This window comes from Manihot esculenta, chromosome 12 (assembly GCF_001659605.2).
Source record: "Manihot esculenta cultivar AM560-2 chromosome 12, M.esculenta_v8, whole genome shotgun sequence".
Lineage (NCBI taxonomy): Eukaryota > Viridiplantae > Streptophyta > Magnoliopsida > Malpighiales > Euphorbiaceae > Manihot > Manihot esculenta.
The window spans coordinates 10,752,748-10,824,836 of NC_035172.2; the positions used below are offsets into that span (position 1 = coordinate 10,752,748).

Sequence of the window (72,089 nt, forward strand, 5' to 3'; positions counted from 1 at the left end):
TAATTTATATATATATATATATTTATAATTTTAATAATATATTTTATAACTTATATAATTTTAATATAATTTTATAAATTATATTATTAAAATTATATAATTCTATATGTAAAAATTTTAAATTTAAATTTTATAAATTATTAAAGAATATATATTAGAAAATTACAAATAAATAATTATATAAATAAAATAATTATTCATAAGTCATTTAAAGTTTAATAAAAATTTAATTGATAGTATGTGTATATATACTCTCTTTTTATTATTTTTATATTTAATATTATCTATTAATTTTTATAAATTAAATTATTCATATAATTTAAATATAACTTTTTCTTTTAATAATATTATAAAATAATCATATATTTTAATTAATTATTAAAAATTTCTAATGATATAATTTAAAAAATTTAATTAATTAATTATAATTTATTTCGTGTATTTATTATTCAACCACAAATGTATTAATTATATTATAGGCTTTAATTATATAACTAAATTACATATTAGTAACATAAAAACTTTATATACTAATTGTACATGCAGTTTTTAATCAAAATTATATAATTAGTGTATAAAATAATATAATATTTCATACTATCATTATTTAAATATTTAATTGCAATTAAAATTAAAAAAAATAATAAAAATAAAAATTAAATTAAATTGAAACTGTATTAAAATTAGCTAAATCCTATCAAAACTGTACTGAAAGTTAATTCTAATAAATATAATTCCTAAAAATAAAAAACTAAAGGTAAAAACCGTATCAAAACTAAGAGCTTGCAGCTTTAGTGTCCATTATCATCACTATTAGCAAGTGAATCCATTTTCTGACCTTTACATATAAGAAAACAAATGACTAAAATTGACAGTCGACACTATATGAGACTTAGCAAGACGTGCAAGCTGCTGTGGCTCACACTCCAACCATTTTGTTCTAGCTATCTTGAACTGATGTTTTGCTCGAGTAAAAGTAAAAGATATAAAACTTGCTCAAACATTACATGACATGATATAGTCAAACTGTAACTTGTACATGAGCACAAGACTGAATCAAGCAAATCTTGGCTTAGTTTCATCACGTTCCGAGAGGTTGGTAGAACTAATCATTAAACACGTATTTGGAGAATTTAGTTACGCCTAAACCTAAAGTCCAACCCAATATGAACGTCCATTGCTATTGTGAACAGCTGTCGGACTGGGAGATGTCACAGACCACTCGTACCAAACCTGCATCATAAATCGATCACTAAATATAGTCATTTTTAAGCATATTTGTTTGAGTGCACCTGTACATGAATATGAGAGAGGTGGTTTAAGTCTACCGTGCCATCGGTGTGGTCGAATCAGTAGTTTCCATTATTTTATAACGTTTTTTTTGCAAAAGTAAAATTTACTTTTTCTATTGCTGCATTTAATGCTCTTACCTTTGATGCACCACAACAGCGCCAAAAATGCACTTCTAGAGGAGAACCAGGTTGTATGCATACTGGCGTCCTTAACGGGAAGAATATGGCAAACCTAAAAGGAAAAAAAAAAAAAAAGATGAAAAATGGAGAACGACTGTAGTAGTCACATTCAGGAAATAGCCATTACTACATCTACACCTGCTGTATAAATATGTCGATTACCAAACAATTCAGTAACATCGTTCAAACAGTGAAACAACACAAGAAACATGCCGAGACATCAAAAATGGATGGATAAGGGGCCATAGGACATTGAAAATAGCAACCCAGTTCTAACATGTATAACTAGCAAGTTACTGACAAAGTTGAAATCTGTTATGGAAAGTCAACCAAATTATAATCCATTTTTCTTATTGTTTGTATTCCTATTTAGGGCATTCCTAATTAGTCGAGCATAATTATAGGGTATATTGCATATATGTGTGTATACAAATAACTTGGAAAATATATATGAAAATTTTGACCGTTTCCTACATGGTACCAGAGCTGGTTTAAGGACGTCAGTTATAAAATTTCAGAAATTAACTGCTGTCCTTCTCTCGTTGCTTTTTTATTAAGGCATTGAGATCTTTCAGGTCTCCATTCTAGAGGAGTATTTTGTTTTGTGTTCTTAGGTTGTGAGAACTTTTTCTGGTTAATTTAAGATTTTGTTGGACTTGGGTATTTATTTTGAAAATAATATGGCTGAAGATAAAGGTAACACTAAGCCTGTGCTTTTAGATCTAGTCCCACTGATGGCTAAAATAATTGAACACGAGCTTATCAGCTCAAATTACCTGGAGTGTAGTCAAACAATTCAAATTTACTTGTGGAGTATTGATAAGGATGATCACCTCTCCAATGATCCACTGAATGATGACACCAAGCAGTTGGCTGAAGGACAATGCCCATTTATTCTTACAGCTTCAGAATTTGATCCACAGTGAGATGATTAGTCTTGTTAACACTACAACTTTTTTAAGAAATTAATGGAGTATTTAGAATTTTTATATTTTTGCAACGGACGCACATATGAAGAGACTAATGTCTTAGTGCCATTTAGTCATGATGTAAATGTGCAGTAAGCTCAGGGAGAACAGACGACTGGTATGAGCTTTCTTGATGGGTTTACCTTCCGGGTATGAGATTACTAAATCTCAAATTCTATCAAGTTCTGAGCCTTCCTCCCTGCACCTTCACACATGTTCCTAATATTGAGAACACTCAATTCTCACACCCTACCAGTGCTCTTGTATGCCATAACACAAGTCGGTAACAGGGTAATGGGGAAGAAAATAGATGGGTCACTGGCAACAAAAATGATCAGCAAGATAGTTCTAATCAGGACTCCAGAATCATTTGTTCCTACTGACATGAACCTGATCGTACAAGACATAATCGTCTGGAACTTAAAAAGGAAAAAAAAATAAGTCTCAAATGGCAAATATGGAATGCAGGATTCCCCAGTATCCTCCTCAACTGAGAAAACTGACTTAATATCCGCAGGCAAGTTTGCACAATTTTCTCAACATTAGGCATCTCCAAAGTCCAACGGTTCTCCTGTCATTTCATTTACCTGAGTCAAATAGATACACTACTTGCATTATGTCTTCCTCATCCAAATAGGCCATTGATTCCAGTGCAACAAATCATATGATAGGTAGAGTCCTTTATCTTCTTTCTATCTCATTCTCATACGACCTCTTGTAAAATTCTAGTGCTGTTACTTCCGCTAATGGTTAAAACAATTGTGTCATTAGTTTTGGAATTGTGAACCCAACTTCATCTCTTCCTCTATCATCTGCTGTGTGTACCTAAATTCTCATTTAATTTGCTATCTGTTACTAAACGTACTCAATTACTCGCACCTTAAATTACTATGATTCCCCTCCTTTTTTACTATTGTTTGTTTTGAGGATGTTACAATGAAGTAGATTATTAGCAAGGGAAGCCTAGTAGTCTCTAAATCCTTGATAAACATGCATTATGGTCTCTTACTCCAGTATCTTAACTCCCCTTCATGTCCATTGTAGATTGGGACATCCTTGTTTAACTTTAAGAAGGTATGTCCTCAATTTCAGTCATCTTGTGTACTAGAATGTGAGTCATATCAATTTGTTAAAAATCATTGTTTACCTTCTCGTCAATTTGTTAAAAATCATTGTTTACCTTCTCGTCTAGAGACGATAAATAGGTTTCATCCCTTTTTGAGCTGGTTCATTCTGATTTTTTTGGGTGCTTGTTCTATTACTTCTAAGACTAAATTTAGATATTGTCACTTTTATTGATAATTACACTCATGTTACATAGGTTATATCTAATGAAGAATCATTCTGAGTTAGTTTCTATCCTTCATTCTTTTTGTACTGAATTGAGCATTAGTAATGTCTATGCCCTCGATTGATGGGGAATGCTATGAAAAGTCAACCAATTACAATCCTTGTAGATTTCTTTGATTATTTGATTCTATCCCATCATTTCTTAAGTCAAAAAAAACCATACCAGCTAAACATGTTTGGTGTTGCCGTTGATGGTTCAATGCCAAGATGTACATCTTTATAGAGCGTTGCGTCAAAGTAACCAGCAAATCCTGCCCCATGAAAAGACAATTAGACAAAGATAAGTCACTCATTGGTTTATCAAAGGTACAAATAATTATTAGTAACAATTACCATCCATGGAAAGCAGCTTTTTTGCACCATATAAAAATACTAAACCTAATCATTAGAAAAGCATTCTCAATGCAACAAAATGAACTTCAATAGTTCACTAAAGACTGAAATCAAGATGCCAATGGTGAATTCTAGTGGTTCAACAAAGATTCAAACTTTTTGCTTCAGTGCTTAGTAGATTCATAAGGCCAATTCTCTTGAGCCGTATTGTGCACATTGGACAATTCCTATCTGGATTATTGCAATGTTATCTCATCCATGAAGAATACATCCAAAACCAAGCACCTAGCTGTATTGTGACCAACAAATTACAGCGACAACCTTTGTCCTTCCTTTAAAAATAAAGAAAAGTATAATCATTTCCCACCATGCACCAAGTCGAATCTTCATAAGTTATCTTCTTACAGCAGTTCATAGTTTCATAATCTAATGCTAATATGAGTAATAAATGTATAATCTCGAGTCTCAGAAATTTGCATATTTTCTTCCTACACATCCCAATAACAATGTCAACTACATATTTCACCAAGGTTCACCATAAGTGCATTTGCGGATGCAAAATTCTTTTGTTGGCATAAAAGCATGGTTACATTGTTCCATTAATTTTGATAAAATAAAGAGAAAATGCAAAGAATTGGATAAAAACAATACTAGCATGCCTTTCCTAGCACGGATTTGAGAAAGCATTCCTCTTGCGCCACTATGAATGATTTTTACTTGGAAGTTTCTAGATTATTATAGGAGGAGCAGAAATCAGATCTAATTGCAATCTAACCTAACCAGCTAATCTTCACCACCTATAGTCCCTCAACTTTGATTGTGTTCTCAGTTTAGCCACTCAATTTCAATTCCTTTCCTAAAACTCCTAGACTTTAATTCAAGTATTAGTAAATGCATTCTTGCATGTTATTGCAGGTTTCTAGGTTAATAGAAATAGAAAGAATTATTTCTCTCTCCTCTAATATTGCTCTCAATTTTATTCTTTTTCTCTCTTTATTTCATAAAAATAATACATTTACATATACAACACCCTAGATTTTTTAAATTTTGAATATTATTTATTAAAAATATTTTTTTATAATTTAAAGAAATTATTGTTATTATATTTTATTTGAAAACTAAACAATTACCTAAAGTTCCTAACTTCTCACTCCCGCAAACCTAAACATGATTGAAAGGAGGGATTTGGCCATTTAGCCTCATTCTAGTCATTATCCAACTATACTGGCAATCCTATACAATAAGTTTCAACCTAGAGAACCTTATTTGACCGAGCTAATTGTCAATCCTTGCTAAAAGCATACAAATCAAAGAAAAAGGAAAGGAAAAAAAAATCTAGTACCCCCTTAATATTATTTTTTTTATTGCATATTTGTTTATTTTATTTTAAATACCAGTAGTAATATTTTTAATTAGATAAAATATTTAAATTATTTTTAATATTAGTAAATTATAATAATAAGTAATATCAAAATAATAAAAATTTGATAAAACACGATTAAAATTAAAATTAATAATATTCATAGTAATATTTAAAAATTTATGGATTATTATAATTTAGCTAATATTGAATAATAATTTTATTTATTTTAAATACTTAATCAATAATACATATAAAAATGCGAAGAGAGGGGGACTATTGAGATTCCCAAAATGTTCTCACATAGATTTGATAATTACAAAAATTTTTTATTTTAATTTATTTTTATTTAAAAATCTGTCAATTGAATGGTTAATTATGTTGGTTTTCTCTTTAAACTAAAATTGGTTGAACAATTATTCTAATATTTAAATTCTATATTAATTTTTATTATAATCTAAAAAAAATTTTATACAAAATAGTTAACTAAAATTTAAAAAAATCACATTTAAAAGACTAAAAGAATTAGAGTATTTTTAGTCATGGATATTTAGATTCATTGCTACTAATAAGATTCAACGTCACCCTCTTTATTACTAATAGATATTAGTTCGTCTAAAAATAAAAATATTATTATACAATAGTATTTTAATTTTAATAATATATAAAAAATATACATAACTAGGGAATTTAAAGGCATCAAATTTTTAATAATTTTATATTTTTATGACTAGATTAATACATTAATTTAAACTTTGCTATGTGACTACACGAATAGAAGTTTTATAATTATAACTTAATTTAATATTTTAATTTACTTTTCAATTTTATGCATATTTATTTGTATTTTAAAAAGAATAATTACCTTCAAGGTATATTATATTATATTGTACATTAAATACATAGCAAAAAAATTATATTTTTTAAAATTTCTGTTTATACTAATAATAATAAAATAAAATAAGATGAACTAAAAAAATTAAATTGAAAGATATATTTAACCAATGTAAACATTTCAAATTTTATTATTCTCAAACAATTTTAATATATTAATTTTTTACTTATAATAAATAAAATTTTAATACTATTAAAATACAACATAAAAATTTTTTAAAAAACTGTTAAAATTTTCTTTTTCTTTTATTATATTAAAATAAAATGATAGATAAAATAATTATCAATAAAAAATTATATATGCTAAAAAATTAATTATATCTTTCAAATTACAAATGACTAAACATAATTCAATATTGAAAATTAATAATTTTAAGTAAAATAAAATATAAAAGTAATAATTTTAAAATTTTTTATTGTATTAGGATAAGCTTAATCAATAAATTACTTTTTTAAAAACATAATATCTACACTATAATTAGTCTATCATAATTTACTTAAATATATATGTTGATAATAGTTCTATTAAATCACAAATAATAGTGAATAGAATAAAAAAATATCGTATGCTATTACCTTATTTGTAACATTGCATTTATAATGACAAAATTGACTAAAATGATATATATCCTTATGTTTTTCATGGTAATATTTTTAACAAATTTTAACTAGATATAAATTATAGTCACAATAATTTGGTATTATGGTAATAGAAGACTAAATTTAATTGGCTATTCAAAATAATATATTATGATATCATTATATTATATAAAAATTAATTAAAAAAATATTTATAAAAAATAAATGATTAATATGCACAAGAAGTATAAATAACATGAAATACACGTTTGGAAAAAAAAAAGCTAGTTTTCAAACATAGATGAATAAGAGTAAAAAATTTTTACTCCTATTTATACAGTTAAAATCTTATATTTAATAATTAAAAATAATAAAAAGGAATTTACATGTGATGTAATTAGTGTAAATATCTAAAAATCATCAAATTTTAATTAGAAAATATGAAATTATGTGAGATATAAGAGAAGAGAAGTAATCTTCTATTTATATTAGTAGATAATAGTGAGTTTAGTAATACTCAAAGTTGGAGAAGTTTTAAGAAAGAAATTGAAGTTGACATATCAAATTGAAAATACTTATAAAATTGAGGGACTGTAGGTGAATATTAGTCTGATCTAACAGAAAAATTCAAGACCAAAAATAGGAATATCATTAAAATGTACCATGCACCAAGGCTGACCCAGCATCATTTGCTATCTCAAACTGCAGCTTTTTGTAACGCTGATTGCTTCTCTTAGATGTGTAATTTGGATGAGTAAATGTAAAGACCTACATAGGAACCAAGAAATCGGAGTTTTCTAAGATAAACAAAAGGCACAGATATAGTCAGATGGCTAAGTGATAACAACGAGCTGAGAATCCATCAACAGAAGGCTTAAAAATCAAGAAATGCTCATCTCTCTGGCCTGGCATGTTATGCATAAGGTTAGTGCAATATTCAACAAGCCATACGCCTAATTATGGCCCATAGGTTAGGGTTACCATGCTAGAGGACTTACAGGTTGAGAAGGAGCAAGCCTAGCTATGTTATGTAGTTTGACAACATATGCAGTCTCAAAGTGCACAAGATCTTTGTGCGACTTAACCTGTAGCACAGCCACAATCCATTTTAAATGATTTGCTTGAAAAAGGAAGAGAAAGGGCACAAGAACAAGGCATGGGTACACACATCATTATAGAGTTTTGAAGCTGTCACTGGTTGGATGAAACTTGTATACCTACAAAAGAAATATTAGTTAAAGAAATACTACACTTTATTTAAGCTAAAACTTTAATTCCCATGAATATGGTAAAATTTGCTGCTCTGATGATTACTATCCAACAATAGATTATAAATAGCCAAAAAATGGAAGAATTTCTTGTTTTTGCGGATGATTTGATTAACGTTCAGTTATTTTATTGCTATAGAAGCATCTGGTGGCACATGAATCTCCTAAATACATTTATCAAATGATAGGAAGAAATCTCTCTATATATGCTAGCTCATTTCAAGAACAGTTCATAATTATCTATAATCGCAAGGAAGAATAAATATAAATTACAATAAAGAAGAATATACATACGATGATGGTATTGAGATTCCATCTTGCTTTAAAAACCTTTGGGCACCATCAAGACACTCAGGTGATAGCTCATTGTCACCAAATGATCCAAGCAATTCACTAACCTAAAGATCAAAATAAAAAACAAATAAAGCATATAATTGCTGGGATTCAAAGAAGACACCTAAGTAATTGATCATGAAATGTGTTCAGATACCAAGATATCAGCTTTCTCAGGAGCATCCCAGTGACGCATGTCACAAGAAATTATGGTAACAATATCTTCCCATCCTTCCAGCTTAACCAAACTCTGTTAAAACAAATATCATCCATGAAAGTCATATGGCATCTGTCAATATATATAACAATGAAAAGAAAACTAATATGAAGAGCATGGTTACAATTTTATATGACATCTGTCAATATATATGGTCAGATATGGACTAGACCAACAGCAACATCTGTCAATATATATGGTCAGGTATGGACTAGACTAACAGTAACATGTGACTGATCCATTATTCATACAAGAAATGGTTCACTACCTGAAAAAGGTATTGAATCAATTACAGGGAACTGAATGACTCTCAGATTGATCATATACCACATTTCCAAACATGACTATGAGAATGGTTTTACATCAATGCATACAACCAAGAGCAGCATTTGTTACTCTCAATCTGGAAGGCAAACTCACATGAAGGGTAACCACTGCATTTGGATTTTTCTCAACTGCATATACTTTTAGCTTGCGTCCAGTTTCTTCAGCTGCCTATAGATGATTAGAATTAGGAGCAAAACATGGAAAAGAAAAACCCCAAAATGAAAATGCAGAAGATATTAGAGAACCTGCAATGATGCCCTGACAAGGGGTCCACGTCCTGCTCCAACAACCATCAGTACCTTGACACAATTAATTACAAAAGCCCCCATGAACTTAACATTTTCAGAACATCATGTTTATGGAACACTAGATAGGTTGGAGAATAAAAACACACAATCTATACACAAGCAGACTGGAAAATAAGAAATAAATGGATTGGTAGCTTACAGTGGTGATGCTTGATTCATCAGGGACCCTATCCAGCAAAGCTTTACTGATTGCCCTTTGGTACTAGAAAATAAGAACACATAATAACTATTCAGAACACAAAACTTTAATAACATAGCAACTGGCCTTTGTAGATAGGAGTCAATTGTAACCATTAAAAAAAGGCACTAACATTCAACTGTAACCTCACTTTCTCATCCCTTCCTAAAGAGAAAAAAAGAAAGGGAAAAAACAAAAAGAAGAGTAGAAAAAAAAGAAGAAAAAAGGAAAAGGCACAGGATAAAGGCAGAAATTCAGATTGAAAAATGTAAATTTACAACACTTGATCATTTTTTGAATGAATATAATAAATCATTTTTTGAATGAATATCATCTTAAACATTTTCCTTGATTCAAAACCAATTTGCCTGTAAATATCACAAATGGTATTGTTTGCATAAAACCAATTAGTTCAGGACAGTACATATAAACAAGTATAACTGAGAATTTGCTTAGTATGAATTTTCATATATCCTGTAGCAAGTATATAGAGGTGCAAAGTAACCAAACAAAGCCAAGCTCAAACTTGGTTTCATCTTCAATTTTTCCTCGACTTTGGCTCAGCCCAATTGCTGATCGATACTCTAGCACCAAGGTTAAGGTTTTCTCATTAAAAAAATAAAATAAAAATTACAAATTTACTTGGAAGAAGAATTAAATGATATTGACACAGTAAATACATATCTTTTAGAGCACAAAAATCAGGGGAAAGATATTATTGAAAAAAAGGCTAGAGACTTCCATATTATTTTCTCTTTTGACGGGGAACCACACAACTTTTTCCCCTTATCCAAATTTTCTTGATCAACTACCTATCTATCATTGCTAACTTATTTCACCCTAACAAGCCATTCTAGGCACAAGACATACCATAAAAAATCTTACAGTTTACTTCAACAAGAGATAACAATTTAACCGTGTCCCTGCCAAAAAAATCAGGATCTAGCAGATGACACTTCTTGTTAATTAACTTTATTGAACTTTTAATTAGAAAAATGAGAAGTTAAAAGAAAAAAATTTGAACAGGTATAACCATCTAAAAGAAAATACATTCATGAATGCAATTGAACCAACCTCACCTATATTTTGCATTTTGAGTGACAAATTTAACTTTAAATTCGTTTATTTATAACTTGATATAAGGATGCATCAGAGCTTTCACTGAGCTCAATCACCACTTATTTACCAAGCACACTAGCTGTAACATCCATACATATATGATTAGAAATATGAAAAAAAAAGGCTTGAGCACAAGCATTATTTAGCATCCCAATATCCATTCTAGTTAACATTTAGAGATAGTCTTACCTGGATGTATTTTACAGAGTCTTTCTCAAATGTCTCATATGTTTGTGCCTCTAGATTGTCCATGAGTGGCTGAATGGAGAACAAACCCAAGCAAATAGTTAAATCAATTAAAGTGTGAGAAGTTGATCTTAGTAGGGATAATATCAGATTAGTGCAAGTTACAGAATAACTTACTTGTAATGGAGACTGAAGAAAGTCCCTGTATCCAAGCTGCCATAAAAGACTTAAAGGATTCAAAAGAAGTAAGAGTAAAAGAAAAACAAAGGTTTAAAAAAGAGAAACCATGTTTATGCCTGGTGCCCACATTTGAGAGAGAGAGAGAGAAACAACCTCAAAACGTTCTTGCTCGGGAAGGGGATCCATTTTCTGGAAGAGGAAACCAACATAGTCCAAGTATAGCCTCAAGGGATGCCCCTGCACACCTTCAAATACATGAAGGTACTACAACCAATTAATATGAGAACTACAGGTAATGTGAGGGCAGTATATACCAGTGTTGTTAAGGCTGGAGGCAACACTAAGATCACAGGGTCCCTTATCACCTTAGGCATGAGGCAAAGCAATGCCTTTTTGAAAAAGGTGACAAAAGCCAAAAAAATTTTATATATTGTATATATATATATATATATATATATATATATATATATAAATACAAACACATCAATGAACCCACATTCAAAGGAAAAATATATTCAAATAAAATACATATATATATACAACATAAGAGAAAATTGTAAACAAATTAAAACAAAATTACAATAATTACAGAATTTAATCATCAAAATAGTAACCAATAATTTCACATCGCAGAAATGTAATGTTTTAACTTTTAATTAAATCTAATTAAAAAAGTAATTCAATCTTCATAATTAAACCAAGTAACTAAACCAAATATAAAATTATCAATAATTAAATAAAATTAATAACATCAAATTAACCATTAAATCTACAACAAATGCAGAAATTTAAAACCAGTAATTAAACAATAAAATCACTAATAATTGCAGTTGCATATTTTTAATTGAAGAAATTAATAATTCTATTGTTTAATTGCAGTTGCAGAAATCAAATTTACAACAAATGCAGAAATTTAAAACCAGTAATTAAACAATAAAATCACTAATAACTTAACTTATGTTACTTGAAGTTGAAGGAGAGGGTTGAAGGAGAGGGAAAGGCTGCTCACTGCTGTTAGGGAAAGAAATGCTAGTAGTTACAGCAATGTAGAGAGGGAGAGAAGAGAAGAAGAGAAAGAGAGGAGGAAGAGAGGAGAGGAAAAAAAAAATTGCAGGTTGCTGCAGCCGGCTGAAGAGGAAGAAAGAAAAGAGGAGAGAAAGGGAGAGAGGAGAGACAATAAAAAAAATTTACAGCATGATGCAGGCATGCAGCCTGCCGAATAGAAGAAGAGAAAGAGAAGGAGAGAAGAGAAGAGAAGAGAAGCAGAGAGGAGAGGGAGACCAAGAGAGAGATACCTGGTGTTAGAGAGGCTTTGTGGAAGGAGAGAGACGTTGGCTGCTGCTGGGTAATGTTAAAATAAAAGGTCTTGTTTTTCTAACTTAAAACCATTTAAAACTTAGAACTTCAGGAAAAAAAAAAGTAATTACCCGTTATTGGCAAGGGGCAATGCCTCGCCTGCCCATTGCCCCTCGCCTTCCTCCCCTGAGGCGCTCGCCTAAGGGGAGTCGCCTCACCTGATGCCTTATTGAGGCCTTAACAACAGTGGTATACACAGACACGCAATGAAAAATCTGAATCACAATTGAAGTGACGTATAAAGCCTTTATCGAGACAGCAAAAGTTAAACCAGACTTACTTTCAACGTTATTATCAAAATTATTCGCAACTACATTTGAGCTTGCCTTTGGGCTGCTGTGTACAAGTTTTCCACAAATGACAACCTGGAAAGACATTTTGAAGTACCTAGATTAGCTAATTTGCATGACAGCAATTAACAATTGCACTGCAATAGGAAATCAAACATAATATTAAAATGTATTGGAGAGAATGCCTCAGGAAGTTTCTCCAGTAAAAGTTGCTCCCATGCAACAAGTGAAGGGAAACACATGTTAAGTTTAAATCACATGAATAGTAGTTAACAAGAAAGATGAAAATTCACATACCTGTACGGAATGGTCAAAGAAACCAGTAACAAGCTTTTGGTGACGCTTAGAGAGGCAAGGATAACCCCGTGCATTTGTTAGGAAAGACTGGTAAAATAAAATGCATTCATCTCAAACCAGGAAATCACAAAAACAAAATGGAATTCCTTTATTGCATATATAATACACCAATGAAATGCAGGATTATGTACTCACATCAGTATGTATTATAGCTGCCCTAACAGATTCTCCAAACCAACGGCCTAGTGAGTTCACTGATGGTAAGGAACTCCTGAAAAAGGAGCAGATGTTACAAAAAGTTCTCTATAGCAGAGACAATATGATGAAAAAATAAAATTTAAAAGAAAAACAAAACATTATTGATTAGCATGCTGCTTACAAAACATCAAGTGCAATGGCTAACTGACTGTGATGTTCACAAAGAAGGCGAAATGAATTCCATAGTTCCCAAGAATCAATCTGCACAGCAAAGAGCCAATTAAAAGAGAGAGGTGGTTGGGGTGGGGGGGGGGGGGGGGAATGTATTTCATAGTTTTCATGAATACTAATCCCCACAGGTTAGCATGCTTCAAAGATTACAACAAACCTAACCATTGTACAGCAACTACATAAGCCAGACAGATAGATATTGTAAGACATGTCATACATGGCTATCATGCCCATTCTACAAACATGAGGTAGGAATGGAACCCAACACATTGTTTCATTCAAAAAAAACATTCACTTCTACTATGAGGTGCATGGTTTTAAATAACGGGTTATTTACAGGTTTTGGACTTTGGAGAAGGCCGTTGCCATTAAGGTATTATTTAACGGCAATAAAATTTTGTTAGAGTAACGGCTGTTACTTTCTTTTCTCTGCAGGAATATACAGAGAATGTTGTCTTCTTGCTACGGACAACCTTCTTCATGTGATGTTTGAATAATTGAAGGCTCAAAAACCCTCTTTTCAGCCTTATCACTTAATTTTCCCAAGCCAAATTGCCAAAACTTTTAAAAAAAAAAAAAAAGAGATTTCTCTCAATTCTCAAGCTCTCTTCTCAACTTTCTCCTAAATTTCTGTAAGTTTGGCTAATAAGGATTGCAGATTCCTGTGTTCACTTCTTCAAGGATCAAGAACTCCATATTTTAGAGTGGTTTCAAAAGCTATTGTGCAAAAAAGTTGGCTTTTATTATTTTTTGGCCTATTGGCCCAAAAAGACCCCAACTTTATGAGTTTTTACGTTTATAGCCTCAACTTTTAATTTTGTATCAAAATGCCTCAACTTTTAAATTTATTATAATTGTAGTAACTTTTTAAATTAATTTTAATTAGATTTAAATTAACTTAGTCGATATGTTATATGTCACTGTTTTTATTACATAAGCAACTTGATTAACTGAAATTAAACCTTAATTAAGATTCTAAACTCTTAATTATATGAAATTTCTAAATTATATAATTGAAATACTTAATTCTTACACACTTAAATAAGAATCTTAATTGAGAATTTTAGATAATTAGGGGTTTAAAGTCTTAACAAAGTTTAATTAAAGTTAATTAAGTTATTTATATGGAAAAAATAATGACACATGGTGTGCCATGTAAGCTAATTTAAATAGGGTCAAACTAATTTAAAAAAGTTGGTACAATTGCAACAAATTTAAAAGTTGGGATTTTTTTATCCAAAATTAAAAAATTAAGCTATAAATGTAAAAATTCGTAAAGTTGGGGCCTTTTTGAGCCAACAGGCCTTTTTTTTTTTTCAACAAATGTTAGATATTTTTTGAATCATTGTTGTAGTTAATGCAAAAATAAAAATAATTAGAAGTTATAATGTTAGATAATTTTGATTAAAAACTCAGAATTTAAGTGTTTATTATTTTTCAATAATTTTTAGATTTTTTTTTTAATCCCTTTAGTTTTTACTTTATAGTGAATTATAAATAAAAATGATTAGAAGTTAAAATGTTAGATAACTTTTATTAGAAGATCAAAGTGGATCTACTTAAAAACCTGCTAAATGCTCATTCTGATGGTAATTGAGATTAATTATTATGCATTATATTTAAAAATTATAAATTTTGTGTTTATTTGATATATTTATACTTATTATTAAGTTGTATAACTTAGTTTTGATTGCACCTTTAATATTTGTTAATTTCATGAATTTTACAAATTTTTCAAAAAAATTTGTATAGCGACAGACCGTTACCATTAAGTTATGATTGTTACCGTTTCCATTACCTGCAACCACGATTTAAAACCATGATGAGGCGTATAATATGTTATGTTTTAGAAAGATAGAAGGCAGAGAAAAGGAGAAACGCAAAAGACCACATATCTATTAACTAGTGTTATTTTCATATTACATAGAACTCTGAATTTATAATGGAAGATACATGGATATATAGGAATGTTGTCAATAAATTATAGATCACTTCTAAGATTTTGCAAATCAATATCACGATTTTCTCATAATCATGAGATTCTTAAATGCGATGTATCCCATTAATTAAGAAAAAAAAATCTCATTAATTCCAACATAATAGATATAAATCCTACTACTGAAATATTTAAATGAAATCGGAAATTCTCACCAAATTACTTGAGTTTTCATCCATTGAATCCTGTTCAGTCTTCATAAGTGGTATCCTAAGCCACAACTTTAACGAGGAAACAATATAAGAATAGAGACCATAATGCAGAAGATAGAATATTTAAACACGGCCCGCCGCAAAAAAAAGAAGAAAAGAAAAAGAGGGAAAAAAGAAAGAAAAAGAAATGAGGTAGAGAGAGAGAATAGAAAGGAACCTGCATACTGTTCAAGCCTTGTAAAATCTGATTCACACACCTAGCGTAATTAGCACAGGATGCACCCTTAGGACAAGGAAGCAGGCATGCCTACAGCAAACACTCATAAATTTAACACCATACAGTCTTCAAAGGGTTACTCACAAAAACCATATCTAAAAGCATCATAAAATATCAAACGATGCAATCATAAATATCGGTCATGCCAATGATGCACAATGAAGATGAATGTTTTCAGAGTACCGTTGAAAACACACTATTGGTTTTTCGTAAGACGGATAAAAATAGGCATTGAGGTTCACAATGGTGTATTACCACAGTACATCAAGCATCTGGTTGTGTGTATGAACATACTTTTATAGACCAGGAGAACATTGGATTCTTTTTTTCATCTTCATCAATAATGAATAAAGGAGCATATCATTTTTCATGTCTCATCCAATAATTTCCTGCAAACTAAATTCTGCTGTACATGAAATCATTAACCTTACTGAAAAAATTACCACTTTCACTTCTAGCAAGCTTGCTGATCTCTCCAAATGAGAGATTTCAGGTTTCACATTGTTAGCAGCTCAAACAACAGTTCTGGTCCAGATGTGGTTGATCAGATCCCAAATGGTTAAGGTACATTACAGAAGACATAGAAAGAGAAAGAGAGGCCTGGGATCAAGAGCAAAAGTAGGTGGAAAGGACAGCTGGAATTGGTTAACCAGGAGGTTGAGCTGTTCAAATTACAGAAGAAAAGCCACATGGGACTGATACCAGAATGGATGAGCCATCTCCATAACAAATAAGGGCTTTCATAGACAAAGAAATCAGGGATTATTCTTTATCAATTTGGCAGCTGAAGGTGGTCTAGCTTAAAAAGTCTGGGAGATTTCTCCGATTATCTTGTTGGCTTTTTGTTCCATCGCGTTTAAATTTAGTGTTAACTGAGTGAGAGGAGAGAATTTGTAATTGAAAATTGCTGTATAAATGCAGCTTGCCAATTATTTCATTACAATTACAATTTTAAATTCCATTAGTTGAAGTTACATTCTGAAATTTTTCCTAACTCTATGACAATACCTGTAAGGAAAGATGATTAGCCCATGCTATTTCTTGGTTCAGAGTTGTTTCAGAATCCTTCCGAAGAGTTTCATCTTCCGAGTCCAAGTCAATCCATGAACTAATTTTTCCTGAAAACGATATCCAGAATATAATGAGGAAAAAATATTACCGATCCATGCATGCAAAGTAGCCCATAAGTAAACAGATTAACCTAATAGTTAACAGGGAAAAAACTCTGGAAAGATCTCAGGGAAGTTAAGTAGTTAAAGAAGGCGGGAATAATAGTTGGTTGTAACCACTTGTAACTACTTAACTGTAACAATAGAAGAATGTATAAATACCTCTCTCTCTCTCTCTCTTGTAACTACTTAACTAGAAGTAGTTAAAGAAGGCAGGAATAATAGTTAGTTGTAACCACTTGTAACTACTTGACTGTAACAGTAGAAGAATGTATAAATATATATATATAATCTTCCTTCCCTTCTTACTCTCATCTCTTATTCTCTTTATCTAAATCTCTTTCTTCCCAAATCCTAATACATTTAGAGACCAACTCTAACATTCGTATCAGAGCTGTGAATCCGACAGCAGAATCTCAATTTCCCTTGAAGTTGCGATGACAAGATCCGCCATAATCAGTCAAGAAATGGTGAGAATTGAAGAAATAGAGGAACAGCTACGGGAGCTACAAGAAATGACCCAAAGGAACAGTGGAGAATCAAAAGATCTCAAGGAGGAAGTACGGAAGAATTCAAAGTGTGCCCAAGACAACAATGTAATTCTGAAAGAATTGCGATCGTATATGGTGAGTATGAGGGCTGAGAAATTGGCCAAGAAAAAGAACAAAGAAGCCGGCAGTTCCTCTGAAGAAGGGATTGGCCCTGGAAATCATGTGAATCCTTCAATAAATCAAGGGGATGACAGAGGTCTCCTACCTAAATCTCAACTCTAATCTAATCTGCTTCTTACTACGGAAGGTATGTCTCCATTCTTGCCGAAATTTCCTCTCTTGCCTAAAATTGAACTAGCTACATTTAATAGTGGGGATGATATGAGGAGGTGGCTGAGGAAATGCATCAAATACTTCAAAGTTTTGCCTAGTAAACAAAGAGTGAACATAACCAACCTCTTTTAATAAAAAAAGGTGATGCTTAGTTCCATAACTAGAACAAAGGAAGAACTCGTACCTGGGATGAATTTGAGAAGGTAATATGCAATAGATTTGGGGATCCAGGATTGGAGGACGTAGCAGAGAAACTTAATAAGTCAAGGCAAGAAGGAACAATACAAGATTATCAAAGCATGTTTGAGGATTTAAGGTAAGAATGGAGAGAATAATGCCAGAGTTGAGGGAAGGCTATTCTTTGTCTAATTTTATTGGTGGATTGAAAGATGAGATCAGATTGATGGTGAGAATGTTGAAGCCTGACTCCCTGTCTCAGACTGTGAAGATAGTAAAATTGCAAGAACAATTAATAGAAGGCAAGAAACCCAAACCTTTCCCCAACCTCTCCAAAACCACCAAGTCTTTCCCCAACCTGAATAATTAGTTAAGCTTTGGGAGACCATATTAGAGCCAAAAGGAAAAATCTAACTGAAATATCATGCTATAGAAGAAGGTATAAAAAGAATAAGAAGTAGATAGGGTTATGGTGGTTTCAGTTATAAAGAATAATAGTAGCTCAATCAGTTAGTGTGGTTGGTGGAAATTAAACTGCTATGACAAGTAGGGCTATGTACATTTCCTGGGGTTCAGAAGCTAATCGGAGGATTGTACCGTACAGTATCGGAATTGGAAAAAAAAGAGTTGCTATAAGAACCTACCAAACTAATTTTACTGGTTCAGTTCAATTCTTCATCAAGGACTGAAATTGGAACATGATTAGAACCATTCCAAATCAGAAACAAACTGAAGAACTAATTTTATAAATATACTTTTAGATATTTTTATAATTTTGATAGAATTATATTTATATATATAGATAGATAGATATATAACCTAATTTATCATTAATTGTTAGTGTATAATATAATATATATTTTTCTACTTTTAAGATTTCAATTATATATGCATTAAATTATCTTCTAATCTCCAATTGTGTGATTGAATCACAAGTTAGTCATAAAATATAATTTTAGATGTTAGTTACATATTCATCTTTTAAATAAAAATCATTAATTAAGAAATACATAGAAAATAATATAATATTCTTATTAAGATAATACAATATTCTTATTAAGAATTATATATAACATATTTTGATAATAAAATATTATTATTATTATTATTATTATTATTATTATTATTATTATTATTATTATTATTATTATGTTAATATTTTTAATTTTATCATTGTTTGATATTAGAAATTTAAAATTGTTTACCATTTTAAAATGAACATAAGAATATTGCAATTTTGTACGTAAAAACCAAGATCTGAACTGAAATTGAAAACAACATTCAAGTCACAATAATATTGAAACAAGAACAAAAATCGAGCCAAAACTGTGTTGAAATTGCTTAAAAATAAACTGAAACCAGAGCCAAAGTTTGGTTCAAAGTCTGGTTCCTAAAAATTAAAACAAATGAATGTTGGTTCTTATTCGAGTTCTTAGCTAGAACCATATAGAAACTGAAACCAAAACTGAAACTGAATGCCTCTAAGTAGATGTTGTTAAGGGCTATTGAAGAGTTAGTTACAATCAGACAGCTGCTAAATAACTGCATACTGTAGTTTCGTTTCGTAATTCCACTCCAGAATTATCAAGAAATCCCTCTTCTTCTCTCGATACCATCGTTTCTCTTCCTATCCTATGATCTCTCTCAGCAATTTGTTAATTTCTTCTCAAATATCTACATAGAAAAATAGATATATCAAAGTTCAAAAGTCTAGGCATAGATTAAACTTTAAACTAAATAATGCAGTATATCTATCAACAAGGAGACTGCAACTTCAAACCACTATATTTCCTCAATCCATTCAAATTTATCTTCATAAAGTACAATGTTAATTTGTGATGCCATGTGAGTTCAGAATTAATTTGAAGCAAATGTGAGCGAACTTTCCAATCTAAAATCAATAGAATTACCATCCATTCCAAATATAAAAAGGAAACTAGAGAGAAGTGTAAAACATCTAAGCTAGCAAAAAAAGCTGCTATTTTGATCATGATGCAGCATGCTTCAGTTACAGATGTGATCAACAATAGTTCATACCCACAACATGACTGCTCCATTGAGAGGGACTCAAAACTAAGTCTGACCCAGCAAAAGGTAGAACAAATGATCTGCCAGTATCTTTTCCCACCAAGCTTGGTCTATAAGTCGGATCCATCTGTATCATGAAGTTATATAGGAATCAGCTTCAACAAATAGGAATTTTGTGCTTTTTTCTAAGGCAGTCTTGATACTGCTGCATGCTGTATGCTTGATAATATGGTTGAAAATTTATACAAAAGTTAACGGATGAAAACACCTAGGTACAGCCAGAGAAAACAGTTTCCTTTATATTAGTTGTTCATTGTTTATGACATTATGACACAAAAAAAGTTATGACCATAGAATGAATTCAACAACAGCTATCACACAATTACACAGTATAAAATGTTGTTTGCAGTGGCAGCCACCAGCAAAAGCAATCATGACATATGGAAAAAGGCCACCAGCCCACAACCAAAACATTGTTGTAGGTGAGCCCACTAGTTTTTAATCAAAAGTAAATATAAGCTAACTTGTGGAAACTAGCCACCGGATTTAAAATATAACAAGTGTCACAAACAAATTCTATAGCAAACAAGTAAAGAACATGAAGGCCATATCCACAGGAACCTAAAAGAAATGCTATAAAGAAATGCAAGTTTGAGATAAGGAAATACAAGTGTGAGAACATTTACTAATAGAAAATTGATATCATATTGAAGAAGATAGAATAAGTTCGTTCGACAGAGCTTCAAATGAACAAGGGAATAACTGAAAATAAACAAATGCAGATGATACCTTGAATAAATATCAACATGCAACCAAGGTGGCTAACTGGCAACCATTAGATCATAATAGCTACATACATGCACACACACACACACACACACACATATATATATCTTCAAAAGAAAACAAACCAGAGGAGCAACGACAAAGTCAAAACCACCCGAGGAGATATTATACGAGAGAAGCTGAGGAATGTCCTCATTGAACTCTGTTTCCACTCCACAGTACCGAGATTCGCTCTTTTCCCATCCCACCTTATCCCCCAGAGGCATTTTCCTCACTTTTACTTCTTCTCTTCTTCTTGGTGCTCTGCTGTTTTCTAGGTCACTTGAAGTAACCTTTATGCGAGTTGCTACTGTTGGAAGGAAAAAAGAAATAAAAAATTTTTTAAAAAAAATGTCAGAAACACATTGATTAAGTGACTGCAGATGGCAACAGCTAGGGTACCAAAACCAGAACCTGAAACCATCTTTAAAAAATTAATTTTGAATATGGTTAAAAATCAAAGTACCATACAACAAATAACAATCTCATGAAATAAAATTAAACACCACATCAATTCTAGATATGGTTACATTCTCATTCAAATGTTAAAGAAGATTTTCAAAACTACAAGTAAAATTCAAAAGTTCAACAAGGTCTTCATAACTAAAACTAAACATGCACAAATAAGAATTCAAAGACTAAGAATTTAGAGCTGAAGAAACAAAGAGTAGATATATTTAATGAAATTTATAAAAAAAAAATCTCAAGAAACTAACTTTCTATAACTTTTAAGCTTCATGTTCAAAACTCCATAAATATTAGCACTTTTTTCTTTTCTATCTATACATTTGAAAAATTATAACCAAGCTTCTCGTTACTAATCATGAAGACATTAAAATTGAAATCAGTCCCTTAATACAAATTATAACACCGACTAATTTATAAATCAATCCCTAATGAATTAGCTTTCTACTATTTCATCTGAAATCACAAGATGATAATCAATGCCTCGAACATTTGAGAAAAGAAAGGTGAATGGCAGCAGCAAATCAGTAATGGGGAGGTGAAAGATTGCTTGAGCTACTGTGAGGGAGAATGGCGGCTTCAAATGGCTTCAGCTACTGTGAGGAAGAAAGCAAGGAAGAAAGCTTCAAATGTTGATAGGCAGTGGAGAAGAAACAGCAGTGAGTTCGTAGGGGTTTTAGGTTTGGAGTTTTAGGCTGAAGAGAAAAAGTTCAGGTTACCATAGGGATGGTACTGGATAGGGTACCTGCGAAGTTATAAGAATCCAAACAGAACCCAAACCAGTTTACAAGTACACTACCCAAAGCCATTCCAAATCTGTTTAGAAATTAGGTTTCACTACCCATATAAGTCGCAAACCAGTTTGCCATTATCCATTTACTACACGACCCTGATTAACACATAATCCAAAAAAAAATTACAAAAACTCTCAACTCATTCACAATTGTCTTATTTTAACAAATTTTCAATAAATCTCACAATTACAATCCTCAGCGCATGTACATGAATCTTAGCATTTCTACAAATTTTCAGGAATCTCACATTAACATTTCAATAAAATTCATAAAACCATTTCAATAATCTCATGAAAACAACCCTCAATTCATTCATAATAGTCTTTATTTCAACAAATTTAAAAATAAATTCACAAATACAACCCCAAGCACATTCACGTAAATCTTAACGTCTCCACAAATTTCAGAAACCCACATCAATAAATCTCATAAATATTAGGAAGCACACATCTGAAACCACAATCTCAATACCCGTTCAAACCTGCAGTGACCGAGGACGTAGTGACGAGGAGCAGCAGCGGCTTGATTGAGGACGAGGACCAGCGGCGAGAAGCAGCACCGGAAGGCAGAAGGAATGGACCAGCGGACGCAGGGACAAGGACCAGGGGGAACGGCGGAGGAGAGAGCAGAAGCAACCAGGACCAGAGGACGCAGCAACGACGTTGATAGCGTGAAGAGCAGAGGGACGATCGCTGGGAGCGGTAGGCGGGCCGCTGTGTTGAGGGTTTAGCGAGGAAGGGGTTTAAGGGTTCTAGTTATCTAGTTTTATTTTTATATTTTAATTAACATCTTCATAGCTTATATTATTTAAAATTTCTTCTTCTTTTTTTCTCTGTCATTTATGTCATAGATTTTTAAAGACAAACAATATAGTTTATAGTATTAAAAATACTAATTTTTGCTGATGTGTTTTTGTAAGTTGCTTATACTCATTATATTTATTCATAATTTTTTTATATTATATATTTTTAATAATTGTTTGCATTATAAAAAATAAAAAATAAAAAAATATACCTTATAAAATATAAATATCCATGTAAATAACATAAGGTAACATTCAATTTTTATAGTTTATGCATTCTTCACTGTCAATTGTTGTAATAGTGCAATTGGCTTCCGTTCACTATATTATCTAAATTATTATATTAACTATCATTATTTTAATATAATTATTGGATATTTTAAATATATTTAAATATAAATTTTCTTTTACCTTTGTAGTCATAAAGACTTTCTAAGTAGACTACATTCTTCATATATATTTATTTTTCCTTTATTATTTTATCTGAATTTACAAGAATTTTAGTAGTTGACATCAACCGTAGTCTTAATAGTGCATTATATAATTGCTATAAGAAAAATATTTTATGATAAATACACACTAATATTTAATATTGTTTGTCTTGGATTTTTATTTATTATTATTATAAAAGCATAAATAAATTGGAAATTACTTTCTTTTAAAATAAAAAATGTGTCATTCATTTTCTGTATATGGCAGTGGTACCTGGACAATAGAACTTGTTTCCCAACATGTTATCCTATTGTTATTTTCTATATGAACTACATTTTCCCCTGTAACAAGATAAAAAATAATTGAGTAATTTCAGTATGTTTTTCCATTGAAATAAGTGGGTGTATATATATAGATTACAAGACCTTATTAAGGCAACCCCTAATAATTATCTATCAATCAATTAGCTTATGATTACGTAATCTCTTATAATTATGTACAGATTATGTTCACACTCTAACACCTCCCTCAAGTTGGATCATAGATATTTATCATGCCTAACTTGTTAGAAATATATTCTATTCGATACCCATTTAAAGTTTTGGTGAGTAGATCACTCAGTTGCTCTTTTGTCTTCACATAACTTGTGGAGATTAAATTTTCTTGAAACTTCTTACGAATGAAATGACAATCAACTTCAACATGCTTAGTCCGTTCATGGTATACTGGATTTGAAGCAATGTGAAGAGTAGCCTGATTATCATACTAAAGTTTCACGGGTAACGCAACATCCATACCATCTTCCTTCAGCAGATGATTTATCCACATAATCTCATAAGTGGATTGAGTCATGGCCCTGTATTCTGACTCAACACTGAATCTGGATACCATATTTTGCTTCTTACTTTTCTAAGACACTAGGTTTTCTCCAACAAATACACAGTAGCCTATAGTCGACCTTCTATCACTTTTGGATCCCGCCCAGTTAGCATCAGAAAAATACTCAAGTGTAGTATGCCCATGATCTCTCTAGACTATATTGAGTCCATGAATCCCTTTTAGATAACATAGAATTTGTTCTAGAGTGGCCCAATATTTCACCGTAGGTGCAGACATGAACTGGCTTACAACGTTTCACCGTAGGTGCAGACATGAACTGGCTTACAATGCTTACTGCAAAAGCAATATCTGGCCGAGTCATCACCATAAGGTAGTTCAGTTTTCCAACCAACCTCCTGTACCTCTCTGGATCATCATAAGGGTCTCCGTCATCTTTTGTAAGGCATATATTAGGAATCATTAGCGTGCTACATGGTTTAACTCTCATCTTCCCATTTTCTGCAAGTAAGTTAAGGCATACTTCCTTTGAGACAGGAAAATTCCCTTTTTACTCCTCAAGACTTTGACTCCTAAGAAATACTTAAGTTGGCCCAAGTCTTTGGTATGAAAACTCGCATGCAAGGTTTTTGAGAGAAGAGATTCCTATACTATCATTCCTTATAATGATAATATCATCAACATATACAACAAGGAGAATAATACTAGTATCTGAATTTCTATAGAAGACTAAATGGTCACACTTGCTTTTTTTAACCCAAATTTTTGAACTTCACTGAACTTGCCAAATCATGCACAGGGACTCTGCTTCAAACCATAGAAAGATTTCTTCAAATGACAGACTTTCCCATACTCCCTCTGAGCAATAAATCCTAGTGGTTGCTCCATATACACCTCCACTTGGAGGTCACCATGTAAAAATACATTCTTGATATCTAATTAGTGCAAAGGCTAATGTTGAGAAGTAGGTAGAGAAGATATACAAGCAAACTGAGGTCATTTTTGCCATAAGAGAAAAAGTGTTAGAATAGTCAATGCCATAGGTTTGGGCATAACCTTTGGCGACAAGACGGGCCTCAAGCTTCGCTATGGAGCCATCTAGATTGACTTTGATGGCAAAAACCCATTTACATCCCACAGCCTTCTTGCCAGAGGGTAAATCAACTAATTTCTAAGTATAATTTTCATCTAGAGCCTTGATCTCCTCAAACATTGCATCACACCATCCAGAATGATTTAGGGCCTCTTTAACTGTCTTAAGCACAGAAATAGAATCTAGAGAGACAATTAAGAAGGTAGAAGAAGGAGACATGTGATCATAAGACAGAAAGTTAGCAACAGAATAGATAGATTTACACTGTCGTTTACTTTTATAAAGACTAATGGGGAGGTCAAGGTCACTCGGTGGTGGATCTGATGCGAAAAAGATTCTGGTGTAAGACATGTATCATCAGATACTAGTTTTCAAGAGTAAACTTGAACGACTGACAGTTTAATAGAGTGCTGAGTATTAGAAGGAATGTTACCATCAGATTGTACAGCAGAAGGCATACTCGAAGAGGTCCCACCATCAGATATGATTCTATAGATGAGCCACTCATCATCATCCTCTTGATCAGGAGAGGTTTGTGCAATAGGATAAAAAGGAACTTGCTCAAAAAAGACTACATCTATTGAGACCAGATACTTGTTGAGGTTTGGAGAGTAACACCGATACCCCTTCTGAAGGCGAGAATATCCCAAGAAAACACACTTCAAAGTTTTAGGATTAAGTTTAATCGCATAAGGTCTGACATCCCAAACATAGCAAGTACTGCCAAACAGCCGTGGTTCGAGAGGAAATAATAGCTTCTTAAGAAAGAGAACATTATAAGGAGTATTACCGTTTAGTACTGCGGAGAGCATGCAATTAATGAGAAAGCATGCAGTAGAGACAGCATCAGCCCAAAATTGCTTAGGAACTTGCATTTGAAACAATAGAGCTCTAGCAGTCTCAAGGAGATGTCGATTCTTTCTTTCAGCTACCCCATTTTGAGCGGATGTATCAACACATGACGATTGGTGAAGAATACCATGTTGAGTCATATAAGCCTGGAATGATTCTGACATATATTCTTTAGCATTGTCGCTCCGCAAAATTTTCACAGAAACGTTAAATTGAGTCTTGATTTCAGCACATAAGGCAGAAAAATGAGAAAACACTTCTGAATGATGCTTCATAAAATAAAGCCAAGTCATTCTAGAGTAATCATCCACAAAAGTGATAAATATCTGAATCCAGTCTTAGATCCAACCGGACATAGGCCCTAAACATCTGAATGAACTAATTCAAAAGCAGACTCAGCTCGTTTATTGACTTTAGGACTTAAAGAGCTTCGCTGATGTTTTGCAAAATAACATGACTCACATTTCAGTAAAGATATCTCATGAAATTGAGGGTATAACTTCTTCAAAACCAGTAAAGAAGGGTGTCCCAACCGACAATGTACTTCAAACGGAGACACGACATTGGAGCAAGGAATAGACTGAGGTACCCATGCATCCAAAATATAGAGACCCCCAGATACATGTCATTTACCAATAATCTGCTTCGTCACAAGATCTTGAATGAGACAATGATCAGGAAAAAAAGAAACACAATAATTTAGGTCTTTGATAAGTTTACTCGTAGAAATTAAATTGAAGGCAAGATTAGGTAAACTTAGCACAGATGATAGGGTAATAGAAGGAGTAGGTTTAACAGTCCCAGAACTCTCAACATTATAGGTTGATCCATCAGCTATAATAACAGGAGGATGTACTTTATGAGATCAAAAGCTAGTAAAAAATATGAGAATTACCTGTCATGTGATCTGTGGCACCAGAATCAATGATCAATTTATATGAAGAGGAAATAAAATACGTTTTACCTGTCTCAACCGCTACTGAAGACGTTGGAATAATTTTAATAATATGGGTCCTACTGTCAAAAATCATTTCAACCAAAACTCTATACTCCTTTACCTTCAAACGAATTAAAGGAAGATAACAAAATCTAACCCAGTGAACAGTATAAAAAAATGCCTCCACCCAACACTCAAACGGCAAACGAACCACAGATCTGATAAGGGGCTGCAAGGCAACTTTGCGTCCTCCCTAGATGGATGGTGAGAGATAAATATTACCTTAGATTGGTAACACGAAAGAACAGGAGCCCTAAGTCTCCAAAAATTTAAAACTTGACGAGAGAAAAAAAAATAAATCTCTACGAGAATGGCTCTGATACCATATAACAAGATAATAAATAATTGGATAATTTCAGTATGTTTTTCCATTAAAGTAAGTGGGTATATATACAGATTACAAGGCCTTGTTAAGGCAACCCTTAATAATCCTCTATCAATCAATTAGATTATGATTACGTAATCTCTTATAATTATATATAAATTATGTTCACACTCTAACATCTCCAAAACTTCTATACATGATTTTTGCTCCATTGCATGGACCATTAGAAGGATCTAGGTTTCTTAGAAATATTATTGAACAATTCATCTTCAGTTCCATCTTGTGTAGAGGCAATCATTTGGTAATAAAGTATTTAAAAATTCCCTTTATTAATAGTTAGTAATTCATATCATTTATTAATTCATCAAACCAATATAGATGTTGCTTTCACTAGGAATATGTTTATTATCTTTTTATTGAGATTATCCACATATTCATTTTTTATTGCCAAGATTACGCAATTTGTCATGTACTTTACTAATCTAGAATTCTCCTCCAATAATGGATATACTGCATCAATTGATGCTTCTTCATAATTGTTTTCATTTTCATGCTTCACTGCCATCTCTTTTCTAGCTCTTCTCTATTGCCAACTCTTAATATGAATTCTCCAAAATATTTGTTAGTTCTAACTCTATCAATTTTAGTACTTTCATACTGCTCCATAAATAAAATTTTATGAGACTTACACTAACATTCTCCTATTTTACCCTACAAAAAAAAGGGCATATGCGACGGATCTTATTTCAATCGAAAAAAAAAAGTTAGCGATGGATAATAAACTAACATATGTCCAACGTATTTTTGATAGATTAGTAATGAAAATTTAACTAATTAGCGATGGATTTTTTTCCATCACTAATCCATCTAAAATTTTTAAAACCCCACTTAAGATTAAAAAAAAAAAAAATCTCTTTCTCTATTTTTTAGGCCAATGTCGACTTCATACTCTCCCCCATGCGACAAATTGTTCCTCTCAATTGCTCTTCCATGCCACTGCCGATGCCACCGAAGGCTTCTGCGACAATGTCGATAACCTGCAATAAGTTTTGCAATAGTTCTCCATCCCTAGTAGTAGCTTCATTGCTTTTTGATAGCCCTATTGCATGCCTCCACTGCTCACTAACGCTCGTCGCTACCTTTCATTGCCAGAAATCTCTCCCTTTTGAATTTCATCAAGAATTAAGGTTAGTTTTTCTTTTTGTAATAAATTGAAGTTACAAGTATTTGTTATGGATGATTTTTGAAGAAAAAAATATTGTATTATCAAGATTTATATTGATTTAGTTTTTTTTTTGTAATAAATTGAAGATATATGTATTTGTTATGGATGATTTGTGAAATTTTTTTTTGTTAAAATTGGTGTATAATTAGAATTGAATTAGTGTGGAAATTATTAAATTGATATTGAATGAGTGTAAAATTGTTAAAATTGATGGGTAATTAGTATTGGATTTGTTAAATTGGTGTATAATTAGAGTTGATTTTATTTAACTACAATTAAATTAGTATAGGAATTATTAATTGATATTGAATGAGTGTAAAATTGGTTAAATTGATAGGTAATAAGTGTTGAACTTATTACATTGATGTATAATTAGAGTTGGATTTGTTTAATTAGTGTTGTGTTTGTTAAATTGATGTTAAATGAGTATAAAATTTATTAAAATTGATGGGTAATTAGTGTATAATTAGAGTTGAATTTCTTTAATTAGTATTGAATTAGTGTTGTGTTCGTTAAATTGATGTTGAATTAGTGTAAAATTTATAAAATTTGATGGGTAATTAGTGTTGGATTTGTGTATACTTAGAGTTGAATTTGTTTAATTAAAATTGAATGAGTGTAGAAATTATTAAATTGATATTGAGTAAGTGTAAAATTTAATGTTGAATAAGTGTAAAATTCATTAAATTGATGGGTATCTAGTGTTAGATTTATTAAATTGGTTTATAATTAGGGTTGAATTTGTTTAATTACAATTGAATTATTGTAGCAATTATTAAATTGATATTGAATAAGCATCAAATTTTCTATTATCGAGTATTTTAAATTATTATATAATTAGTGTTGGATATTATTAACCTGGAATGAATAACTGGTGATGAATTTATTAAATTGATGTAATAGTTATTTGTATTTTAATATATCATATTTTTATTTTAGAATATATGTATCATGCCGGTAGATCGTAATTAAATGAAAATGAAAAAAATATGGAATAAATACAAAAGCAAATGCCAGTGTAAATAAAGAAATAAATAAAAAAACATATTAAATTATTGAGAAAAAAAAAAAAGAATTTCACCACATCATATTACTTCAGACTCCACTTATCCATTAAATGATCCAAAAATTAATGAATTTATTCTAAATTTTATGAAAATTATTCAACATTATGGATTTATTCTAAACTTTTAACTTTAGATATATTGTTAAGTATTTATATGTGTGTAAAGAGAGAAATTATAATGATTATGAATAAAGTTTAATTTATACTATTTTTTTGATGTGCTTTAGATGTATTTTTACTCGTTATAAAATTATTTATTTTTAATAATTTTATTAAAATTTAAAAAATTAATTCTAAATATCACTAAAAAATAATAAATAACTCTATTGATATTATTAATGAGTATAATAATATTTCAAAATAATGGTAAAAAAATAACAAATAAAATCAGAAAAAAGTTCTATAATAGAAGCATCCCTCTCCTTTTAGTGTTGTAGAGATACATAACCATTTTTCTTATTGCATGAATTTTCTTTTTTGTATGGTGAGGAATTGAAATATTCATTTTTCCCCTTTGAAATGATGGTGTAAAATCCTTATAGTATAAAATTTCTCCTTATAGTTTACTTTCAGGCTAAAAAATACTCAAAATTCAGAGCATTATAACTCAATGTCTGCTAAATTTCTATAAAAATGTAAAAAGAATAATCGAGTATAATAATATGTTTTAGGTAATTATATATAAGAATGGTATAAAGATAAAAACTTATCTATAAATATAACGATAGAGTTGACACGATATTAAAATATGACTGACCTAATCTAATTTAGGGACTATAAATATTATATAGATTGCAAAAGTTACTTATTATATTTTACAATTATTTATTATTTTTTAATCAATCAAAATAAAGATCATTTATAATAAATATAATTTTGAGTATTTTAAACAATTTTATTATTTGATCTTCTCTCATTTTTATATAAATTATATGTGAAATAAAAAAAATAAAAAAATATGAATTTATTAATAATAATAATTCAATTAAATCAATACTAAAATTATTATTTTATTTCTAAATATAATATATCATGAAAAATTTTTGTTTCTCAATATAAATTACTTACTTTTATATTGTTATATATGAAAATTTTTTTAATTCATTATTTTTAAAAAAAATATAATTTAAATGTTAAAAAAATCTTCTATAAATAAAATTTAATAAAAAATTTCTTCAATTAAGTCAAATTTAAATAGAGTAATGATATAAAATAACAAATTTGTAATTATTTAAAAAAATTAATTTAATTTATGATAAAATTTCAATACAAATAATTTAAATATTAAGAGAATTTTTTTAACCTAACTATAATTTAAATGTTAAGAGATTTTATCAATCAATTTGAATTTAAATAGAATATTAATAAAATTAAATAATTAAAAATAATAAAATTGTGATTAATAAAATATAATAGGGGTAGTTTAGGAAGTCCCAATATTGCACCTCCCTCTTTCCACTTTTATATATAGCATATTTCTCATTCCTAAGATGTTTGTAACTTATAGAAATTTTTTAATAAAATTGGTGAGGCATTTTTTCATTGATTGTGATTGAAGCAGTTGTTTCTAGAATGATGGGTTACTAAATAGAATGAGTCAAAACGATCACACAAGATATAATTTGCCAAAAAAATACCACAAGGCGGAAAACCATCAAATCGAGAGACCGGGAGTTAGTCCCGCTAATTATTGAAGGCATTTAACCTAATGCTCCAAGGCAGGCAATCGTTAAGCAAGTATCTAGATGTTAGTCCTATTAATTATTTAAAAACTTATTTTTGGATAAGTAAACAGATAGAACACACTCCATGGCAGAATGTATGGCATTGTCATACAGGTTGTCCATTTTGACTGCACTCAACTGACGATGATCGCTAGGCCGCATTACATTTTTAGCAATCAAATGGGAGAGGCACAACTCCTCGAGAAGGGAGTTCATCCGAGTTGGGGCCATGGCTAGGTGCGGGATACTTCGAGACTAGTGAGCTCAAATACTAGCCTCTTCGGAAATTGGTAGGACTCTGCAGTTGGGAAACAAGGGAGGAGTGGCCCTAGCTGAAGACTCAAGCTGAGAACTGGAAGGCTTAGTGGGAGTAGCAGGGGTGACAACTGAAGAAGGAGGAGGCAACACAATAATATCCTCCACTCGACTTGCCCGTTTTGGAGCCGAGGCCGAAGTCCCAGCAACAGCTTTCCCTTTTCCGACTATATGAACCGGCTTTAGCAAATTTTCCTTGGCCTTTGCTTGCCATTTCTGCACATAAAAAGGAGAAAGTAAGCATAACAGAATTAAAAGGAATGGTTTTAGAAATAAATACCCTGCTTATTGAGTTGGGGAAGTATCACTTGCTGGAAGTTGTGTGTGTTTGGCCGAGTTTCTCTAGCCTACTCGGCCTAGGTTTGACTCTGACGGCGAGCGTGGCGTTTCTCACAACCACGGTTATGTCCATTTTTCAGCTGGAGGCCATCTTTTAGAGAAAGGCTAAGGACTCCTTTTTCACTTCGAGGTCTCACCCTATCTTTTCTTAGCTCAACTAAGATGTTCTAGCTTGAATGGAGGTTCCCAAAACCCCTAGACACTCGGTGGCAGAGTGTGAATAACTTATTCTTCTACCGCTTGAGGGATGAGCGGAGACGGTCGAAAAGCGTGTGACGCTTTTTCCCACTGAAAAACCAAAATTGCTTGTTGACCCGAGTGCCCAGTTAGCAATGTTGGGAGAATATGGCGACATCGGCTTATTATTATTATTAAAATAAATGAATCAAAATGCTACCATAATTCTTCAACTATTGAGGTGTAGCTTGGCGATTGAAAGCTTGTGAAAATTAAGGACCTCTGCATAAAAAGGGTCAATGAGAAATCCAAAGCCCGCCTTCAACTGTCCTTCATATATTATAACTATATATTTGGTAGGGATGAGGTCATCTCCATGAACATTTTGATGATGAGCGTATATTTTGAAAGCATTTTGGGGGATTTAATAGGCATCATACGGGTGCCCTACATCCTTTTCTGTTAGTACAAAAGGGATGTCATATACTAGTAGGGAGACTGTTCACATAATAATATCTTTGTAAAACAGGGTACTCGGACATTTAGATTTGACCACATGAAAATATGGAGTCAAAGAAACTGTATGTAGGGTGTCCGATTTCAATGAAAACTGGCCCATGAGAGTTGGCAGAGTCTTCATAGGTTTTTTTTTCTTATCATTGAGAGTAATTGAAGTTCAATCCTTAAAATCCTAATTATTACGAGATTCTATATCTACTAGTCGGTATGAACCAGATTCTTAGGAAAAATCACTAACTTACCTAATACTCTTACGATATAAAAGCCAATCAAAATATTGGTTTAAGATACGCATTCTATTACTCTTTTGTATTACTCTTGCTTATCAATTTACTCACCCATTTAAAGCAATTTTACTTACTTGAATATCAAAGTGGTTGTCTCTAAGCACTAATGAACTCACCACTTTTTCCTTTACTGGTTGCCGACTCATATCAAAAACATATTTGACAACATCATATACTTGTAATTATAACTTTTAAAATTTAATTTTACAATAATTTTAATTCCTTTTCCTACACATAGCACAAGCTAATATAATTTCTTATGTGATTAAAAACAATAATAAAATGATATAATGCCTCAATAACAATTCGTTTAAAAAACACTATTGAATTTTAATTTATTATTAAAATTACATAAATATCTAAAACATTTATTATTTTACGATTTTGATTTTTCTCTTCAATCTAGAGTTTTCATTTTATGGCTATACAACTTTTTATATGTCCAATACAATAATATTTTTTCTTGGTGGATAAAATTTTTTTTATTAAATTTTATAAAAAAAAATATTTTTTTCGTAGCATAAAACCATTCTTTTGTAAAATTTATTATTTTCTTTATGTATAATTTAATATGAATAATTATATAAGATTGTTGATTAGATTAAAATTTAGAACTAAAAAATTTGGAAATTATATATACATATATTTTTTTTAATGTATTTGTTGACGGGACATCCGATCAATATTTCATGATTATCAAATATGATAGCATATTTTTTTAAAATCTCCAATAATAATATTAAAATTAGGTATGTACGTCTAATATAATTAAAATAAAGATGAAAAAATTTTACGGTTTTCAGTAAAATACTCCCATGCATGATTTGTCTTTCCATTAATAAAAAAAATATATCTCTTTCTCACTTTAATAGGAAATCCCACCGATTTAATTTAGAATCTTAGATTAACGATATAATCTAAAATTTCAATACACAATAATATGAAGTCACCCATCAAGATGAATTCCTTAACATTCTACTATAATCTTGCATATGAATACACAATAACGTAGATAATCGAATAGAAAATAAAATTGGAATCGCCACAAAATTACTAACTTTGATAAGATACCAATTTCCTATACAATACAAAGTTAAACAAAATTTTTATTAAAATTTTATTAACCAAATTAGATAATTTTCCACAAATAAGAGTTAAATTTGTGACAGCCACTGAAAGGGGTTTTATAGACTTATAAACCCTAATCCTAGGAGTAAAAGGATCAATTCGAATGAATTTTTTGTCACACTAGCGGAGCCGGTGTAGAGCCAAGGGGGCCATGGGCTCCCTAAAAGTTTTTAAATTATTTAGGGATATTTAGGTAGTTTTACATAGAGCATGAAAAATTACTATTAAATTTATGTATATTTAAAAATTTTATTAGTTAGTCTTTGTTTCAAAATTACTCAATTAAAATATTTTGTACTTTATAAAATCAAACTATCTAATGTTTTTAATAAATAAATCTTTATTCGTCTTTAATATTTACGCTATTTAGTTTATTTAATTTTAACTATTCATTTTATTTAGTCCCTTTCATCTCTATTTTTTTTAATCTAAAAAAATTATTTTTCATCTTTAAAATTTTAACTCCAAGACATAAATTTTTCTTAAATTATTCACTCGTTGCATTATATAATATTATACGCTATTTTTATTATTAAAAATTAATTATTTCAATTAGTTTCTAATCTATTTATTAATTAAAATTATTTGTTAAAATATCTAAAATTAAAAAAATAAATTTTAAATTTTTATAAATAAAAGTGTTTTATGAGTAATATTTTATTAATTAATGGATAATAAGTTAGATAATTTAAATTTAAAAATTTTTAAATATAAATCAAGTATTATTTTTTATGGATAATAGGTTAAATTATTTAAATTTAGGAAAAATGATATTGAAATGTTGTTTTTAAGGTTATGGGTTAGATAGTGTAAATTTTAAATATATATATAATAAATATGATATTAAATTATTATATTACTTTAATAGTAAGTTTTTTTTACGGATTTACATGCCAAGAAAGAGTTTTTTCGGTAATAAATATTATTAAAAATTGATTTGATAATAAAATGGAGCTTGATTGTTAATTTATATTGAAAGATATATTTATAAAGAAGATTTATAATTTAATCCTGGGTATTATCATTATTAATAAGTCAGTCCCTGTATTTTTAGAAACCTATTAAAACGTCCTTATATTTTTTTTCCGTCAACGAAATAGTTCTTTCGTCTATTTTTGCCATTAAAAATATAGTAAAAGATCAAATTACCCCCTTCTTTTCCTCGTTTTCCTCCTCCTTCCTTTTTTTCTTCATCAATTCTTCCTCTTTCTTCTTCTTCTTCTTCTTCTGCTTCTGCTTCTGCTTCTTTTGCTTCTTCTTCTGCTTCTTCTTCTTCTTTTCCTCCTCCTTCTTCTCCTTCTTCTTCTTCTTCTTCTTCTTCTCCTTCTTCTTCTTCTTCTTCTTCTTTTTCTTCTTTTTCTTCTTCTTCTTCTCCTTCATCATCATCATCATCTTCTTCCTTCTTCATCAATTCTTCCTCTTTCTTCTGCTTTTTCTTCTGCTTCTGCTTCTGCTTCTTCTTCTCCTCCTCCTTCTTCTGCTTCTTCTTCTCCTCCTCCTTCTTCTTCTTCTCCTTCTTCTTCTCCTTCTTCTCCTTAATCATCTTCTTTTTCTTCTTCTTCTTTTCCTTCATCATCATCATCATCTTCTTCCTTTTTGAGGAGGAGGAGGAGGATGTAACGACCCGAAAATCGGACCGCTACCGGCGCTAGGATCCGGGTCGACTTAAGGCCGCCGGGACCCGTAGCAAGCCAAACATACATCCTGGAAACCTGTTTAATCCCATACATGATCAAGAAAATACATAAAAAAATTAAAACTTTTCTTTCATACATTCTATCATACGCCAAACTCAACCTGTGCATGCACTGAACATATACATAATCATCATCATAACCTGACCCCTCTATGGGATCTCATCAATGCCCCCAATGGGTGGCATAACATGTGTTGAGTTGGCTAACATAATCATCAATAAACATCTAGGATCATGTAAAAAAAAAGGGATTACAATAACTATGGTCAAGCACACTTCTAAACCTCAATATCATTACATTACACATCTATACATCATTATACAGTTTGTCATGTCCACATTCTAACTATTACATACATATGACTTTTACTCTTCTTGACTTCTCTGTCTAACCCGTACCTGCAATCCTGGGGGATTAGGGAAAGGGGTGAGCTACAAGAGCCCAGTGAGCAGAATAATAGAAAACAATATTTAAATCTCATGCCATTATGTAATGCAACACATCACAACTAATCACATCTCAGATGGTATTGTCACCAATAGCCCTCCACATTTCCAAAGTGCCGGGACGTAGAATGGGTACAACCGGTCTTTCTCTTAACATAGCATATCATACATACCAATGTGCCAGGGACGTAGAATGGGTACAACCTGGACTTTCTCTTACATAGTGCCAGGGACGTAGAATGGGTACAACCTGGACTTCCATACCATCTCATGCCGTAGCATCATCATACCATATGAGGACTAAAGGATCATTCAATGACCAATCCATATCAACATCATAAATGCAATGCAACATATTCGTGAATTCTAATGCAAACAACCTAATTCATCACATGACATTCATGATGCATGAACATGCTCAACTTTATAATTCATTTGCTTTAAAAACATAAAGGTTTATTCTACTCACCTTTTGCTGAAGCTCTACTGACTCAGAAGCAGCTGAACTCACTGCTGGGTTCCTCGGTTCCTCGGGTCCGAACCTACACAGGTGGACTCAAATGAGGGACCAACAATTAGAACATAACTCTAAAAACATCCCCCAAAAAAAACCCCCTAAAACACCTCAAAACATCCATGCAAAACATGCAAAGAAAGGCTGGACAGGGCACTTTCGGTGGCAGGTTCGGCGGCCGAAAGTCCCTCCAGAGCCGAAAGTCAGGCAGGTTCGGCGGCACCTTCGGCGGCCGAAACTCCCAAACAGAGGCGAAACTCATGCATGTTCGGCGGCACCTTCGGCGGCCGAAAGTGCCAGACAGAGACGAAAGTCTCTTTTCGGGGGCAACTTCGGCAGCCGAAAGGCCTGCCTCCCCAACCATGTTCGGCGGCCGAAAGTTCCTTCGGCTGCCGAACCTGGTTTCTGCCAAAGGGCAGAAACTTGGCTCCTTTATGCACATTTGCCTCCCAAATCCTTCAACATGCATATAACTCATCCAAATCATGCAAATATACATACATTGGCTCCTAGGGGCTTCAAACTAACTTAAACCCCAACTACAACACACAACAACAACACAAATCCAACATACATGCTCAAAACATAACATTAACTCAAAAACCTAACTATGAGCTAAACATGCATTCTACCCCATAGATCTTGCATAAAACTTACTTTAAACATGAAATGAGCTTAAGATCGGCTCTTACCTCTTGAAGATCGAGAGAGAGACGTCCTAAACTCGAAGGTGGGAGATTTTGAGTTCTTGAACCTCAAAGCTCCAAAACTTGCTTTAAACTCGAAAATCTTCAAAACAACGTAAAAACTTGTGAAAATCTTGAAAGATTTGAAGGAAAGAACTCAAGGATGGTGAGGAATGGCGGAAGGACTCACCTTGGCCGAAAATGGGGAAAAAGCTCGCCCGTTTTCGGCTAAGGGACCCTTTTATAGTGGCTGGCCAGGCCACGTTCGGGGGCCGAAAGTGCCTCCGCATGCATGCCATGTTCGGCGGCCGAACTTGAGGTTCGGCGGCCGAACCTAGGCTTCCCTCACTTATGCCTTCAGGGGCCTAAGGCGCACCCGAAAAGCATGCATATTCGGCGGCCGAACTTGAGTTTCGGTGGCTGAACCTGAGTTTCTTCCAAGGGTGTTTTTATTCAAAAACTCATTTCCTCTTTACTTAAAATCATCAAAAACATTAAAACATTTCATAAAAACATGGTTTTACCCTTCTAGAGGTCTCCGACATCTGAAATTCCACCAGACGGTAGGAATTCCGATACCGGAGTCTAGCCGGGTATTACATTCTCCCCCCCTTAAGAACATTCGTCCCCGAATGTTCCTCAACTAGCACATAGCATGACATACACACAAAACACATAGAACTCACAAAGAACTAACCTTAGAAAAGATAAGGGTATTGCTGGAGCATGGATTCCCGTGTCTCCCAAGTGCACTCTTCCATCTTGTGGTGGTTCCATAGGACTTTCACCATCGGGATTTCCTTGTTTCTTAGCTTTCTGATCTGGGTGTCTATGATCCGTACTGGTTGCTCAACATAGGTGAGATCCTCTTGGATCTCCACATCAGGCTCACTAAGAACCTTGCCCGGATCTGACACAAACTTTCTTAACATGGAAACATGGAAAACCGGATGGATTCTTTCCATTGAAGCAGGTAAATCTAGCTTGTACGACACATTCCCAATCTTTTGCAAGACTTCAAAGGGTCTGATGTATCGTGGGGCTAGTTTACCTTTCTTCCCAAAACAAACCACTCCTTTCATTGGAGACACCTTGAGCAATACCAGATCCCCCTCCTGAAACTCTACCTGTCTTCTGCGGATGTCTGCATAACTCTTCTGTCTGCTTGCAGCAGTCTTGATTCTCTCTCTGATTATGGGTACCACCCTGCTGGTAATCTCTACTAACTCAGGCCCTGCCAAGGCCTTCTCTCCAACTTCCTCCCAGCAAACAGGCGACCTGCACTTCCTCCCATATAAAGCTTCATATGGAGCCATCCCGATGCTAGCATGATGGCTGTTATTGTAGGCAAACTCCACCAAAGGTAGATGCTGCCTCCAAGAACCGCCAAAATCCAGCACACACATTCTAAGCATATCCTCGATAGTCTGGATGGTCCTTTCTGACTGTCCGTCAGTCTGGGGGTGGAAGGCAGTGCTGAAATCCAACCTAGTACCCATGGCATTCTGCAGACTCTGCCAAAACCTGGAGGTGAACTGGGGCCCTCTATCTGACACTATCGAAACAGGAACCCCATGCAGCCTGACGATCTCATCAACATATACCTGCGCCAACTTGTCTACAGAATAGCCACTCCTGACAGGGATGAAGTGAGCAGATTTGGTGAGTCTGTCCACAATCACCCATATGGAGTCCAATCTGTTGGACGCTGCCGGTAACCCCACTACGAAGTCCATAGCTATATTCTCCCATTTCCATTCTGGAATAGGTAGCGGGTTAAGCATTCCAGCCGGCTTCTGATGTTCCAGCTTCACCCTCTGACACACTTCGCAGGCTGACACAAACTGTGCCACTTCTTTCTTCATAGCCGGCCACCAATAAACCTTCTTTAGATCTTGATACATCTTGGTGGCCCCGGGGTGAATGCTGTATCTTGCATTATGAGCCTCTCTCATAATGTCTCCTTTTAGCCCTATGTCATCTGGTACACACAGTCGACTCCCATAGCGGAGGATCCCCTTACTGTCAAATCTGAACTCGCTGTCCTTGCCTGACTGAACAGTCCTGGCAATCTTCACTAACTCTGGGTCCTCATGCTGTTTCTGAGCCACCTGCTCCAGAAACACGGGTGTCACTTTCATCTGAGCAACCAAGGCACCTGTACCAGACAACTCCAACTGTAGACCTTCATCAATGAGCTTGTAAAACTCCTTCACCACTGGTCTCCTCTCTGCCGTGATGTGGGATAGACTGCCTAGTGACTTCTGGCTTAGGGCGTCTGCCACGACATTCTCCTTACCCGGATGATACTGAATCTTGCAATCGTAGTCACTCAACAGCTCTACCCATCTCCTCTGTCTCAAGTTCAAATCTCTTTGACTCAGGATGTACTGCAGGCTCTTATGATCTGTAAAGATCTCACATTTTACCCCATAGAGGTAGTGCCTCCACATCTTGAGTGCAAAGATTACTGCTGCCATCTCAAGGTCATGTGTGGGGTAATTCAACTCATGCTTCTTTAGTTGCCTAGAAGCGTAAGCAATCACCCCCTCATTCTGCATCAGTACACAACCCAGTCCCACACGGGACGCATCACAAAAGACTGTAAAGTCCTCATCACTAGATGGCAGAGCTAAAACTGGTGCTGAAGTCAACCTCTTCTTAAGCTCTTCAAAACTCTCTTCGCACTGGTCGGTCCACAGAAACTTCTGATTCTTCCTGGTTAGTCTGGTCAGAGGAGCTGCTATCTTCGAGAAGTCCTGAACGAACCTCCTGTAGTAACCTGCTAAACCCAAGAAACTCCTGATCTCCATCACTGAAGTGGGTCTGGGCCAGTTAGCCACAGTTTCTGTCTTCTTGGGGTCCACCTCAATCCCATTCTCTGACACTACATGCCCCAAGAACGAAATGCTCCTCAGTCAGAACTCACATTTAGAGAACTTGGCATACTAGCCATGTTCCCTCAAGGTCTGCAAGACCAACCGCAGATGATGGGCATGCTCCTCTGCATTCCTGGAATACACTAAGATATCATCTATGATGACAATAACGAAGTGATCCAGGTACTGGCTAAACACTCTATTCATGAGATCCATGAATGCTGCAGGGGCATTGGTTAACCCGAACGGCATTACAAGGAACTCAAAATGCCCATATCTGGTCCTGAAGGCTGTCTTTGGCACATCCTCATCCCTTATCCTTAGCTGATGGTACCCCGATCTCAGATCTATTTTGGAGAAACAACCTGCTCCCGCTAGCTGGTCGAATAGATCGTCGATCCTTGGCAATGGGTACTTATTCTTGGTAGTGACTTTGTTCAACTGCCTGTAGTCGATACAAAGTCTAAGGGATCCATCCTTCTTTCTCACGAACAAAACTGGTGCACCCCAAGGTGAAGTGCTCGGTCGGATGAAGCCCTCTTCTACCAACTCTTGCAACTGTTCCTTCAATTCTTTCAACTCGGCTGGAGCCATCCTGTAGGGAGGGATAGAGATCGGTCGGGTTCCAGGCATCATTTCTATCTCGAACTCTATCTCCCTAGCAGGTGGTAAACCTGGCAGCTCGTCTGGGAAGACGTCTAGAAATTCTCTAACCACTGGCACCGAGGCGGGCTCTCTAACCTGACTGCTAAGCTCTCTCACATGAGCCAAATACCCCTGACATCCCTTCCTAAGCAACCTACGAGCCTGAAGAGCTGATATCAGACCTCTAGGTGTACCCCTCCTGTCTCCTCTGAAGACAACCTCTGACCCATCCTGAACTCTGAACCTGACTACCTTGTCCCTGCAGTCCAAGGTAGCACCATGGGTAGATAGCCAGTCCATCCCTAGAATGACGTCAAAATCTGTCAAATCTAGAACCACCAGGTCGGCGGACAAGCATCTTCCCTCAACAAACACAGGACTACATTGGCAGACTGACTCTGCCACTGATGGATCACACTTGGGTCCACTGACCCAGAGAGGACACTCTAACTCAGAGATCATCAACCCCAACCTCTGGACGGCTCTCGGAGCAATAAAAGAATGAGATGCACCAGGGTCCATCAAGGCATACACATCTGAACAACCAATGACTAAATTACCTGCCACCACGGTGTTAGATGCATCTGCCTCCTGCTGAGTCATCGTGAAGATCCGTGCTGGAGCTGATGGACCTTCACCTCTGAAACCCGCTGAAGAAGAGGCTGCCCCTCTCCCTCTGCCTCTGCCGCTGGCCTGAGTCATGGCTGGAGCTGCTGGCTGAGCCACACTGCCAGAAGCTGTCTGCTGAGACTGTGTTCCAAAAGCTGCCCTGGGACACTCCCGAGCCATGTGTCCCTCTTGCCCGCATCTGAAGCAGGCTGCTGTCCCAGCCCGACAAACCCCCCTGTGTAGCCTACCACACTTTGCGCAAACTGCATTATCCGCGCCGGAGCTTGAGCCACTCCCTAGTCCCAGACTAGACTTGACCTTGTTCCAAAACTTGTTCTTCTTGGGCTTCCTAGTGGTGTTACTCCTCTTTTTGCTACCTGAAGCTGCTGCACTAAAAGAAGAAGAGCCTGGGGTCTTAGAACCAGAAGGCTGTGCCACTGACTACTTAACTGTTCCCTGAACGATGGCACTGGCCTCCATTTTCCGGGCCATATCCACTATGGCGTGGAAGCTCTCCCTATCTGCTGATTGGATCAAGGAGGAATATCTGGAGTGAAGTTTCATGATATACCTCCTTGACCTCTTCTGGTCTGTGTCAAGGTTTTGCCCTGCAAATAGCAACAGCTCCAAGAATCTGTCTGTGAACTCCTCTACACTCATATCATCGGTCTGCCTCAACTGCTCAAACTCTATCATCTTCAGCTCCCTTGAACTATCTGGGAAAGCCCATCCTGCAAACTCGTTTGCAAACTCTTCCCAAGACATGCTGTCTACTCTGGGGTTCACATAATTCTTGAACCACTCTCGTGCCTTCTTGCACTTAAGAGTGAACCCAGCCATCTGAATGGCTCTACTGTCATCAGCCCCAATCTCATCTGTAATCACCTTAACCCTTTCCAGATACACAAACGGGTCATCCCCTTTTTCATACTGGGGAGCACCCAACTTCATGTAGTCGGTCATCTTGACCTTGCTCCCACTGGCTGAGCTAGGTCTAGGAGGTTGAGTAGCTGGGGCTGCTGGTTCTGTAGGTGGTGGAGGTGGGGCAACATTTTTCGAGGTAGGGTTTGGATAGTAAGGTGGGGGTGGATACATTGGGTATTGTGGATATGGTGGGTAGTAGGGTGGGTATGGCATCTGTGTGGGATAAGGGGTGAAGCTAGGGTAATCCGATGTACCTCCCATCGAATACCCGGGATTTTGTGAGAAGTGTGGGTAGTGGGGTGGCTGAACAAATCCCGAGGCCTGAGTGCCTCCTTGGGACTCTCCCATTCCCTCTTCTGACATACTAACTCCCAAACTGCCATCTCTCCTCTGCTCTACATCCATATCATCCCCCATGTCCTCTAACGCTCCTCCCTAAACTGTTCCTCTGACTGATCTGCTTCTACCCAGATCCAAAGACCTTCTAGGGTCCCTTACTGTTCTGTCCCTGTTGGACCTGCTTGACATTGCCCTAGGCAATGTAGGAGGACGGGCGCTCATGCCCTCATCCTCAGGTGGTACTCCAGTCAATCTTGCTGATCGACGAGTTCCTCTCATCCTGTTTTCTGAAAAACAGTACACATCACATAAACATTAGCATCATATGGTTCATGTGGGCACACATGAACCCTCATCACATACATCACATATCATTAATGCACATGCATATAATCATGGCATTTCACATCATCAAACAAGACAGGACACCACATCCTATCCTAGTGGACATGATCTTCCTATTGTGCTTGACCTTCTATAACATCTATGAGCCCGACACTCTAGGTCCGACCATATGAACCTAGGGCTCTGATACCATTCTGTAACGACCCGAAAAACGGACCGCTACCGGCGCTAGGATCCGGGTCGACTTAAGGCCGCTGGGACCCCTAGCAAGCCAAACATACATCCTGGAAACCTGTTTAATCCCATACATGATCAAGAAAATACATAAAAAATTAAAACTTTTCTTTCATATATTCTATCATATGCCAAACTCAACCTGTGCATGCACTGAACATATACATAATCATCATCATAACCTGACCCCTCTATGGGATCTCATCAATGCCCCCAATGGGTGGCATAACATGTGTTGAGTTGGCTAACATAATCATCAATAAACATCTAGGATCATGTAAAAAAAAAAGGGATTACAATAACTATGGTCAAGCACACTTCTAAACCTCAATATCATTACATTACACATCTATACATCATTATACAGTTTGTCATGTCCACATCCTAACTATTACATACATATGACTTTTACTCTTCTTGACTTCTCTGTCTAACCCGTACCTGCAATCCTGGGGGATTAGGGAAAGGGGTGAGCTACAAGAGCCCAGTGAGCAGAATAATAGAAAACAATATTTAAATCTCATGCCATTATGTAATACAACACATCACAACTAATCACATCTCGGATGGTATTGTCACCAATAGCCCTCCACATTTCCAAAGTGTCGGGACGTAGAATGGGTACAACCGGTCTTTCTCTTAACATAGCATATCATACATACCAATATGCCAGGGACGTAGAATGGGTACAACCTGGACTTTCTCTTACATAGTGCCAGGGACGTAGAATGGGTACAACCTGGACTTCCATACCATCTCATGCCGTAGCATCATCATACCATATGAGGACTAAAGGATCATTCAATGACCAATCCACATCAACATCATAAATGCAATGCAACATATTCGTGAATTCTAATGCAAACAACCTAATTCATCACATGACATTCATGATGCATGAACATGCTCAACTTTATAATTCATTTGCTTTAAAAACATAAAGGTGTATTCTACTCACCTTTTGCTGAAGCTCTACTGACTCAGAAGCAGCTGAACTCACTGCTGGGGTCCTCGGTTCCTCGGGTCCGAACCTACACAGGTGGACTCAAATGAGGGACCAACAACTAGAACATAACTCTAAAAACATCCCCCAAAAAAAAGCCCCTAAAACACCTCAAAACATCCATGCAAAACATGCAAAGAAAGGCTGGACAGGGCACTTTCGGCGGCAGGTTCGGCGGCCGAAAGTCCCTCCAGAGCCGAAAGTCAGGCAGGTTCGGCGGCACCTTTGGCGGCCGAAACTCCCAGATAGAGGCGAAACTCATGCATGTTCGGCGGCACCTTCGGCGGCCGAAAGTGCCAGACAGAGACGAAAGTCTCTTTTCGGGGGCAACTTCGGCAGCCGAAAGGCCTGCCTCCCCAGCCATGTTCGGCGGCCGAAAGTTCCTTCGGCTGTCGAACCTGGTTTCTGCCAAAGGGCAGAAACTTGGCTCCTTTATGCACATTTGCCTCCCAAATCCTTCAACATGCATATAACTCATCCAAATCATGCAAATATACATACATTGGCTCCTAGGGGCTTCAAACTAACTTAAACCCCAACTACAACACACAACAACAACACAAATCCAACATACATGCTCAAAACATAACATTAACTCAAAAACCTAACTATGAGCTAAACATACATTCTACCCCATAGATCTTGCATAAAACTTACTTTAAACATGAAATGAGCTTAAGATCGGCTCTTACCTCTTGAAGATCGAGAGAGAGATGTCCTAAACTCGAAGGTGGGAGATTTTGAGTTCTTGAACCTCAAAGCTCCAAAATTTGCTTTAAACTCGAAAATCTTCAAAACAACGTAAAAACTTGTGAAAATCTTGAAAGATTTGAAGGAAAGAACTCAAGGATGGTGAGGAATGGCGGAAGGACTCACCTTGGCCGAAAATGGGGAAAAAGCTTGCCCGTTTTCGGCTAAGGGACCCTTTTATAGTGGCTGGCCAAGCCACGTTCGGGGGCCGAAAGTGCCTCCGCATGCATGCCATGTTCGGCGGCCGAACTTGAGGTTCGGCGGCCGAACCTGAGCTTCCCTCACTTATGCCTTCAGGGGCCTAAGGCGCACCCGAAAAGCATGCATATTCGGCGGCCGAACCTGAGTTTCTTCCAAGGGTGTTTTTATTCAAAAACTCATTTCCTCTTTACTTAAAATCATCAAAAACATTAAAACATTTCATAAAAACATGGTTTTACCCTTCTAGAGGTCTCCGACATCTGAAATTCCACCGGACGGTAGGAATTCCGATACCGGAGTCTAGCCGGGTATTACAGAGGAGGAGGAGGAGGAGGAGGAGGGATTATTTCGTTGACGGAAAGAAACGATAAGGACATTTTAATAGATATGAGAAAATATAGGGACTATTTCGTTGACAAAAAAAAGGATAATGACGTTTTAATAGATATGAAAAAAGATAAGGACGTTTTAATAGATTTATGAAAATATAGGGAGTGACGATTTCGTTAACGGAAAGAAACGATGAAGAGACACTATTTGATTGATGGAAAGAAACGATAAGGACATTTTAATAGATATGAGAAAAGATAGAGACTATTTCATTGACGGAAAGAAACGATAAGGACGTTTTAATAGATATGAAAAAAGATAAAAACGTTTTAATAGATTTTTGAAAATGTAGAGACTAACTTGTTAATAATAGCAATATCTAAAGACTAAATAAGGGGTTTTATTTGAGGGTAAATTTGGATTTTAAAAATTTTCTCTCTTCTCCTTTATCTAATTTTAATGGAAAAGAGGACGAAAAAACTATTTCGTTGATAGAAATAAAATATAAGGACGTTTTAATAAGTTTTTAAAAATACAGACTTGTTAATAATAGCAATATCCAGGGACTAAATTATAAATCTCCCTATTTATAAATATTAAAAATAACTTATTGTTAATATATTTTTAATTAATAAAAAATAAATAAATTATAATTTAATTATAATAATTTATTAACTTTTTATAATTTTTTTGAAGATTATCTATTTTGTGTTTTATTTACTTATTAAAATTAAAATTGGGCCTCATGAGCTAAATTTCTGAATTCGCCACGGCTTGGTCAATCAATCTTAAACTTCCTCAATATATATTACAATAAAAAAAAATTTTTTAAGATTGTTTCGGAGAAGTTTTTCTATTTATGAACTATTAAATTAAAAAAAATTTAATAAAATATTAAAATATCAAAATAATAAAATTGACTGCATTTCAACTTAGATGGGCCAAAATAGGCGTTGGACAACCCAAATGAGTTAGAGCCATGTATTCCATCTCTTTACTTTATTTGGACCCTTTTAGTTCATATTCAAATCCTGTGGCAGGTCTCCATGCATTCCAAATTTGTTGTGAACAAACTTTCTTGAATATTTTCATACTTTTCAAACATAATTTTTATCTTGAAAACATTTTCCTCTTATAATAATTTGATAATTATAAATAATTTAATAATATATAATTTCAAAGTCGGTTTTGAGTTTTATATATATTATTATGGCTAAAAGCTGTTAGTGAGCAAAGGAGAAAAAAAAAGCATTGCACTTTTGAGTCCTGCCATGCTTTCTTTGAAAAGGGGGAGTCATACCCTAGTTTGAGTTCTTCTCGTTACAAATCTCTCTGCTAAAAATTGCCCTGAAGCACACTGTGTGACAATTGACGGAAGCTTCACTCTCTGTAAAACAAGGACTTAACTTTTACGGGAAAATCAACCCTAATACCAAGTTCTTGTGTGAGGACTTCATTCTGTGTAAAATAAGGATTTCATTTTATGTGCTTCATTAAGAAAGAAAAGAAAAAGGAAGAAGAAGAAGAAACAAATTGAGAGATGCATACATATATCTTGCTTGATAAAATGTATGAGAGATATTTGAGTAAGGTATGCAAGTTCTTGTGTGAGAATTAGGATTTTCAGATATTTCTTAAATTTATTAGGGGGTACTAATTAGGTTTTTCATAGACTTTTGATGTTTATTAGACTTTTCATGTTTATTAGAAGTACCATAACCCATTTTTATTTTATTAACAGCAATTTTAACAAAAGAACTTTGATTTGAACGGCGTAAAATTGAAGATTTAAATGTTCAAATAAATCTTCAATTTTAAAAATATAAATATCGATAGATTAATTATATTAAAATTAAAAAATTAAAGTATAATTTATTAAAAAAATATTATTTGTAATAAGGGATATTATTATGTATCTTCAATGTTAAGCAACTCGCTTCTAATAAAGGAAATTACTCTTAAATCATAATGGAAATTACTCTTAACTCATAACTTGTAGCGTTTATCAGATGTCTATAACCTTTCAGCAAACGTCAATCTTACAACTTATTAGCCATTTCTAAGTCTATTTAATGAATTATATCTTTAGAAAAAGAAAGTCTATAAAAATGTATGTATTATATGAATTAGTAATTTATCTCTCATCAATTAATCACTATTTATTATAGCTTTCAACTAATAGAATAGGGCATTTTAAACTTGATAAAGGGTAAAAATCCTTAGTTTAATTAAAATCAATAACAAAAAAAAAAGGTTTACACAAGAGACAACAAACAGAAGTATATAAAACAATCGAACAACAATTGTATGCTACATAAATACTTATTCGACATTTGAGTTTGGTGGACACCAAATCCACAACAATGCCAAAAGCTCTTGGAAAACCAGCTTAATTTCATTTGCCTTTGTAAAATCCATTACTGTCAATGTAATGCAGCTTCTACAAAGTAGGTTCTCCCTAACAAACAGGGACTTGGCTCCACTACCTTACAATAAGGTGGACTCAATCAGGCATATCTTCACAAGTACTATGAACAAAAAAAGACTACGGATTCAAATTCAATTTTAAGTAGCTGACCAATAGGATTGGGAGATTTCCGCATTAAACTTTTAACTCAACTGTTCTTCTGATAGTTGTGCGCATTCAGATACATTCTTAGAAAAGTTTGTATTATAAGAATTACTATTTTCTCTTTCCCAATCGATTCCTATTTTATTAGAGTAGTCTACTAATAGAATATAGTGTCAAATTCAACAAGTGTAGATAAAGGGTATAGTTAAACTCCTTTTTTTCAAGGAAAAAAAAAATAATTCACATGGATCAAATGGAAATATATCAAATTTGCAGATCAAGCAAGTCCTCAAAAATGTTAAAAACTTCTTAAGAATTTAATTTGCCTCAGTAAAATCCGTAAATGTCAACGTAATGTAGCTTCTACCAAGTAGGTTCTCCCTGACAAGCAGGGACTTGGCTCCACTACACCTACAACAAGGTGGATTCAATCATCATTGGCACATTCACACAAGTAATATTTTCAAAAAAAAGCTACAGATTTAAACCAATTCTATGTGGCTGATCAATAGGACTAGGAGATTTCCAATATTTCATAAATTAAAGCAGTAAGCCCAAGTGAGCTCTCACTTCAACAGGGACTCGCGGCCAACCACGTCTCAACAACATGGATATCTCATCCTTGCCAACTATCATTAGCAATTCAATAAACATAAACAACCAATTTCAAACAATGGTTATAAACAACCAATTTCAAACGATGGTTATTTTATTAAATTTGAGAATTAATAGGCTCAGAATAAATACAGCTCTATCAATCAAGAATTTTCTGAAGCAGAACTGGCGTTTAAAGCTGAATATTAATCCTCATAGCCAATTTTCAACACAACATTTATATAGACCCAGAAATTATAAAACAAAATTTAAAAAGAAAATCATTGCATATCTGCATAGATACAGAACGACTCATATCAAGAATTTCAACCATGCTTTTCATCTCTGCTTCATCGATTTCTCTAAAAAGAATAGATAAATATTCAATCACCGCCAATAAATCCTTTGAAAAAAACATAATTAACACACTAAACACAATTAAGCCGAAAAGCACACATCTTTTCGAGTTATAAGCATGAGTTATAATCTGAACCCAGTTAACAAATCTTAAAAACACGCATATTGTTTAGGGTTTTTTAGAGGCAAAACTATTGAAGGAGACGCATACCCTAACATTCTAAGCTTGAAAAATCAATATTTGCCTACATGAGGAGATGTGGCCGTTGATTTGACACAGATCAGCAGTGGAAAGGAGAAAAGGCTGAACTGCAACACTAAACAGCAGAACTTTAGCACGTGCATTGGGGCATTCACCTTCACTAGATTAAATTCAGGGAAGCCCGGGAGGCATCGTGCAGAGTCTGATAAATAATACTCATAAGCGTAAAAGAGAATACTAACAAGTACTTCCATGACCTGATGTCTGAGAAAGAAGCACCGCTTCCATTGTGAAGACTGCGAATTTAGAGAGTCTTATATAGAGCTGTACAGAGCTCTAAAACCCTAGTTGTTGATCTGGGTATAGTTATTGGGCCGGCAATTTTTTAAATTATTGAGATGGGCTAGTTGATCCATATGTATGCCTAAGTTCTATTTTAAAAATAGATCTAGCTATGCCCCCGGTGCACGTGGGCTCTCGTCCATAATCTACGGTCTCTTTTCTTCCAAGGGCCACGTCACACAATTTTTTTTTTTTCATTTGTTTCAAACCTATATTATCTCTCTACCATTTTTTTAATCAAAGATATTAATATTCAGTTGATAAGAAGTTACAGCTCAATGTACATCAAACCCATAGGCTAAGCATCATGATATAACCAATAAGGTCTTATAGTGAAAATAGAAAAATAACTCAAAGAGAACCTATTCTAAAGATTCATATTAAAAGATTCAAAATAAGACTCGGAAAAATTCTTTAGAAATCGCCAATTGCCTCCCCATTCACTACCTTCTTTAGCTGTCATTCCGATTACCAATCGGCTCGGAGAAGACATCTTTCTCAATGATCGTTGGAAGCTTATTTACAAGTTGAAAAACAGAGAACAAAATTAGTCTCAACATTAAACCTAGAGATTTCAGAAAAAAAGAGGAGATGAAATCGGAAAAAAGATCACATGCAAGTTCTGGATCATGTAGATTAGCATAGAAACAAGCAACTAACAGAAAAGAAAAATGAAGCTTCCTTAATCGCCCCTTGCCACCATTATCTAAGCCGATGAAGCTACCTCTAGAAATATCCATATCCATTGCAGAAAAGAAGAAGTTTCCTATATTGATGACAGGTCAGTCCCATCCTTCTATTGCCGACATGCACGTAAGGAAAGAGTAAATAGGAGATGCCCCTCCATTTGAAAGAAAAACAAGAAAGAAAGGACCAAAAGTCATCTCCCTCACTAAGAAATCACTGCCTGTCAAAATAAAAAAAAAACCAACAAAAATATCTATAACCTCACCTGGATGGGAGAAAAAGAGAAACCCATAGGAAAGGTAAAAGAGACCGCCAGGTAGGGGCAACTGCGAAACTCATATAAAAAATTAGATTTATGCGTCAAAAAACCCTCGAAACTCAGAGAGAAACTATCATTCATTGAATCAACCACCATCTGGCTATACATATTTTGGAAAAACAAATTGTCTACACACATGTATTATATATTTTTTAGTTTAAAAAAAACATAAAAATTGAATATAACGGATAGAATATATAAAAATTATTAGGGTAAATTATATTTTAGTCCCTGAGTTTTAGCATAATTAACGGATCGATTCCTATATTTTTTAAACCAAACGCTTAAATTCCTCTGTAATCAGTCTGTCCAAATGGAAGGTCCTTCCATCCATTTTTATCGTTAAAAATGTGAAAATATTTTTATTACCCTTTTCAAATGGATAAACTATGCGTTAATCCTTAAGTTTTAACATAATTAATGGATTGAGTGCTTATATTTTTAAAATCAAACACTTAATCTTTCTATAATCATTACGTTTATATTCTAATCTTTTCATTCAATCCTTGCCATTAAAAGTATGAAAATATCTTTATTGTCCCCCTTTTAAATTAAAATATTAAGAAGTTAGGGTTTCATCTATTTTTCCTCATCTATTAAAATTTAAACAGTTTGATCATTTCTTTTCATTAAAAGAATACTTAAGTCCCCATTAACATTTATCCAGATTATCATATTCAACTAAATTTTAACACTTTTTGTTCTTTAATTTTCGTTCGTTAAAATACTACAATACTTCAAAATTTCAAAATTTTTAGAAAATATTTACAACTTTAGTCATTTTTAATTGGTACCAAGTAAATTTTAAATAAATTGTAGATTTTTACAAAAAGTATTTTAGGAAGACTTTCAGAAGTTTGACCACCTACTATCTTTAAACTAATGTCTATAATGGATGGAAGAATTATAATTTTGGATGAACTGAATATAGATGAATTTAAGAATTTAGTTTTAAAAATATAAGGACTAATATGTTAATTACGCTAAAACTCATTGACTAAAGTGTAGTTTATGCAATATAAAACGTTTCACTCATATTGGTAAGAATTTAATTGTTCATGAGGGTATTTTATATATTTTAAATATTTATTCTCCATTTGACCTATTGACTAACAAAATTATGGATGAAATGACCTCTTGTTTGGACGGACTCATTATAGAGGGATTTAATTGTTCGATTTTAAAAATATAAGGACTGATCCGTTAAATACGCAAAACTCAGGAACTAAAATATAATTTATCCAAATTATATATCTATTGAGATATTAATAAGGATAAATTATATTTTAGTCCCTGAATTTTAGCATAATTAATGGATTGATACTTGTATTTTTAAAATCGAACACTTAAATCCTTTTATTTTCATTTTGTCTAAATATATAGTTACTCTATCCATTTTTTCCTTAATTCAAAGGTAAATAGCAAGTCAAATATCTGAAAAATTATTTTTTTCTTTCCAAAATATCCTCATGCACCATACAACGCATATAAAAGAAACTTTTACATCTAAAAACCCATTATTTTGGTAACTTGATGATGGTGATGACTTGTTTTGCATCCAAGAAAATAAGGGCAGCACCGGTGATGATGATAAAGATGAGATGGGTGATGGGAATCTTTCTAAAGTGTCGTTTGTGAGATAAAAAAACAATTCCTTTAGAAGGATTATTAGGGTTTGTGCTTTTGAAAACTGACGAACGAGGGTAGAACATGTGGAGGCACATGCTGCCACCTCTATAGGGAAGTGATGATGATTGATTGAAATTAGAAAACCCATTACAGAGAGGGTTGCTTCAATCCAGTAACATGAAGGAAGCAATTGCTGAAGCAGTTGACGCCGTGGCTGTTGCTCCGAAAGGAAGTGGGTGATTATGTGTTCCTTTATATGTTGATATGAGGATTGACATGTCTTCTAGGCATCTTTGCACCTAGAAAAAGATTAATAATGAAGAATTTATGATTAACAATTAAGAATTTATGATTAACAATCAAGCTAAAACTCACCTTAAAACTTGAAAATATCAAAATTTAAGACTAAATTATGAGCCTGTTTCCTGACTGGGCATCCTAAGCTATTATGTAATGATAGTAAGCTCGAGGGAAAGGATTGCCTTTGGCAATTTTCTACCCATATTTTCTCCATTGGCAGCTATCATTCATCTATAATAATACAGAAGCTAAAATTATTACCTAATTAAAAAATTTGCAAAAGGGTATAATAATCAGTAAATTAATTCAACTTACCATTACTTCTTGGCATCTAGCTCTGATTGCAATCCTACAAACGAAAATTGCATAATCAAATACTTCAGCGGCTTTTAGTCTCAAGTGCTCTACGTCCCACACTGGGTCCCAGCTTCTCAATTAGTTATGTCTATAGTGGTAAAAAATGAAACCGAAAAGATATTGTATCAACAATATTTTTGCATATAATGTTGTTGTAGATACTTTAAAATAAAATGAGGATTTTGAATCTAAATCAGCTGAAGAATGTAGAGGTAGAGATGATTGGCTAAAGTGCAAAGATGCAATTCAAGCAAAATTAAATTCACTTTCAAAAGAAGTTTTTGGACATATAGTCCACAATACCTAAAGAAGTAAAGCTAGTTGGATAAGAATAGGTATTTGTATGAAACCAAAATGAGAAAAATATAGTCGTGAGATATAAAGCATAACTTGTAGCATAAGAATTTTCGCAAAGATTTAACATTAATTATAAAGATACTCATTCTTCTGTAATAGATGCAATAACTTTTAGGTATCTTATTAATCTGGTAGTATGTAAAAAGCTTGATATGTGTTTATAGGTATTGTTACAACCTATTTGTATGGTTCACTTGATAGTAAAGTTTATATGAAAATTATAGAAGAATTTAATTTGTCTGAAGCATATAAAATTCTTGAGATAGTTTGTAATACCCGGCTAGAGTTTGACATTGAAATTCTACTTTCCGGTGGAATCCAGGATGTCGGAATCCTCTAGAAGGGTAAGATTTAAGTTTTTCTAAAGCATTTTAGTATATTTTTATGTTTTAAGTATAAAGAAAATAAGTTTTTTTGAAAGAAAAGAGCCAAGGAAGAAATGCAAGGTTCGGCCGCCGAAGGTAAAAGTTCGGCAGCCGAACATGCATGAGTTTGGATTCACGTTAGACCGCCGAAGGTGGTCTGGCCAGCCACCTATAAAAGGCCCTAGATCGGTGAAATGGATAAGTTTCTTCCATTTTCACAGACCTAGGTGAGACCATGCTCTTCCTTGGGTGATCTTCATGACTTTTACAAATCTTTCAAAGTTTTGATGAGTTTGTATGTTGTTTTGAAGGTTTTGAGCTAAAAACCAAGATTTTGAAGTTTGGAGAGTTTGAGAGAGAGTTGCTCCATATCTCCACGTTAGGATCACATATCCTCTAGATCTTCAAGAGGTAAGTGTAGATCCTTAGCTTCTTTGATGTTTTATGAAGGTTTTATGAAGGTTTTTGGGTAGAGATGCATGATTAGGGTAAGTTGAGTTTTTGGTTGATTTGTGGTCAAAGCATGCTTATGTGTTTAGTTGTGATGTTTGTTGGGGGTTTTGAGGTAGTTTTGGATCCCTTTGTGCTTTTGGTTGAGTATTTGTGTGTTGTAGAGTTGAAGTTTGCATGTTTGAGAAGTTTGGAGGAAGATTGCATGAAGTTGAGCAGGGTTCTGCCTTACTGGAGAACCCAGTTTTAGCCGCCGAAAGAGGGTTCGGCCGCCGAACATGCTAAGGAGGTGGTTTCGGCTGCCTAAGCTTGCCCCCGAAAGTTTGGACTTTCGGCTCTGGAGGGGAGGTTCGGCCGCCGAAAGTGCCGCCGAACATGCATGAGTTTCGTCTCTGGAGAGGACTTTCGGCAACCGAAGTGCCGCCGAAAGTGCTTGAGTTTCGGCTCTGGAAGGGACTTTCGGCCGCCGAACCTGCTGCCGAAAGTGCCCTGTCCAGCCTTCCTTTGCATGTTTTCCTTGATTGTTTTAGGATATTTTAGGGGGCTTTTGGAGAGTATTTTAGAACTGTTCTTGAGTTAGTTTGGTCCCTCATTTGAGTCCACCTGTGTAGGAACGGACCAGAGGAACCAAAGAGATCAGCAGTGAGCACTGCTTCAGAGTTTCCAGAGTCAGTTCAGAGTCAGTCAGAGGTGAGTGGAACTAAATTGAATCTTTTAAATATGAGTAAGCAAATACTTTTTAGCATGTTTCATGCACCATGATTATGCAATAGGTTGATTGCATTAGAATTCACGAAGATGTTGCATTACATTTTATGTTGTTGATGTGGATGGAACGTGAGTGATCCATTAGTCTCTGAGAAAGACCAGGTGCCCATTCTACGCCCTGGCACTAGTTATGAGGAAGTCCAGGTGCCCATTCTATGCCCTGGCACGAGTTATCAGGTAAGATAGGAAGTCCAAGTGCCCATTCTACGCCTTGGCACGAGTTATCAGGTAAGACAGGAAGACCAGGTGCCCATTCTACGCCCTGGCACGAGGATAGGATGTCGGGACTATTGGTGACACATTCATCCTTGCTGTGAATTGTCTGTTGTAACGCCCCGGAAATCCGGACCGCTACCGGCGCTAGGATTCAGGTCGGCTTAAGGCCGCCGGAACCCGTAGCAAGCCTACATACATCCTGTTTACCTGTTTAATCCCATACATGATCAACAAACATACATAAGAATTAAAAACTTTTCTTTTTCTTCATACACCAAACTCAACCTGTGCATGCACTGTATTCATCATATACATAAACATTAATCCCTCTGTGGGATTTCATCAAAGCCTCTATGGCAATATACATTCAGTGTTGAGTTGGTTCTCATATTCATCATAAAATAAGATCATGTACATACCACGGGATTAACAAATATTATGGTCAAGCACAACTCTATCCTCAATAACTTAGTTACATAAACATTACATTACATTTTTATCATTTGTCATGTCCACATACTCTAGCTATTACATACATATGACTTTTCTCTTCTTTTCTTCTCTATCACTCCCGTACCTGCAAACCTGGGGTTAGGGGAGAGGGGTGAGCTAAAAGCCCAGTGAGCAGAAACTAAAAACATTATATTAAAGTTCATGCTTTCATGAAATGCATCATATCACAGACAATTCACATCAAGGGTGAACCTGTCACCAATTAGTCCCAACATAGTCTCGTGCCAGGCCGTAGCATGGGGTCCTGGTCTTCCTGTCATAACACATCTTAACCCTCGTGCCAGGCCGTAGCATGGGGTCCTGGTCTTCCTGTCATATCATATATAAACCCTCGTGCCAGGCCGTAGCATGGGGTCCTGGTCTTCCTGTCATAACATACATAAAGTCTCGTGCCAGGCCGTAGCATGGGGTCCTGGTCTTCCTGTCATATCATACATAAAGTCTCGTGGACTAATTGGATCATACAGCATTCACCCACAACCACAAAATAAAATGCAATGCAGCATATTCGTGAACTAATGCAATCAGCCTATTACATGTCATCATGATGCATGAAACATGCTCAAAACATTTAATTGCTTGATTTAAAACATTAAGCTTGTTTCCACTCACCTCTGGCTAGCTCTGACCAGACACTGAAGCAGCTCACTCACTGCTGGGGTCCTCGGTTCCTCGGGTCCGAACCTACACAGGTGGACTCCAATGAGGGACCAAACATATACAAACATAACGCTAATATATCCCCCAAAAACCCCCTAAAACATCATCAAAACCCATAAACTCAACATATGTCCTAACATGCATTTCTACCCATAGATCTTACTTAAAACTTGTTTAAAACATAAAAAGGGTTCAAGATCGACCCTTACCTCTTGAAGAAACGAGAGGAAAGCGATCCTAGCTTGGAGATGTAGAGATTAAGCTCTTTGAACCTCCAAGCACTCAAAACTTGCTCAAAGCTCACAAATCTTCAAAACAAAGTTATAAACTTGTTAAAACCATGAAAGATCTAAAGGAAACACTCAAGATCGAGGGAGGAACGGTGGAGACTCACCTTGGCCGACAATGGGAGAGAAAAAGCTCGCCCGTGCGGACCAAGGGGACCCTTTTATAGTGGCTGGCCAGGCCACGTTCGGGGGCCGAATGTGCCTCCGCATCCATGCAATGTTCGGCGGCCGAACATGAGGTTCGGCGGCCGAACCTTGACTTCCCTCACTCATGCTTTCGGGGGCCTAACGTGCCTCCAAAACGCATGCATGTTCGGCGGCCGAAAGTGAGTTTCGGCGGCCGAACCTGGGTTTTTCCTTAAAGAATTTTCATGCAAAAACTTATTTAAAAACACACTTAAAACCATTAAAAACATAAATTCATTTCATAAAAACATGCTCTTACCCTTCTAGAGGTTTCCGACACCCAAATTCCACCGGACGGTAGGAATTTCGATACCGGAGTCTAGCCGGGTATTACATTCTCCCCCCCTTAAGAACATTCGTCCCCGAATGTTCCTCAACTAATACATGTATAACATAAACACATATAGCACATGGAACACATCTCAACTAACCTTAGAAGAGGTGGGGGTACTGCTGGAGCATGGACTCCCGGGTCTCCCAAGTGCATTCTTCCAAATTGTGGTGGTTCCAAAGGACTTTCACCATCGGGATTTCCTTGTTCCTCAACTTTCTGATCTGAGTGTCAAGAATCCGCACTGGCTGTTCAACATAAGTGAGATCCTCTTGGATCTCCACATCAGGCTCGCTAAGAACCTTGCCCGGATCTGACACGAACTTCCTCAACATGGAAACATGGAAAACCGGATGGATTCTCTCCATAGAAGCAGGCAAGTCCAGCTTGTACGATACATTCCCAATCCTTTGCAGGACTTCAAAGGGTCCAATGTACCGCGGAGCCAGCTTACCCTTCTTACCAAATCGAACCACCCCTTTCATCGGAGACACCTTGAGCAATACTAGATCCCCCTCCTGAAACTCTACCTGTTTCCTGCGGATGTCCGCATAACTTTTCTGCCTGCTGGTGGCAGTTTTTATCCTTTCTCTGATCATGGGCACCACCCTGCTGGTGATCTCTACAAGCTCAGGCCCTGCTAAGGACCTCTCTCCTACCTCTTCCCAACAAACGGGTGACCTGCACTTCCTCCCATATAAAGCTTCATATGGAGCCATCCCTATGCTAGCATGATAGCTGTTATTGTAGGCAAACTCCACCAAAGGTAGATGTTGCTTCCAAGAACCGCCAAAATCTAGCACACACATTCTGAGCATATCTTCTATGGTCTGGATGGTCCTCTCTGACTGTCCATCAGTCTGGGGGTGGAAGGCAGTACTGAAATCTAACCTGGTACCCATAGCACTCTGCAGACTCCGCCAAAACCTGGAGGTGAACTGGGGCCCTCTATCTGACACTATAGATACCGGGACCCCATGTAGTCTGACGACTTCATCCACATAAACCTGCGCTAACTTATCCACAGAGTAGTTGCTCCTAACTGGAATGAAGTGAGCAGATTTGGTGAGTCTGTCCACAATCACCCATATGGAGTCTAGTCTGTTGGATGTTGCCGGTAACCCCACTACAAAATCCATAGCAATATTCTCCCATTTCCACTCTGGAATCGGCAGTGGGTTAAGCATTCCAGCCGGCTTCTGATGTTCCAGCTTCACCCTCTGACATATTTCGCAGGCTGACACAAACTGTGCCACTTCCCTCTTCATAGCTGGCCACCAATACACCCTCTTCAGATCTTGATACATCTTGGTGGCTCCAGGGTGAATGCTGTATCTTGCATTATGAGCCTCTCTCATAATGTCTCCCTTAAGCCCGATGTCATCTGGTACACATAGTCTATTCCCATAGCGGAGGATCCCCTTACTGTCGAATCTGAACTCACTATCTCTGCCTGACTGAACAGTCCTGGCAATCTTCACTAACTCTGGGTCCTCATGCTGTTTCTGAGCCACCTGTTCTAGAAACACGGGTGTTACTTTCATCTGTGCAATCAAAGCACCTGTACCAGACAACTCCATCAGTAGACCTTCCTCAATGAGCTTATAAAATTCCTTCACCACCGGTCTCCTCTCTGCCGTGATGTGGGATAGACTGCCAAGTGATTTCCGGCTTAAGGCATCAGCTACGACATTAGCCTTACCCGGATGGTACTGTATCTTACAATCATAGTCACTGAGCAGTTCTACCCATCTCCTCTGCCTCAAGTTCAAATCTTTCTGACTCAAGATGTGCTGCAAGCTCTTATGATCTGTGAAGATCTCACATTTTACCCCATAGAGGTAATGCCTCCACATCTTGAGGGCAAAGATAACCGCTGCCATCTCCAGATCGTGTGTGGGGTAATTCATCTCATGCCTCTTTAGCTGTCTAGAAGCATAAGCGATCACCCTACCATTCTGCATCAACACACAACCCAAGCCTACTCTGGATGCATCACAGAACACCGTGAAGTCCTCATTGCTAGTTGGCAGAGCTAACACTGGTGCTGAAGTCAACCTCTTCTTGAGCTCCTCGAAGCTTTCCTCACACTGATCGGTCCACTCGAACCTCTGATTCTTTCTGGTCAATCTGGTTAAAGGAGCTGCAATTTTGGAGAAGTCCTGTACGAACCTCCTGTAATAACCAGCCAAACCCAAGAAACTTCTGATCTCTGTCACTGAGGTGGGTCTGGGCCAGTTGGTCACAGCCTCTACTTTCTTGGGGTCTACCTCTATTCCATTCTCTGACACTATATGCCCCAAGAATGAAATGCTCCTCAACCAGAACTCACACTTGGAGAACTTGGCGTACAAGCCATGTTCCCTCAAGGTCTGCAGAACTATCCTCAGATGATGGGCATGCTCCTCTGCATTCCTGGAATACACTAGGATATCATCTATGAAGACAATAACGAAGTGATCCAGGTATGGTCTGAATATTCTGTTCATGAGGTCCATGAATGCTGCAGGGGCGTTAGTTAACCCAAACGGCATTACAAGGAACTCATAGTGCCCATATCTGGTCCTGAAGGCCGTCTTTGGCACGTCCTCCTCTCTGATTCTCAACTGATGGTACCCGGATCTCAGATCTATTTTGGAGAAACAACCCGCTCCTGCTAGCTGGTCGAATAGATCGTCGATCCTTGGCAATGGGTACTTATTCTTGATGGTGACTTTGTTCAACTGCCTGTAGTCGATACAAAGCCTGAGGGATCCATCCTTTTTCTTCACAAAGAGTACTGGAGCACCCCAAGGTGAGGTACTCGGTCGGATGAAACCCTTGTCCACCAGTTCCTGCAACTGTTCTTTTAACTCTTTCATCTCGGCTGGTGCCATCCTGTAGGGAGGGATAGAGATCGGTCTGGTACCAGGCATTAACTCAATTTCGAACTCTATCTCCCTAGCAGGTGGTAACCCTGGCAGCTCGTCTGGGAAAACATCTAAGAACTCACTCACCACAGGCACTGAGGCGGGCTCTCTAACATGACTATCCAACTCCCTCACATGAGCTAGAAACCCCTGACATCCCCTCCTAAGCAACCTACGAGCCTGAAGAGCTGAAATCAGACCTCTAGGTGTACCCCTCTTGTCTCCTCTGAAGACGACCTCTGACCCATCCTGATCTCTGAATCTGACTACCTTGTCTCTACAGTCCAAGGTAGCACCATGGGTAGATAACCAATCCATCCCTAGAATGACGTCAAAATCTGTCAAATCTAGAACCACAAGGTCGGCGGAAAGGCATCTTCCCTCTATGAAAACTGGACTACATTGGCAGACTGCCTCTGCCACTGACGGGTCACACTTGGGTCCACTGACCCATAGGGGACACTCTAGCCCAGAGACCATCAATCCTAACCTCTGAACGGCTCTCGGTGCAATAAAAGAGTGAGATGCACCCGGGTCCACTAATGCATACACATCAGAACACCCAATGAGGAGATTACCTGACACCACGGTGTTGGACGTGTTAGCCTCCTGCTGTGTCATGGTGAAGATCCTGGCTGGAGCTGACGGACCCTCACCTCTGAACCCTGCTGAAGAAGAGGCTGACCCTCTCCCTCTGCCTCTGCCACTGGCCTGTGTAGCAGCTGGAGCTACTGGCTGTGCCACACTTCCTGAAGCTGTCTGCTGTGTCTGTGCCGTAGGAACTGCTTTAGGACATTGCCATGACATATGCCCCTCTTGCCCACATCTGTAGCAGGTCGTCGTCCCATACCGGCATAAACCCCTGTGTGGCCTACCACACTTCGCACAAGCTGCATTATCTGCCCCAGAACTAGAACCACTGCCAAACCCCAGACTAGACTTGACCTTATTCCAGAACTTATTCTTCTTACCCTTGGGCTTACCCCATCTCTTACTGTCTGAAGCTGCTGCACTCAAGGTAGAGGGATCTAACCTTCCCCCACCCGGAGTTTTAGAACCGGAAGCTTGTGCCACTGTCTGTTTGACTGTCCCCTGAACGATGGCACTAGCCTCCATTCTCCTAGCCATGTCTACTATGGCGTGAAAACTCTCTCTATCTGCTGACTGTACCAAGGAGGAATACCTGGGATGGAGCTTCATGATATACCTCCTCGACTTCTTCTGGTCTGTGCTAAGGTCTTGCCCAGCAAATGGCAGCAACTCCATAAACCTGTCAGTATATTCGTCTACACTCATGTCATCAGTTTGCCTCAACTGCTCGAATTCTATCATCTTCAATTCCCTTGAACTATCAGGGAAAGCCCATCCTGCAAATTCATTGGCGAACTCCTCCCATGATAGGCTATCCACCCTCGGCTTCACATAGTTTTTGAACCACTCACGGGCCTTTTTGCATTTCAAAGTGAAACCAGCCATCTGAATGGCTCTACTATCATCAGCTCCGATCTCTTCTGTGATCATCTTGACCTTCTCCAAATATACAAACGGGTCATCACCTGACTCAAACTGGGGAGCACCCAACTTCATGTAGTCTGTCATTTTAGCCTTACTTCCCCCAGATGAGCTAGGCTGAGGTATCTGGGTATCTGGAACTGTAGGTGCTGGTGGTGGAGGTACAGCATCCCCCGGAGTGGGGTTTGCTGGATTTGGATAGTATGGTGGAGGTGGGTACACTGGGTACTGTGGATATGGTGGGTAGTATGGTGGGTATGGCATCTGTGTGGGGTAGGGGTTAAAACTAGGGTAATCCGATGTACTTCCCATCGAATACCCGGGATTTTGGGTGTAGGGCGGATAATGAGGTGGCTGAACAAATCCCGAGGCCTGAGTGCCTCCTTGGGATTCTCCCATACCCTCTTCTGACATACTGACGCCCAAACTGCCATCCCTCCTTTGATCAACATCCATCTGATCCCCCATATCCTCTGACATACCTCCCTGCACTGTTCCTCTGACTGATCTGCTTCTTCCCAGATCTAAAGACCTTCTAGGGTCTCTCACTGCTCGGTCCCTGTTGGACCTACTTGACATTGCCCTAGGCAATGTTGGAGGACGGACATCAGTGCCCTCGTCCTGAGGTGGCATTCCAGTCAATCGCGCAGATCGACGGGTTCCTCTCATCCTGTCTTCTGAGAAACAGTAAACATCACATAAACATTAGCATTAAATGGTTCATGTCGGCAAGCATGAACCTCACAGCTACATTACACACATAGCATATCATCATGGCATATCATACAATCATAGCAAGACAGGACTCTACATCCTATCCTAGTGGACATGATTCTTGCCTATTGTGCTTGACCTTCTATAACATCTATGAGCCCGACACTCTAGGTCCGACCATATGAACCTAGGGCTCTGATACCACTCTGTAACGCCCCGGAAATCCGGACCGCTACCGGCGCTAGGATTCAGGTCGGCTTAAGGCCGCCGGAACCCGTAGCAAGCCTACATACATCCTGTTTACCTGTTTAATCCCATACATGATCAACAAACATACATAAGAATTAAAAACTTTTCTTTTTCTTCATACACCAAACTCAACCTGTGCATGCACTGTATTCATCATATACATAAACATTAATCCCTCTGTGGGATTTCATCAAAGCCTCTATGGCAATATACATTCAGTGTTGAGTTGGTTCTCATATTCATCATAAAATAAGATCATGTACATACCACGGGATTAACAAATATTATGGTCAAGCACAACTCTATCCTCAATAACTTAGTTACATAAACATTACATTACATTTTTATCATTTGTCATGTCCACATACTCTAGCTATTACATACATATGACTTTTCTCTTCTTTTCTTCTCTATCACTCCCGTACCTGCAAACCTGGGGTTAGGGGAGAGGGGTGAGCTAAAAGCCCAGTGAGCAGAAACTAAAAACATTATATTAAAGTTCATGCTTTCATGAAATGCATCATATCACAGACAATTCACATCAAGGGTGAACCTGTCACCAATTAGTCCCAACATAGTCTCGTGCCAGGCCGTAGCATGGGGTCCTGGTCTTCCTGTCATAACACATCTTAACCCTCGTGCCAGGCCGTAGCATGGGGTCCTGGTCTTCCTGTCATATCATATATAAACCCTCGTGCCAGGCCGTAGCATGGGGTCCTGGTCTTCCTGTCATAACATACATAAAGTCTCGTGCCAGGCCGTAGCATGGGGTCCTGGTCTTCCTGTCATATCATACATAAAGTCTCGTGGACTAATTGGATCATACAGCATTCACCCACAACCACAAAATAAAATGCAATGCAGCATATTCGTGAACTAATGCAATCAGCCTATTACATGTCATCATGATGCATGAAACATGCTCAAAACATTTAATTGCTTGATTTAAAACATTAAGCTTGTTTCCACTCACCTCTGGCTAGCTCTGACCAGACACTGAAGCAGCTCACTCACTGCTGGGGTCCTCGGTTCCTCGGGTCCGAACCTACACAGGTGGACTCCAATGAGGGACCAAACATATACAAACATAACGCTAATATATCCCCCAAAAACCCCCTAAAACATCATCAAAACCCATAAACTCAACATATGTCCTAACATGCATTTCTACCCATAGATCTTACTTAAAACTTGTTTAAAACATAAAAAGGGTTCAAGATCGACCCTTACCTCTTGAAGAAACGAGAGGAAAGCGATCCTAGCTTGGAGATGTAGAGATTAAGCTCTTTGAACCTCCAAGCACTCAAAACTTGCTCAAAGCTCACAAATCTTCAAAACAAAGTTATAAACTTGTTAAAACCATGAAAGATCTAAAGGAAACACTCAAGATCGAGGGAGGAACGGTGGAGACTCACCTTGGCCGACAATGGGAGAGAAAAAGCTCGCCCGTGCGGACCAAGGGGACCCTTTTATAGTGGCTGGCCAGGCCACGTTCGGGGGCCGAATGTGCCTCCGCATCCATGCAATGTTCGGCGGCCGAACATGAGGTTCGGCGGCCGAACCTTGACTTCCCTCACTCATGCTTTCGGGGGCCTAACGTGCCTCCAAAACGCATGCATGTTCGGCGGCCGAAAGTGAGTTTCGGCGGCCGAACCTGGGTTTTTCCTTAAAGAATTTTCATGCAAAAACTTATTTAAAAACACACTTAAAACCATTAAAAACATAAATTCATTTCATAAAAACATGCTCTTACCCTTCTAGAGGTTTCCGACACCCAAATTCCACCGGACGGTAGGAATTTCGATACCGGAGTCTAGCCGGGTATTACATCTGTGATATGATGCATTTCATTTGAGCATGTTTAATTAACATGTTTTACTGTTCTACTCACTGGGCTAGTATAGCTCACCCCTCTCCCTTAACCCCAGTCTTACAGGATCAGAGGTCAGGGAAAGTTCAACATGGTTCAGGAAGAGTAAAAAGTTGTAATAGTATAGTGTGGACATGTAATATGTGTAAAGAGATGTAAGGGTATTGTATAGAGTTTAGAATGGTGCTTGACCTAGATGTGTTGTAAATCCTTTTTGTATACATGATATGTTTATTGTATGTAAATGTTTTTATGAGAATGAAAACCAGGCTTACCAGAGTATGAGTTTAACCCGTCTAGAGCAAGCTCTAGTAAGGATTCTGTAGTACAGAGATAGTGCATGCACAGGTAGAGCCGTGGTTCAGAGCAAAGTTTTATACTTTTATAGAAAATGTATGATCATGTATGGAATTTTACAGGTACACAGACAGTATAGCAGGCTTGCTACGGGTCCTGGCGACCTTAAGTCGACCTGAATCCTAGCTGAAACAGCCCGGAAACCGGACCGCTACCGGCGCTAGGATCCAGATCGGCATAAGGCCGCCGGGACCCGTAGCAAGCCTACTTTGCATCCTGTACAGCTGGTATAATCCCAAACATGATCAAACACTTCCATAAAACATTTAAAACTTTACCTTCACCCAGCTTGACCTGTGTATGCACTATGACTGAACTCATAGAACCCCTAGGGTCAGCATACCCTATGTCAAGCTCGGTCCAACACATATATCAACATAGTATAAAACTCATGTACAAAGGGATTATCCAACTCGGGCCAAGCACAATACTATAACTCTGAACATATTACATAAAATCATTTTACAATACAACTCTTTTATATCATTATATAACTTTACATTACATCATGTCCACTACTGTAACAGCCCGGCCCTTTCACCGGCACTGTTACCGTTCACGGCCCAGTGCTATCCCTCGCCTGGCCTCTTGCCACCTCAGGCTTTCCACTGGCGTCGTGAACAGCTCTTGACATCCATTCACCCTCACGGGTTCCTGGCAGGATTTGTCCCCTTGGGTTCTCGCATCGCATCCTTCCCCAAGTGGATTTGGCCCAAATTTCCCTTTAGAAATTAGGTCGCCTCCCCCACTACTTGAACCCTTGACCTCCCACTTTAAGGGAATAGTCTGGTGAGAGTGAGTACCAATTGTTCCAATGTAGAATGGGTCTTACTGGTCTTTCTCTTACATGGTGCCAGGGGCGTAGAATGGGCCTCACTGGTCTTCCGTACCGTATCATCATCATCATAACATATGAGGACTAAGGGATCATTCAACATTCATCCACATCATCAACATATTATGCAATGCAACATATTCGTGAGTCTAATGTAATACCCGGCTAGACTCCGACATCGGAATTCCTACCGTCCGGTGGGATTTTGATGTCGAAAACCTCTAGAAGGGTAAAATCATGTTTTTATAAAATATTTTCATGTATTTTAATGTTTTAAGTATGAAATAAAATGAGTTTTGTATGAAAAAGTCCTTGGAGAAAAACTCAGGTTCGGCCGCCGAAAGTCAAGTTCGGCCGCCGAACATGCATGCGTTTTGGAGGCACGTTAGGCCCCCGAAAGCATGAGCGAGGGAAGTCCAGGTTCGGCCGCCGAAAGTCAAGTTCGGCCGCCGAACATAGCGTGCATGCGGAGGCACATTCGGCCCCCGAACGTGGCCTGGCCAGCCACCTATAAAAGGGTCCCTTAGCCGAAAACGGGCGAGCTTTTTCTCCCCATTTCGGTCAAGGTGAGCATTCCGCCATCCTTCCCCAATCTTGAGTTTTTCCTTCCTTTTTCCATGATCTTTACAAGTTTATAACTTTGGTTTTGAAGATCTTTGAGCTTATAACGAGTTTTGGAGCTTGGAGACCAAAAGTTGGAACTTCTCCCATCTCCAAGTTTAGATCTCCTCAACCCTCGATCTTCAAGAGGTAAGAGCCGATCTTAAGCTCAATGTATGATTTAAACAAGTTTTATGAAGTTTTATGGGGTAGAATGGCATGTATAGGGTTGTATGAGTTTCTGGGTTTTGATGTTTTGATGGACAATGTATGTTGATTTTTTTGTGTTTGAAGTGTTGTAGTTGGGGTATATGCTAGTTTGAGGCCCCTAGGTGTAATGTATGATATGTATGCATGTTTTAGAACTAGTTCTTGCATGATTTGAGCTTGGGAGGCGATATGTGCATAGGAGAGCTGAGTTTCTGCCATTCGGGAGAAGCTCAGGTTCGGCCGCCGAAGGGACTTTCGGCCGCCGAACCCTCTTGTGGAGGCAGCTTTCGGCTGCCGAAGCCTGCCCCCGAAAGAAGACTTTCGTCTCTGTCTGGGACTTTCGGCCGCCGAAGGTGCCGCCGAAAGTGCCTGACTTTCGGCTCTGGAAGGACTTTCGGGCGCCGAACCTGCCGCCGAAAGTGCCCTGTTCAGCCATTTCATGCATGTTCTTCTATGATTATTTCATGATGTTTTAGGGGGTTTTTGGAGAGTTGTTTATGAGTTGTTTTGAGTATGTCTGGTACCTCACTGGAGTCCACCTGTGTAGGATCGGACCCGAGGAACCGAGGTGTTTAGCAGTGTTAGCTGCTTCAGAGTTAGTCCAGAGCTAGCCAGAGGTGAGTGGAACTAACCCTTATGTTTTAAATCAAATGTTTTCAAGCATGTTCATGCATCATGAATACCATGTTATGCAATAGGTTGTTTGCATTAGAATTCACGAATATGCTGCATTGCATAATACGATGATAATGATGTGGATGGACACTGGATGATCCTCTAGCCCTCAGTATGTTATGACATGATGTGGAATGATATGATATGGCATGTACGATATGATATGAGATGAGAAGCCCAGGCGTGGCCGTATCGCCCCTGGCATAGAGCATGAGAAGTCCAGGTGTGGCCGTATCGCCCCTGGCATAGAGTATGTGAAGTCCAGGCGTGGCCGTATCGCCCCTGGCATAGAGTATTGTTGACTTGTTATGGTACGAGATTGATATGTAGAGGGCTATTGGTGACAGATTCATCCTTGATGTGATATGTTTGTGTTGTGATGCATTCCACGATAGCATACGTTAAAATGAACTGTTTTCTTTTATAGTTTCTGCTCACTGGGCTTTTTAGCTCACCCCTCTCCCCTAACCCCAGGTTTGCAGGGTCAGAGATAGTCAGGAGATCAGCAGGTTACGTCCATAGTCATGTTTATGTAATAGAATAGTAGTGGACATGATGTAATGTAAAGTTATGTAAGGAAGTAAAAGAGTTATATTGTAATATGACTTGATGTTATAAGTTCAGAGTTATAGTATTGTGCTTGGCCCGAGTTGGATAATCCCTTTGTACATGAGTTTTATTTTATGTTGTTCATGTGATGGACCGAGTTTGACGTAGGGTATGCTGACCCTAAGGGTTCTATGAGCTCAGTCATAGTGCATACACAGGTTAAACTGGTTAAAGGTAAAGTTTTTAAATGTTTTTATGAAAATGTATTATTCATGTTTGGGATTATACTGACTGTACAGGATGCATAGTAGGCTTGCTACGGGTCCCGGCGGCCTTATGCCGATCTGGATCCTAGCGCCGGTAGCGGTCCGATTTTCGGGTCGTTACAGAGTGGTATCAGAGCCCTAGGTTCACATGGTCGGACCTATAGTGTGTCGGGCTCATAAAGGTTATAGTAGGGCAAGCACAATAGGAAGATTATGTCCACTAGGATAGGATATGGAGTCCTGTCTTGTATGATGATGTGAAATGCCATGATTTTATGCATGTGCATTATTGATATGCTATGTATGTGATGCGGGTTCATGTGTTTGTACATGAACCATTTGATGCTAATGTTTATGTGCTATGTTATGCTTTCAGAAGTCAAGATGAGAGGAACTCGTCGATCTGCAAGATTGACTGGAGCTCCGCCAGAGAATGAGGGCATGGATGCCCATTCCCCTGCTCTGCAGAGGGCAAGATCTTGTAGGACGATCAGGGATAGTACATCAAGGGACCCTAAAAGGTCTTTTGATGCAGGTCGGAGGAGATCAGTTCATGAAGGTATGTCAGCGGATGTGATGGAAACAGAGGAGGATAACCAGAGAAGAGATAGTAGTTCGGGCATGAGTATGTCAGTAGAGGATATGGGAGAGTCCCAAGGAGGCACTCAGGCCTCGGGCTTTGTTCCACCGCAGTATCCACCCTACCCGCAAGGGCCAGGGTACCCGATGGGAGGTACATCGGATTTCTTTAGCTATAACCCATATCCCACCTTTATGCCCTATCCTCCCTTTTTCCCACAGTACCCCATGTTTCCATCCTCACCCTTTTTCCCAGGTCCAGCAAACCCTAACCCAGGGGATGCTGCACCTCCTCCTCCACCAGCAGAACCAATAGTCCATGATGTCCGGATACCCAAACCTGGTTCATCAGATGGGGGTAAGGTAAAGATGACAGATTACCTCAAGTTGGATGCCCCCAAGTTTGAAACAGGTGATGACCCTTTTGAATACCTCAGAACGGTGAAGATGATAACAGGTGAGCTAGGAGCAAGTGATAGTAGAGCCATTCAGATGGCAGGGTTCACATTGAAATGCAAGAAAGCAAGGGAATGGTTCAAAAACTATGTGGACCCAAGGTTGGAGAGCTTATCCTGGGAGCAGTTTGCCAATGAGTTTGCAGGATGGGCTTTTCCAGATAGTTCCAGAGAACTGAAGATGATTGAGTTTGAGCAACTAAGGCAGACGAAAGAGATGAGCGTAGAGGAGTTTACAGACAGGTTCCTGGAGCTGTTGCCGTTTGCAGGACAAGATCTTGACACAGACCTAAAGAAGTCTAGGAGATATGTTATGAAGCTTCACTCCAGGTATTCCTCGTTGGTTCAATCAGCAGAAAGGGAGAGCTTCCATACTATAGTGGATATGGCATGGAGAATGGAGGCTAGTGCCATTATCCAAGGGACAGTTAAGCAGTTTGTGGCACAGTCTTCGGGTCTCCAAGTCCCGGGGACAAGTGATGTTGATCTCTCCCCTCTGAGCGAGGCTGTCACAAAAAGTAAGAAGGGAGACAGAGGTCTCAGAAGATCAAAGAAGAACAAGTTCTGGAATCGGATAAAGTCTGGTCTGGGATTAGGAGGTGGCTCGAGCTCAGGCACAGAGGTTGCAGAATGTACGAGGTGCGGTAGGCCGCACAAGGGAGTCTGTCGGTTTGGGACTACAGCGTGTTACAGATGCGGCCAGGAGGGACACATAGCTCGGGAGTGTCCTAAGGCAGCTTTTATGACACCGTCCCTTCAGACAACTCCAGGCAGTATGGCTCAGCCATCAACTCCAGTCATGTTTCAGGGCAGTGGTAGAGGCAGAGACAGGGGGACAGCCCCTTCTTCAGCAGGTTCCCGTGGTGAAGGTGCATCAGTTCCAGCTCGGATCTTCTCCATGACGCAGCAAGAAGCTAACACATCGGACATGATGGTGACAGGTAATCTCACTCTTTTATGTTTGATGTGTATGCTTTTATGAACCCTGATGTTTCTCTTTTATTTGTTCGCTTGTGAGCCCTTGTGAGGTTGGGTTGATAGCTTATGGGTTAGAGTATCCTCTTGGGGTCAGTGCACCCAAGTGTGATCCATCTGTGGCAGAGTCCGTCTGCCGGTATAGTCAGAGTATGTGTTGTGAGTAGATGCCTTCCAGCTGACCTAGCGGTCCTAGATTTGACTGTTTGACGTTATTCTAGGGTTGGATCGGTTCTTCTACTAGTGGTACTACCTAGTCTGCAGAGACAAGGTAGTCAGGTTCAGAGGTAAGGATGGATCAGAGGTAGTCCTTAGAGGGGACAGAATAGAGATACCTAGAGGTTCAGTATCAACCCTATAGGCTCGTAGGTTGCTCAGGAAAAGTTGTCAGGGGTTCTAGCTCTTGAGAGAGAGTATAGCAGTCAGGTCAGGGAGCCCGCCTCAGTGCCCATTGTTAGAGAGTTTAGATGTTTCCCCAGATGAGTTCCCAGGACTGCCACCTGTCAGGGAGATAGAGTTTAAAAATAGAAGTAATGCATGGAAGTGGACCAATCTCTATTCCTCCCCACAGGATGGTATCAACAAAGGTTAAAGAGTTATAAGGATCAGTTGTAAGAGCAATGGTATAAGTTGGTAGTTAAGGGTTCCCATCTGACTGAGCACTTCACCTTAGGGTGGTCCAGTGTTGTTATGAGGATGAAGGATGGATCCCTAGGACTTTGTATCGACTACAAGTCGCTGGGCAAAGTCACTACCAGAACAAGTATTTGTTACCTTGGATCGACGGTCTATTTTAAGCCAGCTAGCAGGAGCTAGTTGCCTTTCCAAGATAGATATGAAGTCTAGGTACCATCAGTTAAGATCAAGGAAGAAGTTGTGCAGAGAGTCGTGTTTAGAACCAGATATGGGCACTATGAGTTCCTAGGAATGTCGTTCGGGTTAATGGACGCCCCTACATCATTCATGGATCTCATAAGCAGAGTTTTAGTCGGTTTCTGGATCACGCCGTTATTGGCTTCATTGACGGTATCTCGGCGAGTTTCAGAAATGCAGAAGAGTATGCCCATTATCTGAAATCAGGATTGCAAATCTTGAGGGAACATGGCTTGGATGCCTAGTTCTCCGCTGTGAGTTCTGGTCAAGGAGCATATCTTTCTTGGAGTATGTGTGTCGGAGAAAGAAAGGTGAAGTAGACCTGAGAAAGTCGAAGTTGTAGCTAACTAGCCCAAGCCCCTCGTAGTGACTAAGATCAAGAGCTTTTTGGGTTGGGCAGGTTATCTAATGGAGGTTCATCTAGAACTTCTTTATAGTTGTCGCTCCTATGGCCAGATGGATCAAGAAGAACCAGAGGGTTGTGTGGTATACTCAGATTGAAGAGGGCTTTGAAAAGCCAAAGGAAATGTTGATGTCAGCACCAGTGGTGGCTCTGTCCGCAAATAATGAAGATGTCACAGTGTCCTGTGATGCGTCCCGTGTGGGACTAGATTGTGTGTTATTATAAGTGATAGGATGATTGCTTATGCTTCTAGGTAGCTGAAGAAGCATGAGTTGAATCATCTTACACACGATCCAGAGATGGCAATGGTAATACTTGCACTCGAGATGTGGAGGCGATACCTGTATAAGGTATGAGGACAGATCCTTACAGATCGAAAGAGCTTGCAATACATCTTGAGTCAAGAGAGGAGAATCAGAGGCAGAGAAAAGGAGTAAGAGCTGTATAGTCAGAAAAGATGAGAAGAATCAGGACTGCTGTGAGTCAGCAGGAGAGTATGAAGTCGTCCGCAAAAAGCATGTAGAGTTTCAGAAGAGAAGAAGAGTTTTGTCAGAATGCGCAGCGAAAGCGTGTTTAGGTTCTCGAGCAAGTTGAGGTTGCTGGAGGTGTCTCCTAAAGAGAGGGTGATTCGTTACGGGCAAAAAGGTAAATTAAACTCTCAAATACATTGGACCCTTTGAAATCCTACAGAGGAT

General features: G+C 36.8%; 1 protein-coding gene and 5 non-coding genes across 7 annotated transcripts; all 6 read right to left on the bottom strand.

The window, feature by feature from the left end:
* Positions 1-769: 769 nt before the first annotated feature.
* LOC110628124 (protein arginine N-methyltransferase 1.5) lies at positions 770-22,918 on the bottom strand. Of its 2 annotated transcripts, none has more exons than XM_021774629.2 (24): positions 22,633-22,918; positions 20,979-21,202; positions 20,077-20,194; positions 16,878-16,987; positions 15,810-15,899; positions 15,596-15,661; positions 13,395-13,474; positions 13,211-13,286; positions 13,016-13,102; positions 12,709-12,793; positions 11,226-11,317; positions 11,070-11,105; positions 10,896-10,964; positions 9,549-9,611; positions 9,347-9,400; positions 9,195-9,269; positions 8,715-8,807; positions 8,519-8,622; positions 8,125-8,173; positions 7,955-8,041; positions 7,619-7,724; positions 3,954-4,041; positions 1,431-1,524; positions 770-1,233 (listed from the first exon to the last, which is right to left on the bottom strand). In XM_021774629.2, the coding sequence occupies exons 2-24, from the start codon at positions 21,117-21,119 to the stop codon at positions 1,150-1,152; spliced, it is 1,947 nt and encodes a 648-aa protein (XP_021630321.1). In that variant the 5' UTR covers positions 21,120-21,202; positions 22,633-22,918; the 3' UTR covers positions 770-1,149. The 2 variants fall into 2 exon arrangements, with proteins under 2 accessions (XP_021630321.1, XP_021630319.1); XM_021774627.2 differs by having other exon boundaries at positions 22,623-22,918.
* A 25,355-nt stretch (positions 22,919-48,273) lies between these two features.
* Positions 48,274-48,383, bottom strand: LOC122721417. The gene has a single exon (XR_006348096.1). It is a non-coding gene; the product is annotated as a small nucleolar RNA Z278 (small nucleolar RNA).
* Positions 48,384-48,767: 384 nt separating this feature from the next.
* Positions 48,768-48,885, bottom strand: LOC122721416. Its single transcript, XR_006348095.1, has one exon. It is a non-coding gene; the product is annotated as a small nucleolar RNA Z278 (small nucleolar RNA).
* Positions 48,886-49,170: 285 nt separating this feature from the next.
* Positions 49,171-49,262, bottom strand: LOC122721415. Its single transcript, XR_006348094.1, has one exon. It is a non-coding gene; the product is annotated as a small nucleolar RNA Z223 (small nucleolar RNA).
* Positions 49,263-49,345: 83 nt separating this feature from the next.
* Positions 49,346-49,433, bottom strand: LOC122721443. Its single transcript, XR_006348122.1, has one exon. It is a non-coding gene; the product is annotated as a small nucleolar RNA U36a (small nucleolar RNA).
* A 216-nt stretch (positions 49,434-49,649) lies between these two features.
* Positions 49,650-49,795, bottom strand: LOC122721447. The gene has a single exon (XR_006348126.1). It is a non-coding gene; the product is annotated as a small nucleolar RNA snoR134 (small nucleolar RNA).
* Positions 49,796-72,089: the final 22,294 nt, after the last annotated feature.

What these genes read in the sequence shown, in the direction of transcription:
- LOC110628124 (XM_021774629.2), bottom strand. Translation starts at nt 21,119, where the DNA reads ATGCCTCTGGGGGATAAGGTGGGATGGGAAAAGAGCGAATCTCGGTAC. An exon ending in ATGAAAACTCAAGTAATTTG is followed by an intron (nt 13,475 to 15,595) that starts GTGAGAATTTCC and finishes TTTGCTGTGCAG; the next exon opens with ATTGATTCTTGGGAACTATG. An exon ending in GGCTTGCTCCTTCTCAACCT is followed by an intron (nt 7,725 to 7,954) that starts GTAAGTCCTCTA and finishes GTTCCTATGTAG; the next exon opens with GTCTTTACATTTACTCATCC.